General features: G+C 41.8%; 1 protein-coding gene and 1 long non-coding RNA gene across 3 annotated transcripts; both read left to right on the forward strand.

The window, feature by feature from the left end:
• Positions 1-10,147: 10,147 nt before the first annotated feature.
• On the forward strand, positions 10,148-51,155 carry RIMKLB (ribosomal modification protein rimK like family member B). Of its 2 annotated transcripts, XM_066341203.1 has the most exons (7): positions 10,148-10,241; positions 11,252-11,758; positions 17,841-18,061; positions 42,676-42,906; positions 44,826-44,912; positions 47,811-48,014; positions 49,441-51,155. In XM_066341203.1, the coding sequence occupies exons 3-7, from the start codon at positions 17,887-17,889 to the stop codon at positions 49,902-49,904; spliced, it is 1,161 nt and encodes a 386-aa protein (XP_066197300.1). In that variant the 5' UTR covers positions 10,148-10,241; positions 11,252-11,758; positions 17,841-17,886; the 3' UTR covers positions 49,905-51,155. The 2 variants fall into 2 exon arrangements, with proteins under 2 accessions (XP_066197300.1, XP_066197301.1); XM_066341204.1 differs by lacking the exon at positions 10,148-10,241 and having other exon boundaries at positions 11,194-11,758; positions 17,844-18,061.
• A 3,390-nt stretch (positions 51,156-54,545) lies between these two features.
• LOC136375598 (uncharacterized) lies at positions 54,546-60,667 on the forward strand. The gene is made up of 4 exons (XR_010746092.1): positions 54,546-56,414; positions 58,663-58,894; positions 60,157-60,222; positions 60,474-60,667. It is a non-coding gene; the product is annotated as an uncharacterized lncRNA (long non-coding RNA).
• The last annotated feature ends 10,032 nt before the right edge of the window (positions 60,668-70,699 follow it).

Genomic DNA, 70,699 nt, shown 5'->3' on the forward strand with positions numbered 1-70,699 from the left:
TCTCCTTTCTCCAAGGAGCTGAGCTCAAATATGGTTTTTCTCAGGGTATGTTCCCCAAAACTGTTCTCTCAGGGGATGCATAACACTTGAGGCTTAACATATAAATCTGTCCTGCAGGCTCAGTTACGTGTCTCCGTACAGACTCTGGAGCACATAGAAACACCATATTTAATTCAACTGATGCAATTTTATATACAGATGAGGCTGCAGACACAAGTAAAACACCAGCAAGGACATGATGGATTCCCCCTCCCCTTCTCCCATCTCATCCGGACATGACAAACCCTGGAGCAAAGCCAGCAGGATTAATCCTCCTGTTGCAGCACAGCAATCATGCCCTGAAGCAGTAACCAGAGCTGGCTGAAGAAGTCACTGCTGGGAAGTAGAGCTGTGTCTTACACTGACACAGACAGGTTCACAGACCTGCTCCAGCACAGATCAAGTCACAGCTGAGCTTCCCAAACAATACAGTATCTGTCTTACTTAAGTCCAGCCTCTTATGCCATTTTATTGTCTTTTAGTAATCCTCCATGGTGGAAGAGATTTTAGTGGTTTTGTCTACACTAACAGTCCAAAGTCAGCAAAACTATATTAATTATATTTAAAAATAGGATTTCCTCTTAGCTTTTAAACATCGTTGGTGAAGGGAGCAAAGGTGGTAACTTTAAAAGCTATTTGCTTTAAATTCTATAAAATTTATGAAATTAACAGCACTCACCCTGCTTCTGAAAGGATTTAAGAAAGAGGAGTTAGTTGTACTGAGTAGAAGAAATGAAAATGATGTTATATGTTAGCAGAGGGATTGATGAAGGTCTACGTTGTGGGGAAATTAGAAAGCACCACTTTCAGGTTTGCATCCCTCCATTTTCTACCTTCACAGGGATTGTAGAGTCTGACTTAAATATTCATTTATTCTACAGTTGACATTACAGGAATCTGAACAAAGATTTTGGCCATTATTGCAGACACATTGATATAAATCACTGTCTCTTGTAGGTACTGCTGACTTCAACCAGGTCACCTGAATTTTCTTGTGACCTTCCCCAGGTGTAATCACTATTCTAACTCAATGGCACACAGAAACCAAGGTGAGCAAAGTTAGTAAAAATCTGTCCTAATGTCAAATGTGTACATGTAAAGGGCCTGCACTGCTTTAGCTCACCTCAGCTTTAAAGAGATGAAAACAACAAATGTAGACCATTCTATACTGACATCAACAGCACCTTCACAAGATGCCTGTAAAAGGGCAACACTGTAGCTGAAAAACCTAATTTAGTACTATTCTAATAATTTCTTGCCTCTGTCCATCAATGCAGCTGCCCTGATATGTATCTTTTGATGAAAAAAATCCAACTATTTACCCATTATCTTATTTTTCTTAGAATAAAATAAAACCACTGGGATTTTGTTTGCAGGCAGCTGTATAGAATATTTGCATTCAAATCAAAGCCCACTGTGTTTGTTAAAATATAAATGTTATTTCATCATATCAATGTAATCTCTTTAGCAGGGCACCTCTGGTTATTTATTGTATACTCCTTGAGTTTTCTTGCCATGCCTGCCATCTCAGGTTTCTCTCCAGTTTAATTCTTGGAAGATTTTTTATTATGTTTTCTTTTTCCTGCATCTAATTTCTCTACAAACCGCACCTCCTCCCCCACCCCTCCTCCCATTTCTGCATTTATTCCTCTGATTCTGTGTATGTCTTTCTGTCTTTTGTTTGTTCGTTCGTTCTCTTTCCTCTCCTTTTTCTTTTTTTCTCTTTTTCTTTTTTCTCTGTCCCCCTCCCAGCGCTGTCTCCCGGCTTTTCTATCTGAACAAGCTTTTCTGACTCTGGAGTTCTCTCTGTCTCCTTGGTTTCCTTTCAGTCGCCCTCACTGGAATGTTGGCAGAAACATATTTTTCTTTGAAAACAAAGAGACTAAATAAGTAAATGAATAAATAAAATAGCTGGAAGCAGATGGGAGGTCTCAGTTCCAGAAGGGTCTGTATTCTGCGAGCTTTTCTCACTTCCTAGCAAAGGAGGAGATAGTTGCACTCCCTGCCCACCCATCCCCAGCCTCACAGGGAGCCAGGCTTCCCCCTCCCCTGGCGTGAGGACCTTGCTGGGAGTGATGGATTGCACTGCAGCGAGGGCTGGGAAGAACTGCAGGGAGAGGAGGGGGAGGGATGAGGAAGGAAGGGAAGGCGAGAGGGAGGGAAGGAGGGAGGAGACAACGCTGCCAGCGTCAGGGTAGGAAGGATGTAACGGGGCTGATGAGGAGAGAGGAAGGGGGGATTGAAAAAAGGAGGATGGGGAGGGCATGGCTGGGAGAGCGTGCGTTTCTGCAGGCAACACGGCTCCGATCAGGCTGGTGAGCCCAGGAATGATGGAGGCACCAGGCAGCGGGGGCAAGGCTGGCACTGGGCAGCAGGGGAGACGGGCGGGGAAAATGGAAACGGCATAAGGAAAGGGGAGGAGAAAAAAAAGTCGGAGCTAGAGAAAATAAGGCTTTGGCTGTACAGCAGCGACAAAAGGACACAACTCTGGCAATGTGGATTTCTTTGGAGCTGTAACAGAGGAGGCAGTGTTGATGTAGAAACACTCAAAAGGTCAAACAAAGCATGCTGCAAACTGTAGTGAAATGGGCTTTCACCGCACTCCGAAGGGTGGTAACAGGATGACCTCTGGGCAGTAGCGAGGTACATCTGTGCGGCTGAAGCTACTGGTGATGGAGCTTGCAGCGTCAGGCTGCAGCAGCTTCATTGCCTTGTGGATTTTGGCAAGGGGGTGCGTCCTTTTGCCTGGGCACTGTGAGGAATGCAGATGACCTCCTCCACACTGTACCAATTGCAAGTGCTGCTGAAACATCAGTTGTTGTTTGTTGCCTTTCACGCTTCTCTTGTCTCTCTCTTTTTTTTTAATATACATTTGCCCATCTGTTCCTCATTCATTGCCCAGATTTTTCCTCCATCTCTCCGTTTCCAGCATTACCTTCCTCTCCCTCTCCGCTGCCCACTGGCGGACGTCCCCCTGCCCACTGGCAGGCGCAGCGCCGGGAAGGGCTGGGCGGGCGCCCGGCGGCGGGAACCGGGGGCGCGGGGCTGGGGAGGACGGGGAGAGGGGAGGGCGTGCTGGCAGCCATGCGAGCAGCCCGCAGGACTCTGTCCCGCCCCTACAACTTCGCGAAGAGACCCTCCCCCCCTCCCGCCATCCACTCATCCCCCTCCCGCCATCCACTCATCCCCCTCTGGCTACAGCTGGCTCTCCGCCCCCCATCGCAGTGCACCAGCTGCGGATTCCAGCTACACTGACCTAGTTTTGGCCTCCCTGCGAGGCACCTCTGTTCCCCTCCTCCCTTAGCACCTGGCGCAGGGGAGAGGAAGGGGAAGGGTCCCCTGGCATCGCAGGGAGCCTCCTGAGCACTGCTGCCATCATGGCGCCGGACCCTGCGAGGGGAGACCAGAATTGGAGATGCAGGCGCCCGCCCCTAATCAGCTCCATCGGCTCAAGGCAGGCATGCGGAGCTGTGTGTGTAAGCATCCTTGCTAGCTGCGAGAGGGGGCATCAGTTAGATGAAGAACAATGAAGAAATCGCTCCCCACGAATGAGAGGGAAAAAACCCAGATTGCCAGCTCTCATCAGCTCCGGTGACAAAACTGCCGGACACAAGAGGAAAACACTAACACGACAGGGATAAACTCGAGGACATATAACCTGCTGCCTGAAGCTCTTTAGCTCGGAGGGCAGATGTTTATCAGACTTAATGCAGTAAAGTGCCTGCGAGATACAGCCACCCTGTGGTTGCATCAGATCTTTCCCAACAGGCACTGAAATCCAAAGTCATCACTGCAACAGCATTCATCAAAAGACAATGGAGAAGGAGACAGAAAAGGGCAAAACAGGAGTCAAAAAGAGGCAAAGGAGCAGGAAACAAAGGCAGGCAGTCAGTAAGATGGTAAAGTAAAAATGCAGACTGAGAAAAACAGCTGGAAAAGGGGCCAGGCAGACGATAGGGACTGGGAGAAGAGAGATACAGACAAAGTGTTTTCCTTTCAGAACGAGTGTTTCCATCGAAAGCACTCTGTCCATTCATCCTTCTGTCCAGCTCCTCAGTACTGTTCTCGGTTTCCCTGCAGCAGAACTGCAACTTAGTTGGGAGAAATGCACTCCTGTTTTGTGGAACTGGGAGCTGCTGGTTATATACCAGTCTTTGAAACTTACCAGCTGCTATTCATCCATCCCTTTGTCTCTGCCTGCAACTCTGCCCGCCTGGGCTTCTTTGTGTCTCTCAGTCCTCAAACTGTGCCCAGAATAGGGATAACAGAAGCCTCTGACCTTCTCCAAAGTTACCTATTCAATGAGATGCATGCACTCCTCCCCTGTGTCCCCAAACCGTTGCTGTCTGTTAGGAAAGGTCTCTCAATGCCCCTGCAAGCCCTTTCCTTCTGTCAGGATTGTACCCTGAGCCTAAGCCTCGTCTCAAATGCTGGGAGGAAGGGAGTTCCCATTCCTTCTATTCCATCACATGCACCCGCCACTGTTATTTCGTCCCAGTATTTACAGCAAAATAATTATTTTCCCCTCAGTAGCCTGCTGGCTCCCTTCCCACCGCCTGGCATAGGAAACGGGCAGTCACGCCCTCCCTTTGCCAGTGAGTTCGGCACCGGCCTCCCCTCCAGCCCAGGACCGCTCTCCATCCCAGCAGGGATTCAAAGATCCCTGAACGGCGCTGCTCGGGCAGCACCACCCGCGCTGCCCCAGCCCCTCTGCCCGCACGCCGCTCCCCGCCCCGGGGCACTCCCGAGCCCGGCCCGCTCTGCCGCTCCGGGACGGCGGCGCTGGCAGCCAGCCCGGCGGCAGAGACCTCGCCGCCGCCGCCGGTCGCAGTCGGCTGCCGGGGGCAGGGCTGGGCTCCTCGGCACCCCCGCCACCAGCGCCGCCACCGCTGCCCGCAGCGCCCCGCCCGCCTGCGCCCGCACACGGGCAAGGAGGATGAGGATGCGCGCTCGGCTGCGGGTGAGCAGAGGAGGCCAGCCTGTGGCTGGACACTCCCGGGTCGGACCCGCAGCCTCCCCGCCCCGACCCCTCTGCTGCTGCTCGGGGTGTCCGTGCCGGCAGCAGCGGCGGGCAGTCCCCACCGGGCTGGTCCCCGCCCGAACGCGGGGGCAGAGGAGCAGCTCGGCGCTGGGTGCCCCGCGCAGCAGGGCATGGAGCTGTACGTAGGGAGCAGGCCCGCCCCTGGCATGGGAAGCCCGTGTGTGTAGGGCAAGGGACTGTGTTTATCCAGAGACATGGACGAGTCCGGCGTGATGAAACACATGGAGCCAGGCACACGGGCGACAGACCCATCTGCAAGCTGGGCTGTCACATTCTGGAGGGCATGGTGTGGGACTGAGTCAGTGAAACCTGGAACTTTCTGCATATCCCCTCAGCTGGGAGTCCTTTGTGTTAGCAGTAGTTTCTCCATTTTCTGCTGTCTTACAGTAGTTAATTCAGAACAGGAATTAGTGTAACAGCAGAACCAATGAGAAGCTGGGGTTGTATGAAATTAAAGATGATTTTGCACCATTTGGCAGAGTCCTCATTTTACATGGTATGAAACAAGAATGATACGGCCATTTTTCTGTTGAAACACAGGACAGAAGTTGTTTCCCTTCACTGGACCATCTGTGTTCATATGTGAACTCAAGCATTCATGTGTGAACACAGGCATTTACCTTGCCTTATACATATTTTTTTTTTTTACTGTTCAGTCATCCAAGAGGGAAGCAGAAACATTGCTATAAGACTTAGCTGACCAAATGAGTAGCTACTGAAGACACAGGGGAGCACACAGTCAGCACACAGGAAAATGAGTATAAATAATTAGGCTTAGCAACATTTTCAGGCTGCGCTTTCCATCATTGTTCCATCACAAGGTCATACACCCATCCAGAGACAGTATATGAAACTTTACAATGTGAATAATGGGATAATATCCTGCAGGCTTTGGCTTCAGGACTAAACAGCTGGTTTGCAGTTGTAGTGAACTCAGTGACAAAAGATGTTTCATGGAATCAACCGTGAAATCAGATTTTGCATACATTAAGGCTTTGGACCAGTCCTTACATTATGCATTACAGAGTGCATGGGAAAAATCTCAAAAGAAAGGTGCCAGGACTTGTTAGTGTTCAGAGGCATCCATTCCTTGTTGATACTACAATTATAATTCTTCCCTAAAGGGTGAAGCTTTGTATTCTGCACCACTGAGGGCACTGTCCAATATCGTTCTTGCACTATAAAATAGCAAGAATTTTATCCTAAGAATAGATTTATGGATAACAGGAGAGACCTTGCCTTCACTGGCAAAAAAATACCCCAACCCAAAAAAACCCAAAAAACCAAAAAAAAACCCACCCCACCTCCAAACCCCACCTCCCCCCCCAAACCAAAAAAACAAACAAAAAGTCTTCTCTAATTCTTGGGAACTATAACATCACAACATCCACATGCAACTCAGTTGCAGTGGCAACTCTTAATAAAAAAGAACTCAAAAGCTTCTGCAGCAGTAGGCACATCCTAGGTGGGCATATCCTAAGTAATAAATTGACCCTTTCTTCTCTTTCTTCTGTTCAACCTTTCCAAGAAAGGGCAAAATACTCTCATGACTCTTTCCAAATTCACTTAAGTTTCTAGATGAGGGGAAGTTGTTCTAGAGATATAGGGTAGCCAACCTGTGACAAAATTCAACACACTACAACCCCAGCAGCTCAACAAACAATAATAAAAAGGATACAGGGCTACATTTTGCATGAGAAAGAGCTACAAACGTAAGTGGTAGTTGCTGGAATAAATTGTTACTGATAATCGTAAGAGCCAGCTGAATATCCCAAGTGGTTTGAGATCAAATATCTTATGGTTACCATGACAAATGTTTTTCCTGTACTTGTAGAATGACTTCCTCTCAGATGTCTTATAACCAAACATGCATTTGTATGGCCAAAAATCTACATTCCTGAATTCCCCAGCTGTGCAATTCTCCTCTTTCCACAAACTGCTAACCGTGTTTGAGCAGCAGAGGCACCTGCCTTACCACTTGGCTGCTTATTGAAATAATAATAAAAGAAAAAAAATGCCACTATTACTGTATCATTGTAGTTATATAAATCTTAATACAGATATTTTTCTATCCTCTTTGCTTTATGCTGTCTTAAAACCGGCATGCATGAATCCAGAAGAATTTTTACTCTGAAATACATGTGCATGCTGGGCAATGTGAAGGTGTTGCACAATCTTCAGCAGAGCAGTGATACCACAGAAGCTCTTTGTTAGCAAATTCTCTGTGTAAACAAACCCTGTGCACCTCACAGCCTGAAATTACAACTTTTGAAAGTGCAAACTTCATGCACATGGGAACTCTGTTCTAGAAGGCTACAGAGTGCAGTAATTCTGTCAAAGAAAGTAATATTTTGCTACTGTCAAAACAATACAAATATCGTCTAGCATTTTGGTGTTCTTTATCTACATCTATAATCTATTATCTATTACTAGTTTACCCTGCTGGTACTTGCCTAGATTGCCTCTTGCTTTCAAGTCGTACTTTCAAGTTGGCTTTTAAGTGAGTGATAGTTATTTTTCTTTATGCTGTTGTACATTCAGAAGGAGGGGAACCTGGAATTTGGAAGTGGTCTCTGGCTTACGGCCATGAGAAGCCTGGCAAGCAACCCAAGAAGACAGGAGAGCATCGGATGATGTCTGGTAAAAAGGGATTTTGGCCTCTGACATCATCTGTGAGGTAGCCTTGCCTCATACTCATTAAGCAAATAGTTTCAGAAGAGCTGCCTGAATCGCATTGTGAGGTTTGGTGAGTAGGACCCAGATGTTTGCAGAACAAAATGAACAAACTGTCTGTCATTCAGGTGAGAGAATTAAGATGGGTAGGATAGCACTGCCACATGCTGAAGGGGTGGAAGAAAGCAGGTTGAATGGGAACAAATATTTGTGGTAGAATGGGAGTTTGAGAATGACCAGTGGCTGTATCGCATATTTGCAAAGCAGGGAGTGCAACACAGGTTACTGAGGAACACATGTTGTTCTCCTGGTGTGCAGTGTGTGTGCTGTGTCTAGAGGTTCTGAAAGTTGGGTGAAGGAGAAATTCACTCAGGAAAATGTGAAATATACAACTGATACAATATAGTGAATGAAAAGGGTGTGGTACCAGGGAAACTGAGTAGGTGTGCCATAGAAACTGATCAACAAGGTGCGTAGGTTGATAAAGGGGATGTGTCATATTTGTTTGCTCCAGCAGATATTATTTTAGAGAAGTGGCAGCAACAACGGGGGATGGTGCAGCCCTTGCTGCCCGCTGGGTATGTCAGGCACATGATGCCGTATGATGGATGTGTGGCATGTGGGACATGTCACCGGACACAAGGTGAGAGGACATAAGCTTAAGCTGTGCCAGCAGAGGTTTAGGCTGGACATTAGGAAGAATTTCTTCACTGAAAGTGTGATTAGATATTGGGAAGATCCGCCCAGGGAGGTGGTGAAATCACTATTCCTGGAGGTGTTTAAGGAAAGACTGGATGTGGCACTCAGCACCATGATCTATTGCCATGGTGGTGTTCAGTCATAGGTTGGACTCAGTGATCTCAGAGGTCTTTTCCAATCAAATTGATTCTGTGGTTCTGTCACACCTTTACCTGTCACATAAAGTATGAGGGTTCTAGCTTTGCACACCACGTGCCAACAGCAGAAGCAGCAGCAACAAGCACTGTCAGACAGCACGGCTGCCTGGGCTGTGCTGGGGCCAGTCACCTGTGGCCTGGGGTCCACACCCTGGAGTGGGCAGTCAGGGGTGGAAGATGGAGCTGCAGAAGCCAGGTGGGCACAGCAGGACACGGGCTGGGGTCTGCCATGGCAGTAGGGGCTGGACTGAAGCCTGGTCTGGGGTGGGGGAGAAGGGCAGGAGTGGGTGTGAGGAAGAGCATGAGGAAGAGCTTTGTCAGCAGGTCGTGAGGACGTGATCCTATCCCTCTACTTGGCCTTAGTGAGGCTGCAGTGGAATGCAGTGTCTAGTCTGGGTTCCTCAGTTAGGAGAGACATAAAGCTCCTGGAGCATGTCTGGGGCAGGAGGAAGGATGACTGGGGGACTAGAAGAGCTCTCTAGCAAGGAAAGGCTGAGAGAGTGAGGCCTGTTCAGCCTCGAGAAGAGGGGGGGACCTTAGCAATGTCTATAAGCAGTTAAGGGCAGATGCCAAGAGGATGGAGCCAGGCCCTGCTTGAGGTGCCAACCATTAGGACATGAGGCAACGGGCAGAAACTGATGCTCTGGAAGTTCCACCTGAATATGAGAAAGAACTTCTTTGCTGCACAGGTGGCCGAGCACTGGAACAGACTGCTTCGAAAGGTTGTGGCGTCTCTCTCACTGGAGATATCGGAGAACTGTCCGGATGCAATCCTGTGCCATGTGCTCTGGGATGGCCGGCTGGAGCAGGCAGGTTGGAGCAGGTGACCACTGTGGTCCCTCCCAACCCGACCCATTCTGTGGCAGGCCTCCGCCCGCGGGTGGTGCCGCCGCTCACGAGCAGCAGTTCGGTTCGGTCCGATCCAGTTCGGCCCGGCCCGGTTTGACCCGGCCCGGTTTGACCCGGTCCGGTCCGGCCCGAGGCATCGCGGCGCCGCCGCCCTCGCGCTGCCCCGCGCCCGCCGCGCGCGTGCCAAGCCCGGCCGTTACGGCACCGGCGCCGCTTCCCGTGAGGCGGCGGGAGCGAGCGCGGGCGGCGGCGGCGGGCGGGGGGCTCGGTGCAGGGAACAGCCGCGGCCTCCTCGCCTCAGCCGCGGGGAGGAGGGACACCGAGCAGGGGGGAAGGCGGGGTGGTGGCGGGGGGGACGAGCGGAGCGTCGCGTCGCCTCGCGTCGCTCGCTTCCCTCTAGGACCGCGCGGCGGGAGGAAGGGGCGCGTCTCCCCGGAGCCTTCGTCGCCCCGCGCCCTCTCTTCCCAGGCCCGGTGCCGGAGGGGGTGGGGGTGGGCGCCCCGCGGGTCCCCTCAGGCTCGGCGGTGCCCGGGGCGGGTGAGATGTCGGGCTGAGCGGGCGCGAGCCCGCGGGGGTGGGGTCCGCCGTGCCCGGGGAGGGGGCGGGCGGGGGGTGGTTGGGACCGTCCCCTCACGGCCGTCCCGCCCCGCCGCGCTGCGCCCATGGTGATTGTGCCGCATCCCCCGCGCGCGGAGCGGGGCGAGCCGCCCGCGCCTCCCCGCCGCGCCCGCCGGGGCGCCCAGGTGGGTGGCGGAGGGCGAGCGGCGGCGGCGGCCGCTCGTCGTGCGAGGGGAGAGGAGCGGGAGGGGCGGGGGGGCCGCGCCCCCGGCCCGGGACCCGCGATCCGCGGGCGGGTCGGTGGCGCTGCCGGCGCCGGGTGGGGGCCGCCGCCCCGCGGGCTCGCTCGGCGGCCGCGTCCCCGCACGGGTCCGTGGGGATCGGCGGTGGCTGTGGGGGCTGATCTTCACGTGATGGAGCCAGGGGGGTGTGTGGCTGGCGTTGGGTCTGGCAGCAAGATCTTCCCAACTAGGTTTCCTCTCCCCTTTTGTTTTCCGGTGTTTAAAAAAGCTGGTGGCAACATCGGTGACTTTACTGCCAGGGATCTTACCAGGGGCTCCGTTTTCCAAGCGTGCCACTGTTAATCTTGGATTGATTCCGTCATTTAAGCAAGCATCCTCTAGACATGTTATTTTGGTGGTTTTTTTTTTTTTTTTTTTTTTTTTTTGGTCACCGTTTATAAACCGCTGTTTATTTTCTGTGGCAGCGTGTGTTCTAATGTATGAGAATACGTGCTCCTAATACATAGAAATACACCCTTCTGAACTGAAATGTACTTTTCTCCAGTCTTATCTGAATCCTAAAGGTTATTCTGGGGGAGAGGTTTAAAGGTTTAAAGGCTCACAAATAAATAGGAATAGTTTTTGTAGGTTTAGAAACTCAATTTCCTCATGTGTTCCCACACAGGTATGGATTTATCTATCCATTGAATGCACATTCTTAAGTAAAAGAACAGACTGCTTAGCCTTGTGGGCTTTTCCCCTTTAAAATCAGTTTCTGTGATAGTGTATTTGTGTAAAATACGTAAAGTTGCACATTTCCCCTAATTACGTTCATGTCATCATTTTCTTTTGACTTTGCTTACTGTTTTGAGTAACACCTTTTCTTCCTTTGCGATTTAGTTTATTTCATACCTTTGTATGTTTATGTCTAATAGGGCTGTTTCTTTTTTTTTTTTTTTCTTTTTCCTCCGTAGGTGTTGGTGACTTCAGTCATTTAGGGGTTTAGTTCTGAGGAAAGTAGAGACACAACGATTGAATTTCTTTTACATAGCAAACTATAGCTCTTCACCAGTACTCTTTTTACTCCTTCCCATCCTTCCCTGCTCCGTAGGGGAGAACAATTTAGAAATTATTTTAAACGTTAATTTACTCCCCCTTTCCTCCCTTCCTCAGAAATCTACCCTGGTCCCAGAGGCATCCGCTAGACAGTGCCTGACAGGACCAGGAGAACGTTATCATTGCTCGCTTGCTTTGGGAGCTTCAGTAGTACCCTTCCCTCCTTTGGGGTGTAGTGCAGGGAGGCATCCAGAAGACTTCCGTGCCAGCCTCTTTGGTTAGTAGAGGATCCAGGGAAAGGGGTACCTGGCAAGTCACGTGACCTCCTTGAGGGAGCCAGAACTGAAGCAGCACTTGGCACGCTGAAGGAAACACCCATCTTGAGTGTCTTTTTCGTCTTCCGCTCCTTCCTCACCAAATTTCTGGTAAGTCTCTTCAGCCCATTCATTCGCGCAGTGCATGTTTCCCTTCCCCCACTCCAGGCGCTGGGAGAGGCATGCACAGAGGCTGTGGGGTGGGGGAAGGGAGGAGGGAAAACTGGCTGTGTACACACGGATCGGGGAGGAGAGGGGGTATTGTAGCACGCTGCGGGGGAACCTGGCACAGGTGGAAAAGCAGCTGATGTGGGAGGAAATGGTTTATTTGTACACGGGCGTGCGTGTGCACACAGGGACGGTGTAGGGGCGTGAAAAAGCTGAGAGCCCGTTGTGGGGAAAAATACCAAAACCGAAGTAGAAGGATGGCTGCTGCTGACCAGCATTGGGCTCATGTTGCAGGGAGGAAAGAGAATGGATTATTGGGTGGTGGTGGGGAAGTGGGGTGTGGGAATGAGGAATCTTGCCTTCTACTTGTAATCATGAACACAGAGGAGGAATGATGGGGGGTGTGGATGTCCGCCTTTCAGAGGCAGCTGTGCCTGGGAGGATTGCTGCTAGCATCTTGAACATCACTCAGTGCAAAGGTGGAGACAAGGAGATGAAAGCCATCATGGGGAGTGCAGTTGCCTGTCTGCAGGGGTGGGACTGAATGGGAACAATTAATATATTCCCATATCCTTTGGCTGTTGCAGTCTACAAATCTCAAAGGGAAAAGGAGGTGAATACTGTGATGTGCTTTCAAAGAGGTGTGCTTGGGGTTCACCTGCCTGCAGAGACTTTCAATTCTCCGATGCATGTGTAGAGGGTGGATGATAATGCAGCAGCAGTGGACAGATTGTGCTGCAGCTTTTCAATATATTATATAAAATGCATTTAAATAAATATTTTAATTTTTCAGATTCTTCAGCTTTTAAAAATGTGTTCTTTCCAAAGATTCTCAAACAGTTATGTGACAGTCTTAGGAAAACTAGTTTCTGGTACGTAAAAGAGGAATTTTTCTTGATGTTGGCCTTAAGCATCACCATGAAGCAGCATTGTCAGGAACGAGTTGACTTATCTTGGATTTATTTTTCTGAAGATGTCAGTTCTTTTCTCTATCACCATGTGATATATTCATCATCCATACATATTTCTTTAACATTTTCTTTAGATGATCATCATTCTGGTATCCTTGTGTTGAGAAAAAATCACTTGTGCTTTATGCTCGAAACAGCTGTGAACTGTTTGCAGACCTGCTCTCCCTGTGACATAGAAAGTCCTATTTTTGGGGTGTTTCAAATATTGCTCTCTTCTTATTAAGATGAGATAGAGACTTCCATGACAGTGTATGATGGATTGTATGATGGATATACATGCTGGGTCATGTGCTGGACAACTGTTCATTAGCTGTTTAACTGGTCTGCTATGTAAGATTGACTTTATAATTCAGATCTGCCTTGAGGTGTTTCCTGAAGGAGGTAACTTGCAAGCATCTGCCAGCCATTCTTAGTTCTTCGCTGTCTTGAAATGCATCATTCTAGAAACTGCTGTAATGGTGGAAATGATTGGTTTATTGAAGATGTGTACTCAGTTTCAAGCCTTAGCTAATACATGATGAAAAGGAAATCAAAATACCTTTTCCAGCTTAAATAGCACTGTTCTGAAAATGAGTATTGCGGGATAAGCATTAATGGTGTTTTTAGTGTTAGTGAGGTGAGTGCTTGGAGCAGTGTTTTTCCTAGTTCTCCATTTCCCATGGTGGTTGTGGCTGTCAGTTTCTTCCTCATTCTTCTCACTTTCCTGCGATGTTTATTGTCAGTATCTCAGCTGTAGAGATTAAACATGCCTACAGGTATGCTAAGACTAAGGTTAGGTTTTACCTCTCTGTTAACCACTGAAATCTGTGGAGTTTGTGTCATCTGCACAGTGCTGTGACATCTGAGCCAAGCTCTAAAAAGGGGGCAGTTCTGGGAGGGGCTGCTGGTAATAACTATTCCACTAACTTGTTTCCCAGATCCCACTGTATAGGCAGTGGGAGTGTGCTGCAACATCAGATCACAGGCTGAACAGGTGAAATAGCTAGATCACGTTGATTCTTGATGCTGTAAACATCTGGGGTTCCGTTCATCATTCCCACAGGGAACACACAACCTAGACTTTTTAATTTACAAAAGCATCGAGTAGTTGCATCCTGAACAAAAAGAATACTGAACATTTTTTTGCATACTAGGTACCTTTTATTTTACACATTTATCAATAATACATGAATTAATTAGGATCTCCTAAAAATGGGTTTCTTGTTTCATCTTAAGGGAAATATATCATGGTGAAAAAGAAAAAGAAACTAGAATGTATTTCTCCTACTTCTGTGTGTTGAAGGCAGGAGAATGAGTAAATGAGCCATAGAGACCAATCTCCCATTCCTGGAGGGAGAGGGAGGTCTCTAATCTTCTCTGTAAAGAGAACACCCCCTTCAAGGCAAAAAGAGTGGTCTTCAGAGAAGATTTCCAGATCTCTCTAGACAGCTGATCTGATTGGCTGAATTCCCTGTTATTTCAGTAAAACATATTCATATATGATGTAAAGTTGAAAAGGAGCACAGTGAGTGCTTTTGTTAGAACAGCTGCTAGAGGTGTACTGCAGATTGAAGGAATGTGGGAGGAAATAGGTTTGCATGTGCTGGGGAGGGAAGGAAGCTGCTGTGTGATTGCTGGAGTAAGGCCTGGCTTAAGCACTAAAAGGGTGAAAGGGTGCCACAGCTGAAAGTTGAGGTGAGCATTCATTCCCTCCATAAATTGCAAGGAGTCTCTTCCATGCAGTGTATTCCTGAAGCAGTTGTGGTAGTGTCCGCTTGGCTGGTGTGACACACAGTTTGATTTTTATCACAGACCTTTTACTTTGATACCACCCTTTTTCTCTTCTCCAATCTGTTACATGCAGTTAAGTTTACGATTTTTTTTTTTTTTGCCTTCTGATTTCATAAATCTGTGAAGTAGTTATTGAAGGGTTGTTCTTACTTTGACTGTAGTAGCTTTGAGTGAAAAGTGCATTTGAAGTGGCCATCTTGAAGTTATTTGAACATCTGCTCTTCCCCTTATATATACCATAGTTGCTTTGCAGTAGATGCTCCCATGGATTAGGAAGTATTCTCTGCACACCCAGCATTGTCTGAGGCTGTGTCTTTTAGATTGAAATGGGTGGAGTTGGTTTTCAGGGAAGAATTCTGGCAGTAATATCCAACTTCAGAGCTTAATGCTTTTGTGCATCTGACTGCAAGGCCAGCTTTCCTCCTACAAACCATTTTCTTGAGAATGTGGGAGGCATTTTTAAGATGTTTGGGTTAATAGGGTAAATTGCAAGTTTTGTTATGTGGGATTTCTTACACAATCAAAATAGATTATAAGGTGAGGCTGAAATTGATGAATACATTCTGTTTTTAGGAACAGAATGTTACTGTGAAAAAGAAATTATTTTGAGTAAAAAAAAAATTATAGTATTGGGTTGGAGGTGAAGCATCGGAGAGGTAGGATTGCTAGTTTCTGTCTCTGCTGCTGGCTTGTAGCTTGTCCTAAAGTGAGCTTCTTAGTCCTTACTTGTGGACTTGAGATTGTTACCTGCCTTTCTTACGATAAGATGGGAGCTTTCGTATGTACATTTATAAAACCATTAAGATTTTGAGCAAATGAGATGTAGTATTAGGAGAGAGATGAATAGCCATACCCAATGCATTTTTATACACTTGCTGGTTTAATGTCCTCATTGAATATATATGCACGGCCCTTCTTGACAATGTTGTCACTTCTTTCAAAAGTAGAAGATCGAGGAAAGAGAAGGATATATCTTGTTTTCTTTCTTCTTTGACTCTTTGCTGATTTTTAAGAAACTAACTGCTGAAATGACACTCAGGGAGAGGTGATGGTGTATTTAAGGGGGTGGAGGTGGGTCCACTTAGAGAAGAGTTTGAGAAAAATTGAAGCAGGTTGGCAAAGGAAGCAAAAATGGGGAGAAAATACTTGGTTCTTCCGTCAGCGTTAGAACCCGTACTGAGGGGGAAAAAGCCTCAAACCACAAAACCCCAAAATAAAACCCCAAGCAGGCAGAAAATACGTGATAGTTCCTGATTTATGGGGTTTTTTTTCAATGCTGAGGAAGCGCGGATGGTGTGTTTTTCCATGCCCTCGGCGTTGTCCCGCTGTCCCGTGGGACGCGGCCGTCCGGGCCGGGGGCAGAGCGGCGCTGCCCGGCGGGGGCGGCAGGTGGCGCTGCTGGGCCCCTCTGCAATGGCAGCGCTGAGGGGCAGTGCCCGGGGCCCGCGGCGGGGGCATTCCTGAGAAACGCTCTGTCCCGCTGCCCAGCCCAGGATGTTGTTCCAGGAAGTTCCCTGTAAACTACCGCGTCCAGACATCCATTGTTGAGGGAGACGCATCTGATAGATGTCAGTCATTGCCAGCCCCAGCCTCATCTTGCCCTTTTCACTTCGAACTGCTTTGAAGAACAAAGAGGCTCTTTGAGAGATCAGAAGATACTCCTTATAACCTTCCACACCCGTTTTTCTGCAGGGAGCAAACACACTCTTTCCTGCTTTACCTTGAACATCTTGACCGAGTTCAGGGACTGGTCTGGATCTGTGATCATCTTTCCCAAGCTTCTGCCTTTTTTCAGTCTGTTAGTGTAAAGAACTGTAGTCCTTGGCTCTATTGTACCACCTCATTTACCAAATCAGTGGAAAGAGAGTCACAGATTGTGTGTTGTTACTATGGTTCTTAGTACCAGGAATAAAAATGTCCACTTAAAATTTTATTCTCTTCGTAAGAAAAATCTGTTCTAGTAGAAAAAAAAAAATTAGTTCTCTAATGCTAGAAAAGCCTAGCTGGCTTTTATGGTTGTAACTGAACAACCCTTTTGTCCCAAGACCTGCTGCAGAAACTAAAATTCTTTGTAATATCAAGTGATAGCAATTATATACTCCTGTTTCTATCTCAGAGTTCAGTTCTGCTAGGAAGTCATGTCCGTTCTATTGGTGAAAGTGATGATTTTTGCATCTTTATTTTAATAGGAAAGTTTAAAGGTGATACAGAAAACCATTCTGTTTTTCTCCAGAATTCCTGTTCCCTACACCATGCTTGTCTTTCTTGAAAATAAAGCAGTAGTTCATTAATGTACTTATAATTGGTTTACAGCTTTTAAAATATTTCAGTAAAAATATATCCAGTCAAAAATGGCCCAAGTCCTCTCTATTCAAAGCAAAAGGAGGAGTACCTTGCTCTTATCAGTTCTAACCCTATTGAAATTCTTCAATTTGAACTATGTTTTCTGTTCTTTGTCTTGAATTCATTAGTGCTGTTTATGTATAAAGGTGATTTTTAAAAATTGATTTGAAGCAAGGAGGGGCTACCACTGAAATTCTGGCCTTGATTTTGCTTCATTTTACATGTGTTAATGTTCTGTATTCCTGACATTTTGTTGGTGCTTCTTGTTCCATTGGTTTTTCCATTATTACGTGTTCTGGATACTACTTATATTTCTAAGTATATCTCAGAGCAGATGTAAAATTTTGAGAGCAGAACAGTCCTACATAGTTACCTAGAAGATTCTGTGGTAATGAATTTCTCCTCTTCTGGTCTGCTTTTTTAACATACAGAGTTTGTCATCCTCTACTCTTCCATATGTGGTGGAAAGAGACAAATCAAGTCTCTCACTGGGTATTTTAGCAGTACCTAGGAGAAGGGTGGAGTTATTTCAGTTGAAGGAGTTGTTCTAATTATGAAGATGAAATTCTGGCCTTCAGACATGGCCATTCAAATTGTTTTCAGTTCTTTGCATGTTTTTTCAGTACTGTCATGAAAGAGGAATGCTACTGCCAGTACCAGTAGTTACATCTTTGTCTGCTTCTTGAGGAGAAAGCTGGGGTGAGGATCAAGACCTAATTTCTAGCATTTAACATTCCATGGAATGCAAATTGATTTGTTTCTGTTGTTGGTACTTTTGGTTGCAGAGTAGGTGTAGACATTATTTTGCTTCTATGAGGTTGGAAGTTGTAGTCTGGTGTAATGGACTGATTTGTGCAGGGGAAGTGGGACTTAGTATGGCAGGGATCATGAACATCAGAGCATGTGTACTCTAACAGGGTTTCATCTTCTCCACTGTCTAGCAGTTCCATTGGAAGGAGACCTTGAAGGTTGCAAGACAAGTCCAAGATGTGCAGTTCAGTTGCTCCCAGGCTGTGGTTCTTAACAGACCGTCGCATCAGAGAAGATTACCCTCAGCAGGAGATCCTCAGAGCACTGAAAGCCAAGTGCTGTGAAGAGGAGCTGGATTTCCGGGCCTTGGTGATGGATGAAGTGGTGCTGACCATTGAGGATGGAAATCTTGGTGAGAATGAGCTAAGGCTGGGAGTGTGCTGAAGGGGTGCTTGGAAAAAGATTGTAGAAGGGATCATCTGTAGCATTTAATAATGAATTCCATGTATGCCAGACTACCTACTATTCATCATCTAAATCATGTAGATGTACATCATACCATCTTTTTTAGAATTTATTCTGTTAATCAAATGTAATTGTTCAGTTTGCTAATTTGCATTAGAACCACTTTTGCCTTCCCTCTGCAGAAAAGAGAGGAAGGTTTCATTTTGGTGAATTCAGGATGAGGACTACAGGAGCCCTGAATTATTAAGGAATCATGGAGCTTAATTTTTGCTTCAGTACTTGAACTTTGTGGGTCACATTTAAGCGTTTCAGAGGGACTTTTTTCTTCTGTTTGTGTTCTGGCTCCAAAATAGAAAACACTGGAAATAGTCTGAAAAGAATTTTGAATGAACAGTACAAAGTGTCATGGAACTTGAGGTTATAATGTGACGTAACTAAAGCACACTGCTGGATGTGAAATTATGTGAATTCCAAAAAAGAATAGTGCTGATAAAGTATGTGAATCAAATAAATTGAGCTGTTACTACAATTTATAGTGTTTAAAACCAAATGCTATGATTTCTGTTCTGTTTTCCTACTAGCTTTTTTTTTCTCTTTGGTGATTGAAAAGGAAACGTAAAATGTTAAGCTGCATTAGAAATGTTAAGTAAAAGGATTCTCTAGATAGTAAGCTTACGTGATAGAAGGATACTAATACTACCAATGTCAAGCTAACACTTATAACTTATTTTTGTTTCAACACTTTTAAATTTGGATTTCCTGAAGCAAGGAGACTGCAGTGGTGGGGTTTTTTTTTTGTTTGGTTGGTTTTTTTAACCTTTAAGTCTTTCATTCCTCTTCCTCATTTACCAGTCACAAAAATGTATTGCTGCAGACCCAGGGAAGAATTACATTTCTGAAAGTTGTGTTAGAGTAATTCTCTGTGGGAAGAAAATGTGAAAGTATCCCCAGCTGTGAAGAAGAGGCTGCCATGTATACCTTGTTCCTCTTTGGGAAATCACATGTAGGAAGGGAATCATTAAATTGACTCTGGGGAAGAACTTTTGGTCAGAATTTATACTCTTAATTTGGCGTGAATCAATCAAGTATAAAACACAGTATTTTTTTATTCTGGTATTTCTAAACTTCTATTTACCTATTTTGTCTTTTAATGTGAGGAGTCTTACGTTTTTTATCACAAAGTGAAATTCTGTAGGATGTCTTCAAATCAAGGTAACTTCTTGTCAGAGTCTGACCTCTGAGAGTGCTTTGCTTTGGACAGTATGTAATGGGAATGCAGCCATCCTGGACTGTAGCTGTCTCTGAGATGCATAATTAGTCCTTCAGCATTTCAGTACTGCTTTTATTTCTTAGTGATTTCTTCCTTCATGTCCTGTGTCTATTTTTGGGGAATTAAATAGGGCAAGTGTAAATTGTGGACCTTTCTGCTCTCTTCTGTTTAATGTCTGCTAGTGCTATGTCTACTGTAAGGAAAAGGATGAAAGTAAGGCAAGTTGGAAAACTAATATTGAAGAATGTGTAGTACAAGAAGAAGAAAAATTAAGAAAATTAGTAGAAAAAATGCAAGAAAAGGGAAATTATTGTCATACAAAGTGTTCATTTAACATGATATAAATAACCTACCATTTGAAAAGGAGTGAGATAAAAGTACTGAAAGATTATGGATAGAAATTTTGTTATAAGTAGTCTGGTCTGTCTAACTGTGGGTTTGTTTGTTTGTTCTTTTTTTCCTGAGGAGTGGGAATTGTCTTGTATCAAACAATTCTTTTTCTTGAAAGAGCAGTGAAGAATCTTCCCTCTTTATTCTCCAGTTGTGTTTTTTCCAGAGCTTTTGCACATGCTTTGATAAAGATTTCTGCTGGAGGACACAAGCAAAAGTTTTGTGTTTTATTCTCCTTTTAAAAAACCTCAGTCGGCCCACGAAAAGGTGTCCTGGAACAAAATCCAGGAGGTGGTGCATTCTGTACCCTTTTTGTTATCTACTGCTGTGTGATGGATCCAGGTTGAGTAAAATTTTTTATGACATGGAGGAGCTGATGAAGAGAATGAATCTTCAGTGGATAATAATGTAGTTTTGCTTCATTTTCTATCATTATTTTTCTTGAAAGCTTGGCAATTCAAGGTTCAAACTCTGAAGGTAATACATGATACTGGAGGAAGTAATAGTTGGGTTTTTTCCACATATTCACACTTTGATTAAAGCCTTTTGTGTCCTTTAAACCCAGGGCAATTTCTTAAGTAAATTGTTAGAAAAATGTTAAATTTACACAGTCAAGTTGGATATTACTCAAAAATGTCGTATTTCTGTAGATGGTAGAGTCAGTAATCCTTCTTGTGGACTTGCTGACTGTGAGGAACATGGCTGTAGACTTCAGAGACCAAAAATTAGGCATAAGATATTAAAAAGCTTAAAATTACTTACTTCACAGGGGTAGAGTGGAAAATACACTTCTAAATTTAGGAAAATTGAGCAGAACCACGGGATGCATATGTGTGAAGATTGTCCCTTCCATAAACCACATGGCTTATGCCTGATCAATAGAGCACATTGATGCAGGTATCATTGATGCCCAGGCCAGACAGATGTGTAAAGCTTTTGTGATGCTGAGATTTACAAAATTTGTGTCTGTCAGAAGTGATAAGATTTGCCATGGCCAAAGGGCAAGGGGGAGGAGGTGGGGTTGTTTCACTCAGTGGACTGCAGGGCTGGATGGGAGGTGTGTCTGGATCCCCAAGGCAAACCATTAGTGTAGGCCCAGCAATCCCTGCTCTTCCTGTTCTGTCACAGCTGAAACTCAGGATGACCCAACATCCCAAGCACCCCACACAGCCCCAGTGTCACAGGCCACATGAGGAACCTGCATGCAGCTCAAGATCCACATGAGATACCTCAACACAGCACGAGTCCAGGAGTGATTGTAAATGCAAGTTAAAAGATGTAGAGTTAAAGTTTTTCCTTTTTAGTCTAAAAGGAAATTCTTAAACTGATTTATGCTTGAACGGTTTTGGAAATAAGTTCAACAAGTATTTTTTGAAATTAATTGTTTATGCCGTACTTGAATAGGTGTCTGCTTACCCAAGCCATGCATTCCTTTTTCTTTTCCACAGTGGCAGTAGTACTCTGTAGACTTCCAAGGTGAAAGCTGAGAAAAAATAAGTGGAAAAGTAGAGCTGTAGAAATTAATTTTTTCTGCTTCTATGGTGGGCTGAACCTGCTGAGATGGTTACTGAATCAGACATGCACAACATTGTTGCACAGGAATGGACAAGAATGCCTGTGTGGAAAAAAGTGGAGGGTGGTACTGTGTGGGGGTGGGCGGAGCCCCAGCTGCTTTGCCCTGGAGAGGGCCAAGTTGAGGAGTTAAGAAAGAATTTCGCAACTTCACCCAGAGCCCCTTAAGACAAAAGACCTCTTATTTACGGTGACCTGTCCGGAGACCCACAAGCCCCCTCGGAATTTTATGTAGATCTGTTACAATCGATTGGTTCTGTACCTTTTTCCTCCCACCCTGGTGTCCCATAAAAACCCCTGAGTTTTCTCTGGTCGGCAGAGGTTTTTCGTCCCTGAAACCCTTTCGCTGGTACCCTTGCAATAAAGTACTACTTGCGGAAATTCCATACGAAGCCTCTCTTTCTCTCGCCATGGCCGGCTAAAAGAGGGGCAACTCACAAGGGCAGGAGCTGAGAGCACTGAGCTGAAATCACTGAGCTGAAATCACTGAGCTGAAAAATCACTGCTCTGCCCGATGCTGAGAAGCCCCTCTGCCAGCTGAGGAGCGCCCTGACCCCCCAAGGAGCTGTTTCTAGCGAGACATCCTTTGGGGTGGCTGTGGCTCTCTGGGTCCCAAGCGGCTGACCCCATCTACCAGCTGGAATAGTACTGGGGACTGTTTTGATTTAAACTTGCACCTGTAGCTGTAGCCTAAGTTTCTTAAGAGCTAAATTCTTGAAACTAAACCAGTCTAGGACAATCTACTGCCAAATGGAGCAGCCATGTTCCTCTTGTCCCTTTCCAGCATTGCTGTTGCTGCTTGCCATGTAAAGGACTTCATGTCTCTCTTGGCTTGCTTTCATGTTGTACCTCAGCTAATTAAGAAAATAGGTTTACCAGATTATCTGCTGCTTTGTAGGCTCTGGCATTTGTGTAAGTTGAGTTGGCCAACTCAATAGAAGGCTAACTCCACCAAATAATTAACAGTTTTCTGTTGGAATAGATTGATGCACCATCCCTTTTTGTTGTCACACAGTTCCTTGTTCTGGTACACAGGCAAGGAAGAATAGAATTGCTCTTTCAGGCGATAGCTTGTATTTATGTTGATTTAGTTATAGCTCCAGAAATACTTGAAAACTGGAATTTCCTTGTGGTCGGGATGTGTGATAGTGTCAGCTTTAGGATTATTTTGTTTGTGCATGGCATCTGGTATTTACCGCTGTAAGGATTACAAACTGAAATGTCTGATTTTCTAATCTAGTTTGGCAATTCCTATGTTCATTTGAAATACGTAGCAAGTAATGTAACAAAACTCTGCAGGACATTTTTTAGACATTTATCTGAAGTCTTAGCAGTGAGTCATGTCAAAATGTGTACTTTTAAACTGTATGTTTAAGTTTGCTAATGCAGTGATGTAAAAGGCTTGAGGAATTTGCAGCTAAACAAATTAAAGCTTGTGAGCAGGAGGGTGTGGTGTGACATGAGGTGGAGGAAGCCATTAGGAAAATCCCACTCTGTATAGGGGGGACTTTGTGGACAAGAGACAAAACATACCCATGGGTTGTCCCCTCATTCTTAATATTCTTTCTTCTTCCCTATGTTTAGGATTGAGTAGTTCCTTTCCCCACAGACTGCACACCTTACCTGTAGGGCAATACAGTTCAAGAACTGTTCTTCAATGAAGAAAATGTTAGGGAAGTTTGGATCCTTCCCTCATTAAAATAATATATAATAATATTATCATTAAATTTTTTTGCTACCAGAACAGCAGAAGTTGGAATTCACTGAATCAGCAATTTACCGATATCTTTATTGCAGGTTTTTGGAGTCTCCATATTTTTTGATGCTATCTGTGAAGGAAAATAGTTTTAAGGAAAGTTGCTTTCATGAACTTTGAACTGTTGAAGATGCTGGAGTTTGTACTACAGTATAAAACAAAGCATTAACTTTTCCTAGGACTTTAATGGCATTTCCTTGGGGAATGTGAAATCAAATAGTCAGCTCAGGTGAGGAATAAAAAGGGCACAATAATCATGTATTCTAAAACAGTAATACATTGTGCACAGTCAGCTGGCTTTTCTTAAGTCAGATGAGTAGCATCTGGAAACAGATCTCTTACCTTCATTTTTTTCTGCAGAGGAACTTAGAGGGTAGATTATTTTAATTTGGTAAAGGTTGGTGTGCTGATTTAGGCATCTGGGTTTCCAGTGTGGGCCTGAACTTTGCAATAGAAGGGTGGTGTCTTGTTGAAGTCTTTCATCTTGCAAGATGTGATTTTGTTTCATATGATCTGTCCTTCATTTCTTATTTAGTTTGAACTGGTAATTAGTAGTTGTGATCTTCAATTTTTTTTTCTCACACTGGATTAGACATAATTTGAAATAAACATGGAAGAATTGGCATAGTTGAAAGATTTCTGTCAAGTATAGAAAGCTGGGGGAAAAAAGTAAGGGTGGATGATAACAAATTCCTGTGTTTTCTTGTAATGGTAAGAAAACCACTTTGAATCAGCTAGATCCATGGTAAGGGAGGGCTTTCACATATATTAAATGGTTTCCATATCAAAATATGAGAACTCTTAATGTCTTTGAAAGTCACCTAAAGACTGTCTTCTGTCAACATAAGAGGAGCATAGTCACCTCCTCTTCTTCTGGCTGTTTCAGTAGTCCCCTGGCACTTGTTCATCCAGCAGTGCACCTTAATGTCAGAGCTTTTCCTGCAGCATGCAGCAGTGGCTTTGGGAGTGATGGAACAGAGGCAAGCAACCTTGGCAAGGTGCCTTTTTGAGCACTGCAGAGTTGGCCTGTTTCCTGCTATTAACTACAGCCAGGGCAGCCATTACTTCCTCTGCAGGGTTGGGAAATTGGTTTGTGACTCAAGTGAGAGCAAGAGAAGGAGCTGCATTGTGTGCAAAGGCCTGGAAGGTGGTTAGACATGAAGTGGATTTTGTGCTGTGGAAAGTGCTAGGCTCAGAATCACTTGAAACTCTTTCTGATGTTCTTTCACTGTGAAAATTGATCGCTTCCAGTCTGATTTTAAAGCCATGAGCATTAGTATTAGGCAGCTGTGGACTGTATCGAGATTTTGGAATGGTATCTGTGTTTAGAGGTGGGTATAAGCTAGTATGTGACACCCTGGTATTAGATACCCAATACAAACACATCTCTGATAGAAAAAACGTAACATTTGCTTTATTGTCTTATTTTAATAATAGTGCTTTGCAAGAGCTGCCACATATGTTAAGAAGAATTGGTTTGGTTTTTTTCTGTGACACCAAAGACAACTTTCTTACAATGCATATAGAAAGAAAGGATTTATACTCTGTAACCATCATGAGTGTTCTTGCAGTTTTCTTCCTTCCTGTCAGGGATTTCTATTCTTATGTGAATGATTGTCATCTTAAACTGATGCTAAAATAACAAAGGCTAACGTGAATTTGATCTTTTCAAAATGGTTCTGTTTCTTCAGTACGTCACCAGTGGCAGATACGGGCTCAGTCCAAAACCACCTTGGCAAGGTGGAAGGGTAGGAATGTTTCTGCATGGAAATTATGTTAATTTCAGAGGGCTCTGTTAAGGTCTGAAGTTTTTCATTTGCATGTGTTCTAGAACAGCCAGCCAGGAAAATCAGACTTGTAGGGCACATCATCTTGAACATACGTGCATGTCATCATATCTGAAAATGCCAAAAAGCATTGCCAGATTTTTATTGTTGTAAGAATTCTCAGGAGTGGCCATCTGGATGATAAACAAAAAAAGGGACAAAAGCAAGATGAAAGAAGTGTTTCCATACATCCTAGTCAAGAAATGAAAATTAGCCTAACATTTCACAAGACAGGCTTTAACTGGCTGGGGATTTGTGTGTCACTTTTCCAACAATCCCTGTTCCAGTGCTGTGTCACCTAAGCGAGTTTTGCTGGCACATTTGTCTGAGCAGTTGTATTGCGAACCCGGTCTGCATACTGATACAGTTTTAAACCAGTCTGTTCTTGATGGCAGGTGTTTTTTTTAGACTTCATCAGTCCTCCGAATCAGGGAACAGCGTGGCTGCACAAACAGTTCTTCAGCAGTTAAATCAGAAGGGCAAACTGTGTGTTGGAGTGGGAGAGATTAGAAGATAGCACAAGTATTGATGTGAAAAACTTAATCTCATGGAAATGATGGCTGTGCTTGCTTTCCCGGATTTGTGATCAGAGAAGTACTCTATCACCTGTTCTTTAAACAATGACAGTAGCTTTGGCTTTCTCCACCTTTTCTCAAGTCTGGTGGTTGCCCATGTGTGAATGATGGGCAGTTGATTCTCAGTGACTGTGAATATAAGAGAGACTGGTACTACTCGACTTCTACCAGTGTTGAGATGATCTTTCAGTGTGCGGACCTGTGTTTGGGTTGATATGGACTTCTAGGAGTACCAGTGTCCATGGACAAGTCACTTTATTTTCTTATTTTTATAAACTCTTATATTTAAATTGTGGTAAAATACCAGTTCTAAGAATTACAGTTTCCTTTTATATCCGCCCTTTACTGCATGGAAGGAGTTGAATGAAGAGCAGAACAACAACAAAAACAATGTCACTACTGAAATGATCAATTACTTGTTATTTCCTTATATTGTAAATAATTAACATTTACAACGTCACAAAAATCTGTAATGGTGTCCTTATAATGATTATTCTTTGAATGGTAGAGCTTACATGATTTACATCTCTCTAGAGGTCTAGTCCATTTTAGGATTAGAAGTGTGATAAAATGCCTTTTTATTTGTCAAAAGTTAAGCAGATTGAAGCAGAATGTGTTACGTGTGCTCTGACAACTTACAGCAGAATACGTGACAGCAAAGGTATTCTGCTTATGTTGTCAGAGAAACCCTGCTCGAATTACACTAATTAATTGTGTTAACTTGTAGGAAACCTTTCCAAACTATACAGAAAGGTTTTCTTGCTCTGTACTTCAGTACAGGGCAGGTATTGAGCTGGGCACTGTCTTGCTCTGCTTGTTACTCATCTTGACACATCTAAGTAAAGCATGGAAGAGCAGATACTGGAAGAGACACACTAGTGATTTGATCCATTTTGTCAGGGTGTGAAGTAAAAAGACTAGGTATGTCAATGCTCTTGATTTTGTTGCTGAGAAGGAAGTTGGACTGCACTGACATAGTTACTAGGGTAAAAGATTTTGTTCACGTAATAGTTGTAATGTAACACCCATGAAATGATACACTATCAAATCCTGTTTCTTGGCAGTTTCTGTCTAAAGAATAATTACATCTGGTAGGGAAACACAGCAGTCAGAAGATCAATAAATATTTCCCTTGAGTTGTAAGAACTTGATTTGAAAGTATCCTCTAGGCGTTGTGTCAGTTGTGCTGTTGTGTTGGTACAATGCTGGTGAACTTTGAGGGGGGTGATTTCCTTTTAATTTAAGTTTTTTCAAGGACAGAAGAAGTCTTTTGTAAAAGGCTGTGTAAAGTGTTCTCTTTAGCTGTTCAAAATATACAACTATGAATTGTTTGACAAGCAGTTTAGAAAAAGAGCATAGACAGAGCTGTTTGAGCATGATGCAATTCTTGTTACAGATCCCTTTGATATGCTCACCATCACAACACTGGGCATTCCCAGTCCCTCAGAAGGTATAAAGGGGTTTAAGGCAACTCAAGCCCATTGCTCTCTTCAAAACTCTTTTGGCTAATCATTCTGGTTTTGTCCTCTAGGTTGGGCTGAGCCCTGGATACACTCCCCCATGCTGGTCTAGTTACCTTGGGAAGACATTCAGGCTCTTGCTGCTTGCCTGGACAAACATTTACACATGCAGCTGATTCACTCAGCTGAGAGTCAAACAATCTCTTAACTATTAGAAACTTTCATCTTAAAAGCCACCTTTTGGTCTGTTTTGTCACAGAATGGTTTGTGTTGGAAGGGACCTTAATATGATCTCATTTCACCCTCCCTGCTATGGGCAGGGACACATTCTGCTAGAACAGGCTGCTCAAAGCCCTGTCCAACTTGGCCTTAAACACTTCCAGGGGTGGGGCAGCCACAAATTCTCTGGGCAACTTGTGCCACTGCTTCAGCACCTCATAGTCAAGAGTTTCTTCCTAATATCTAAAGTAAACCTACCCTCTTTCAGTTTAAAGCCATTCCTTCTTGTCCTGTCTCTACCTGCCCTTGTAAGTCTTTCTTGTAATCTCCTTTCAGGTACTAAAAGGCTGCAATTAGGTCACCTGAAAGGCTTCTCCAGGCTGAGCACTGCCAGTTCTCTCAGCCTTTCCTTATGGAAGGGGTGCTCCACCCCTTTCATCTTATGATAAGGTCAACTTTCTTAGCCACAGCTGTCAGTCACTTCCTGTATTTGCCCAGAGTTTCACAGGTACATCACGTTTGTTCATCTCTGCTGAGCCTTCCCAGGAGTTTACTGATCCATCATGTGGAGAAAAGAACTGTGAGTGCATAGAATTTGGAGTTTGGGGCATTTGCATCAATGTTAGACTTGTTTAGCATCTGTCATTGCTTGAAGTAGTAAGTGCAAGTATAATTCTTCCCAGGTTCATGCCCTGACCTTAGAGATGGAATATTTTCATTTTGGATGTGCTAGATGTATGCTTTATGTTAACAGAGTGATATGATACAGAGAGAGACTAGCTTAGGAAGACTCTGTGGTCTGATGACTGCATGAGTATTTGGGTTCCATATCCAAGTAGCTGTCCTTGAATGATGAGGTAAAAGGTATCTTCACCACCAATTTGGCTTACTGTGGAAAGTGCCAGAATCCCTTTGTGAACTGAGTGTGAAAAGTCAAGCTGCTTCTTCCAAGTTTCTTGTTATGCTCCAGATAGTACTGTGAAGGTCTTGAATTAATGAATAGATTCTTTTGGTTTCCTCACCCCCAATAAAAGTGACTTGCTTTGACATTTGAGTGGCTGACCTAACTGCTGAAATTGCTGATGTCCTGACTTTATGCTTACTTCCTGATAAAGTCAGGATTTATTTAAAAGTATAATTTGAGACACTCAAGATGGTAAATGGATGACATGTCCTAATTTATAATGCGTTCTTTCTTGCTTTCCAGTAAGAAGAGCATATTGTTTTGCCTTCTGTCTTATGTATGAAACAAAATAAAAACATCTGTTGGCCAGACAGGTGACACTGGTGCAAAACTGCTACTTTGCTTAGTTTGTGCAAGGAAATTTTGAGGTTTAGTACTGGTTTTGTTTTAAGTGATGAATTTATATCTGCTAAAACATTGAATGAGGTTTTTTTTGACATTGCAGGTGGGTCTCACATCACCTGTCTTGACATTACAGTGGGCTAAACCTTTGCATCAGATTTTTATAGTTTAGAATTTTTGCTTCCTTATTAATATACATCTGACTCTTAAGTCTTAAATGTCTCTTTGAGGGAGTCTTGTGAATTTTTTGCCAAGTCATGCAGTGGAAGGAAGGCACTTCAAGGAAAAAAGAATATTTTTCCCCAAATCTGTAAGGATGGTTTTGGAAGGACAAGCTTGGAACAGGAACTCAGTTTGACTGAAGTGGCTTTTGCTAGTGAAAGCAGACATAAATTTGTCCCAGATTATTACCATTTCAAAAAGTAATCTGTTAAGCATCTTAGAGACTTGTTAAAGCTTCACAGCTAAACATTTGAAATGTAGCTGTGTATTATGCAAAAGAAAGGACCTTTGGTGTTGTGGCCTTCTGCCTGCTGTGGGATGGGAGGTACAGTTTGGTCTAAGCACACAATTTAAAGTAGAGATCCTTTTTATATTGGTTATACCTCTTCTCTGACACAAAGACCAGAATAGTCCATTCAAATGTAGGTGGGGACAAAATGGTTCAAATTGGTTGGAACTGGGGACTGAGGTGACAGTGAAGAAAAATCTGGTGTGAAGGCAGTGTACTTGGCAAACATGCAGAACAAGAAACGGTAACCGGAAGTGATTGCAGAGAACCTCTTGCTAGATAAGGTGTTGTTTCCCTCATGAAGGAAATTGGAGATTGAAGCTGGTGGGGGCATGGGTTTTGTGTTGAAACTTGCAAACTGAACAAGGAGACTCAAATGGGAAACAAGTTTAAAGGCAAGGCAGACGAGTGAGCAGTTACAGTGGTATTCAAAATTGCAGGAAAGGAACTACATGACAATAGGAGAAATCCGTGGTTCAGAAATTAACTGGAATGTCCAGGGGGATCAGTGCTATGGAGAGGTGAGTGGGAAGGGAGAATTTGGGGCAAAGCAAGCTGGTCTCACCCTCACATGCTATTCCACCATGTCAGGTGTTACCTAGGTGCCAAGGGATGAAGTTTGCTCTTGATTATCTACAAGTGTGAAGATAAAATGAGTAGCAGCAGCAAATGACCAAAACTTAGAAATTGACAAAATCAGATTTGGAATTTTGTCTTCTTTGTTGTGTATTTGTTTTCAGCTACTACATTTTAAATTACTTAATTACTTGCTATTTTTTCATCAGCCTCCTTAAAGTACATGGTATTCTGCTCTGGAAATGTAACTTGCAGTATGGTAGAGAGGACAATTTGTAGGATGCCTTTTTTGTGATTACAAAAATTGGTGACAATTGAAGCAGAACATTGCTGGAAGAAAAATGTTAGTCTGGTAATTTAAATTGAACTGCTCAGAAATTGCCTTTAATTGCATGTTTTTGCGTTTTCTGAGTGCCCAGACTTTGGATGCTAGGATCAGCTTTGTTGAAGAGCTGAATACTTAGATGCACAAATGAAGTCAATCAAAACAGCATGAGCAACTAAGAAATCATAGTCTCTCAAATGTGGCATCTAGAACTCCTTCGCCAGCACTTATCTCTGGGTTGCCCTCCCCCATATGGGAGATCAGTAGAATATTCACTGATTTCCTGTGGTGTTAACCAAATTAATTATGATTGTGAAGGACTTGGATATTACTGTGATAAGCACAATACATAAAACTCAAGAAATTATTAGTGGTGTGTTTTAAGCAAGGATTTCAGTATACCAGTCCATGGATTGCATACTAAACTATGTAAAAGAAAATACAGTCCACAGTCGCTGCTTGTTAAATGGATGCTGTACCTTCTGTGCATATTAGGTGTCTGCAGTGGGGAAAAATGACATTTGTTTGTGTAAGTGAAGGCAGTAGTGTGTGGGGTAGTAGTAGATCAGTGCTACAGACATCTTTAGTTGTGGCTTTTTCTAACCTTTATGTACTTGACTTTGTGGCTGCAATAGTTTTCTCTTAATGTAGCTTTTGAATGTAATATTGAATGCCTACATTCTTTATAAATAAAGTATGTGCACATAGGGACTGTGCTGGATGCATCAACGCTGTTTACTATCCAGGTTTTGAAAAATGTAGATATAGAGGAAACCAGGAGTGCTGGAATGATAACTAATTACTTGGATGACCTAGGACTCTTGTCTTTGAATAGTAGTCCATGGATAAATTTACACTGAAGATAATATGTATTCTGTCAGTGACACTGAGGAATTTTTCCTAAGTACCTGGGGAGGTTGCTCTTGTACCTTCTTCTCCCTCATACTTGTTTCATGAATATGTAAATTGGTATGTCTCTGTTGTTATTTTACTCAGCTACTTTGGAAATTGGCTTATTCCATTCTTGGAATTTAGTTTACGTTCTTTTGACAGCACTGCTTTCAGTGTTTATATTTCATATTTTATGAGGTACCTTGCAGGCTGTTTTTCATGGTTAAGGATATCTTCATGTGTATAAAAAAGTAATATATTACTTTTGGATATCAACATGAAGTGTTGGGCCTTCTGTTCCTGGATGAGGAACAGACTCACAGACTGAACTACATTCTTAGTTTTGTGGTCAGGCAGGATGCCCTGCTTTGAGTAAAGACTTTTCTTAGTATCAAGTAGGAAGGGAGCACTAGTGAGTCTGGCTGAGCCTGCCATGGCAGAGGCAGCTAGTTGTTATGATCATGAAATTATTTTTTGTGAGCTTCAGGATTCCCTGCACTAACCACACTGTTCTAGAAAGCAGAGCTAAATCTTGCCTCTCCATGTTGTTGGGCGGCTTTCTTCCCTGGTTTTTTCTGCAATGAAGGTTGTTGCTAGTAACAGAAGAGGCCATACCAAGTTCTGCTGCTAATGTTACTGTGTGTCCTTGCTCCCCTGACTCAGACAACATTCAGGAATATCCTGTAGACTCAGAGTAAAGGTTTAACTCTGCTGTGTCTGGAGTGCAGTCTCTCTCTGCTTATTCCCAGTGAGACAGAGTTTTGCTAAGTGTGTCTTAAAAATCCTTTTAAGGTTTGAAATAGCCTTTGTTCCACAAAACTAGATTCAAACTCAACTCAGGACCTAAAGAGGACTACCCTTTGTGTCCCTGACAGTTTTCAGCTCCTGCATCTTTCTGTGAAAGACTATCTTGATGGATGACTACTTCCACCAGGAAAATGAAATGATGTTGTGTGAGGCCTGTTTTCAGTTGTTTCTTTAGAGCTTAACAGTAAAAGCTTACAACTTCTTTCCCCACTTTGTTACTTTGCTTTCCAGACATGATTTGCCTTCACCATATATTAAATTTCTTCTTTGATCTCTTCTCAAATTTCCTTGTGGTCAGAGAATCAGGCTTTGGGTCCTGTTCTCTCCCCTGCAACTATCAAACCTGTAAAAGCACTTCCCACTTCCAGCATGAAGAACTTGATCTTTAATTTTTTAATGACTGTAAGAACTTGTCAGATGATCTTGACAATGCAAAAGAAAGACAGGATGTTGCCCAGTGAACTCACAGATCTAGTTTGAGATGTGAAACAGGGCATTGTGGAGCAAGCATCCTACTGTTACAGCCGGGCATAGCAATAAGTAACTTAAGAGCCCGGGCATACTTAAGAGCCGGAGAAGTCCGCAGAGAATCACAGGGATGACTGAGTTTGAAAGGGACTTTTAAAAGCCGGCTGGACCAACCTTCTAGTCACAGTGGCCAGCTTGAAAGCTGGAGCCAGCTCTGAAGTTAGATCAGGTTGCTTGGGGTATACGAAGTCAGGTTTTGAATATCTCCAAGGATGAAGCTTCCACAACCTCTCAGGGCAGTCTGTCACAAAGTTAGACCACCCTCACAGTGTGGGTGGTCCAAATATATGGTCATAGTGTGTTAGCATGCTGTGTCAGTTGTTGGATTATTGTCTAGCTCTGTGCGCTCCAAAGCAGAGCTGCATGCTTGTGATCTGCTTCTTTGAGTGGGGCACAAACCCTTCTCATATTCACACAGCCTCTTTCTATGGAAGCCTTTATCCATTCACCACAGTACCTCAGGCATGCCAACTATCCAGCTGCCGATTGAGGAGAGATTATGGGTTGAAGTCATGGTGTAAGTGCAGGTAGAAAGAGCTTAGTATTGGCTGGAAATTTTTGAGATGTGCATGTTCATATCCTTTTGTTTTTCTGTCAATATTCCCAGGATCATTCTGGCCTAAGACTGAAATGGTTCTTTGTGCATTACTCCTTACATGGTTGGGAGTAAAGGCGAGGCAGGATTCTGAAAGTGCATGCCCTTTGTGGATGCTTTGAGTTGAGTAAGTTCAGTGGTTGCAGGCAGGAAGGCTACTGTAAATGTAAACTGCATGTCTTATTGCTTGTAATTGTTAGTCCTGCTTGGACAACTCTGGCAGGTGGGCCTTTGTAGCAGTTTTGCTGCAAATCTTTCTTAACCTGGGAGAGTGAAAGCCACTGAAGAATGTGTTACCTGCATGGCTCAGGAGGACGGGAGTTGGAGAAACAGAAATCAATCTGATTGATTTGTTTTTACAAAGTCGGAGGCTGGGCTAGCATGGTGACTATCAAGTTGTAAATGCACAATGAAGAATACCCACCTCACTACAGGGAATTCTAGTCTCAAAACTGCGCTATCTTGACAATTTAAACTGTTTGGATCTTTGCTGTCCTTGCTGTGATGCAGGTTTCTCTGTTGCAGTTGACACCCGGGTTCATCAGATCCTGCAGTGAGCTTGTTCAGCTTGCAACACCTGCAGAAATTGAATTCCACAAAAGAACAGAAAAGTTTCCTGCTGGTGTAGGAAGCTTACCAGCTCACAGTGGGTCTGTGTATGAGTGATAGGGAGTGGGTGGTACTGCATGCCACTGTAGGATTGCATGGAGCTGGAGAGTAAAACTGTTGGCAGCAACAGAATTTAAGTCAAAATTGTCTTAGAACCACAACCTTATGTGAGTGCTTTCTCCTACACAGGAGTTGCTAAAGAGGTGCTCATTTCTTCTTCTTCTTTCTTGCTTAGGTCTTCCAAGGTTCATAGCATGCTCTTAAACCTTTTCTTTTCAGAGTTTTAAAGCTTTTTAAGTTGTTAGAAGCGAAGTCTGGGAATGAATGTAAAAACTGCAATTTGGTAACTAAAAGCAGATCAAGAGTGGCATTTGGTAATGAAATTCCATGATTTTGTTGCTGTAAAATGGAAGAACTTGAAGAAAGATCTAATCTGCAAATATTTAAAGGCTATTCTTCAAGTAATCTGTGGAAGAGATACATGAACTAAGGAGACTTTCACCTGAAGTGATTGTTTCTCTTCTCTGCCATTGACTTGTTTGTGATGAGAACTGTACCCCTTTAGTGATTTTTGTTTCTTTGTATATTGGGTGGCTGATTATTTCAGAAAAGAGAGCTTTGGAACTTGTACTGTGGACTAAATGATTATAAAGATACTTACCAGCTTGTAGGGATTGGTAAACACAGAATTACCCTTACAGTCTAAAGATTAGTGGTAAATTGGCTGATGTCTTAAATGTCTTGCCTTCAAAGGTCAAAACAAGCTGACAGTAGGGAGGATGTCCCTTCTACTTGCTTTAGCAGTGTTTGTGAGTACAGTACTACCCCTACGTGATTTTTTTATTTGACTGGACTGGTTGGAAGGACTGTGTAATAATGAGGAACATTTTCTTTCAAGAAGAAAGTTGTAGATTGTATGGAGTGTAGTAATTAAGGAGCATACTAAGAAAGTATCTTAATTATTTAACATGTTTTTGTGACTAAGTGGAAGCTTCTGCATCCAGATCAGGTGCAAAATAATATTGTGGTGTTACATCTGTAATTTCATTACCGTATGGACATGGAGCATGTGTACAGCTACTGCAGTGTAGTTTTAATCTTCTAAAGCTGGAGAGAGGAGACAAGCTCAGTGAGCTTGCTTGCAGAGATGTGGGAAAAATGGAATTCTTCCTTCCCTACCTTTGATTTGTGTATGGTTTTATGTTAATGTCTGTAAAAACAAAGAAATTTTGGGTTATAGCTTTTGGTCTAGAACAGCTTTTAGGGGACTGAAGGTGTTCATGTAGGAAGATACTGTACTCAGGATAACACTTGAAACTGATGTATACTATATGTCCAAGTACAAGTTTTTCTCTGGCACATTAAAAAAAAAAACAACCCAAAACCACAGAATCTCCTATTTGACAGGAATTGATATTATCTTTGTAAGCTTTAGAGTCAGTTTTAATGCAATTTTTTCCCAAAATATCACAGCTAAATTCCTTCCTTTAAGAAGAATGGATTTGTTTCCAAAATAAGTGCTTCCAATTTGTACATTTAATGCAAGGAAGGCCTTAGACTGCAATGACAAAACAATAAACTGAGGGGATCTTTCCAATCTCCAGAGTTCAAGCTCAGCTAAATATATTTAGGAAAAATTGAAAAGGACAGGGAGTTGGATAGAATTTATTAAAAGTTTCTGACAGTGTAGGCATTCTTCTAGATACCTTTTCTGTTGTGGGACACAGGAAGAATCTGTGTTTTCATTACAATTTGAAAACTTGTGTTGGATGCTTCTCTGCTTTGCTTAAGTAAACAAACAGCATCTCTTGGTGTATGAGGGTATTTTTTGATGGCAGAGAGAAGAGGTGCACTATGTTAGGCATTTTAAAAGTATTTAGTAGCTTTGATATTACAGGAAAAAAAATCAGGTTCATCTCAGATGGGAGGAGAACCCATTATGGGTTGCTTGAAATCGTCCTTGGGATTTCTTTCTGCTTTTGGAAAAACCTTTCTAATCACCCTGGGGTTTTTTTCAGGTATATCCTTAGCATTTTTTTTTTCACCTGCTCTTCAGAATGAGCAGAAACAGCACATGTAAAACATGAGAAAGACTGACTGAGTGTTAAGAGTGGAGTTAGTTTACAGTAAGGTTAGTTTACATATATTTAGCAATTTTAGATTAATGGTTGGATGTGGTTTTAAAGGGTTTTTATAGCCTTACTGATTTTATGGTTCTGTTCTTGTTCTGTAATACTGAAATAGGATGGGATTGTTTAGTGTTTATGACTTTTTGCATTTGAGTTGGGGAGGGGATTCTAGAATTTTTTTATTTCTAAGGCTCTCGGTGTTGGTAAGCTCTGGATGGATGATACAGGACAGATACTTGCCACAAGTGGGTGCTCTCTCAGTTGAGGATGCTTTAGACTTCTAAAACACTGTCAGTCTTGGCTATTTGATCCAGGAATGTTCTGATATCACCTTGTGGTACTATTGTACAAAAATCCTAATGAGATACGAGAGGCCTCACCTAAACCACATAGAAACTAAAATATCATGTCTGATACAGTTCCCTGTCTGCTTTTGAAGTGTGGTCTGTGCTGAGCAGTGGGTTTAGGTAAAGGTTTCGTCATAAGGCCTTGCTAAATATACAGCTCCTGGTTTCCAAAATATTTTTTTTTTTCAGAATACAATGGCACAGTACTGTTCTAGAGAGGTAAGTGTTGTCTCTACACTGTGTAGAGACACTGTTGGGCTGTGCTGAGCTATGGAAGTTTATCTTGGTGGGAAAGTCTTTCTGGTTAAGTTTTTGTGGAGAAGGAGGGTGAGGTCAAATTAAACATACAGGGTTGGATGTTAGCACTTGTTAATTTGGTTTGAAAAAACTAGTGAGCAGGATAGGAAGGGAGAGAATATGAACATAAAACACCCAGCACAGAGCTATTGTAGAAGTCTATTTCTGTGGACACTAGAGTGAAAATGGCCTGGTAATACTAGATACCAAAGAGGCTTTTACATGGCAGGGAAATTTTGGAGAAATTGTGACAACTTAATGTTCAGGCTAATAAACTGTGGCTGTCAGGTGATAAGTGATATAGAGAAAATTCCTGTGCAACTTCAAAGCGGAAGTTCAGTTTGGTGTTAATAAATTGATAGTTCTCTAAAATTTCAGTGCTTAGCTGCCTTTCAGAGGTTAAGTTCTGGTTCAAATAAAATTGCATTTAAAGTGTGATACTTTATCTAGCATACAGCTGCCACAAGCAGCCACTTCTCAGAAGAGGAACTTAACTTCAGTGGCTGCCTCTGTCTTTGGAAAAACCCCCAGGAATTGCCAATTGCTCTGAAATACTTCTATATTTCAATGAAGTTACGTTTTTCAAACAAGGTTTGAAAAGAGAAGTTGGAAAAAAAAGATGTTTATCACCCAATTTCTGGGAATTTTATGTTGTTTGTAGTTGGGTTATAAGATAGATACATAAAGTTAAATCAATATTGCAGCAAGCTTTTGAGATATAAAGTAGTATTTCATTAATGTTGACTCTACTTCTGTTAGTTATTCCTAAATTCTGACACAGTTTTGGCAGAATATATGTCTGAAGTATGCTGAGTTTTGAAAATTTTAGATATTTAGTTGTGGTTGAATTTAGTGAGGGAATGTATAACTTGTTATTGCAGTAATCTGCTATTAAAGTTTGGGATATCTCCCTTCTGAGCTTTAAGCTTGCTCTAACATGGTGATTAGGGTGAAACACATTTAATTTCCTGCAAGTAAACTGTAAGTAATTATTAAACACTTTATAATGATTTAATGCAAATATTATGCAGTGTCTTGTGGTTGACAGCTATTGGGAGGACAAATGAACCAGAAATAGGAATGCACTGATTTGAGAGCCGGAGTGAGTCCAGGCTTGTAGAAAAATTCAGTGATGTCTGTGAGAACAACTGATGAATTGTGAAAGAGCAAGTAGCAGGATGTAATATCATCAAAATACGAGGAAAGGTTTATATGATAGAAGGCTTGCCTCTTTCTCCCAGCTGACTGAGTTGAATTCATTATAGCCTGCTTGCTGAGTGACTGTTCACTTGGGAAACGTTAGCAGTTCCATGGATGGGTGGATGAATAAATTTGTATAACAAAGTTCTGAGAGCTGGAGACTTTCAGGGTAGCATCTAGATCTCTGAGGAGTGATCTGGGTAATGTATCTGGAAGTTCTCAGACCTTGCTAGCTCCTGTTGGGAATGTGGTGGAGGCTGGTGTATGTTTTGTGCTAGTGAAATTTGATTCAGATTTTTTTTTTTTTTTAATGCTGCACGCACGATGACCAACCATTATTCCACTTATATGCTAGTAGGTAGGCCTGTTAGAAAAAGCATTCCACATACTGGATCTGTCTGAATACTGAAACACTTTTTTCCGCTGCATCATTTTCTTATGTATTTCAGAGAGCTGGTGTTTATTGGGGCTTTTGCTAAAGGCAGAGGTAGTCACTGAAGTTAAAATGGCAGCTGTGGCAGCTGAGGCCACAGAATGAGGATTCTTGCATAGTTGCCCATGTTGGACGTGAAATAATTAACTTTGTTGTCACGTTTGGGCACTTCTCATAGCCACACAATTTTCAGACAAATTCTGTGAAATGTATACGTTTGGAAGTCAGTTTGGAAGAAGGTGATGACTAGAATGTTTTATGTTGCTGAATTCATGGCAGCACTGCATGGGGAGCTTTGGCAAACCCACGTTTTGTGCATCATTCCTGCTCTTTTGATCTGTTTGGTCAGAAATTGATTTGATAGGTCATGAACTTCTATGGGTAGCATGGCAGTGTACCAGCTGTCTCCAGACACAGTGAAAAACTTGGTCTTTTATAAATTTATTTAATATTACTAAGGTTTAATCTTTTGTTAAAAGTGCCTGATGTTTACTAAATCAAGATCTGTAAAGCATCTGAAATTATTTTTGATGCCCTTGCTGTCTTTGAGTTTTTAGACTTACCTTCTGAAACTATGTTCTTGCTGTGAAAACATTTGCATTGTTTCAGCTATAAGTAGAGTTGTTCATAACATCCAAACTGGACATGAGGTACTGCTTTGCAGTAGTTACTAATCTGCTGGTGAATGGTTCTTGTAGAGATTGGAAGGAGTTTGTGTAGGCTGCAAATGGAATATAATGAGTTTCAAAAATATAAGCAATATAAAGTACTGCTTGGATGTGAATTAAAATGTCCAGAAGCCACACACCGTTGCTTGAAGTCTTGATCCTTTTTAGCCATCTATAATGTCATCATGGTTTTTTTCCAAAGTATATTTGCCCCCCCTAAAATTGTACTAAATCAGGTTTCTGAGAGACAGCTGTCATCCTGGGTATCTTACTATGCGAATAGGCTCTGCCATGCTAGAGGTTAGTCTGGTCTCAGGAACTTGATAAGGGCATAGATACATATCTTCTGGTCTCACAGGTAACAACACTAGTCACCTCTGCCTCTTCTGTCTTTATTACAGTTTAATGCTCTGTCTGTTTTCTGTGGTTTTCACAGGTTCATGTGATGGCTTCTACCTTTTGGGTTGAAATAACCCTTTTTAGCAGAGACCAGCTGCTTTGCATTTTAAGCTTCCCTGCTGTTCTTTGGGAGTGAAAAGCAAGAGGACTGGTTGGCCAACTGATGAATAATCATGCATTTACCCAGTTACTCAGCTCTATCATGTGCTACTTTGAGCTGTTTTTGAGAGAAACTTGAGGCTCTGACTTTGAGGGATATGTTGTAGCTGGTCAAGTTTATTCTCAGGTGATTACAGTTTGCATTGCAAAAATTCCTTTTGTACTTTGTCTGAATACTGTGATGATTGGTATATAATGTTACAGGTATACCATGTTCCGTTTTGGAGTATTTTGTCTTGGAGTGGAAGAACAAAGACAGCTGGAAGTGAGTGAAAGAATAGGTCTTGTTCAAGAGCAGGGTTTACATTTGTTTTTATTGTGTGATAAACTCAGCAGTCTTTACATCATAGAACCAAAGAGTACCCAAATATTTTATGGTAACGTAAAAAATTGTTCCTCAGGCACTGGTAGAATGGTTGTTATATGATGAGACAGTTCATGGTATGGGATAAGCTTGAAATCTCCCTTTCCTTGCTTATAATATTGGTACTTCAAAGGAGCATACAGCTGTCTCTTTGCTGTGTCTGCAATGTCACGGGCATCCACTAAAAAAGTCAAGGAATGGATCAACTTATTATTTGTCAAGGTATTTCTGTGTGATCTGAGTGTCTGCCTTCTGTGTGTTTGTGAGGTCAGTTCATTGTTCACAGGCAACAGTGAGTTTAAGCTGCTATTACTGATTTGGGATCAGGATGGCTCTGTAAGTGCAAAGAAAAGAGGGTTCATCTCAGCTGTGTGCAGTTTTGTATGTCACACTCTGAAAAAGGTCACTTGATTTGTTCAGCCTGGAGAGGAAGAGGCTGAGAGAAGACCTTGAGTGGTCTGTAGCTTCCTCATGAGGGGAAGGAAGCAGAGGGGCAGGAATTAATCTCTTCTCTCTGGTGACCAGTGACAGGACTGGAGGGAATGTCCTGAAGCTGAGTCGGGGGAGGTTTAGGTTGGATATCAGGAAAAGGTTCTTCACCCAGAGGATGGTTGGGCACTGGAACAGGCTCCCCAGGAAAAGTGGTCACAGCACCAAACCTGACAGTTCAAGAAGGATTTGGACAATGCTCTTGGGTACATTTGGGGTTATTTGGACTGTTCTGTGCAGTGCAAGGAGTTGGACATGATGAGCCTTGTGGGTCCCTTTCAGCTCACCACAGTCTATGATTTAGGAAAAAAAAAAAAAAAAAAAGAGATTTACATCTTAACCACTAAGTAACATCTCTGTAGTCTTGTTTTCCCCTATTCTTCTTTGCATTCTTGAATCAGTTCCTGGGAAAAAAAATTACCCATATGTATTAGTCTCTTCTGTGTTACTGCTTACAGCATATCATAGTGAATAAATATTATTTTACCAGCCTACTTGGCACTAATGACCCTTAACCTGATTGTTAACTGATGGGTCTCAGATGGAATACTGAATGCATGCTTGTTTCAAAATGGCAGAATATGCCTGTCCTTTTTACTGTAATAAAGCTGCGTCTGTTTGCAGCACTGTGTTGCTGGGAGACTGCATGGGCATGTCAGTAGTACTGATTCAAGTTATACATTTCATTGAGTAGCTCTTCTTTTTGTTTGTAAACTCCCTTCTGTAAGGGGAGAGAAATTTTGGTTTGGGGAGTGCAGTATCCAGACCAGACAATATGACTGAATCGGAAACAAAAGCTCAGACTGTTCTGTTGATAACATCATTGCACTTCCAAAGTCTCTTCAGGGGGAATGGTGGCCTCACTAAATATACACCAGTCTGATAGTAGACAGCTATTCAGGAGAGTTCCAGGTGAGACAAACACATCTCCTCAACCTGCTGTTTTTCTTTTTCAGACTCCATGGTGCAAAACTTCAGCATGTGGTGTGACTTTAGAGCAAATCAACAAAATAGGCTGAGAGATTATGAACTGGAAAACTGTGTCCTTTTGGTTCACAACACAGATAATGGTGGCAGTTTTGGGGCTGTGTAGGAAATGCAGTCCTTTTTAAAATGATTGTTGCACAGCTTGCATGTGGATCAGGACATGCATGCAATTACATTGGCAAAAAGTGGGTGTAATTGGGCATGCACCTAAGTGGAAAAATACATGTGTAAGGTGGAATCTGACTAATAAGTAAAAAAATATTTTGCTTGCTGAATCTGCCCTCCTTTTCTGGCTAAAGGGTGGTGGTAGTCCATTTTGTGATGTTCACAGTCTGCTTAGGTTTGTAGCAGTGTCTTGTTTTTAATCTTGCTTGAGATGCCTCTCTAAAATGGGGTGTGTGTGTGTCTGAAGCCTGCTTGCTTAAACACGCGAGTCATGTCAGCTGCAATGCGGCAGTGCTTGGTGCTAATGAGGTGAGCAGCCAGAGCACCCGTCTGCTTATGTTTGCTCATCTCTGTGCAATTATGGCTGTGGGGATTGGAAAAAGGGATTTGTATTGGATGTGGGTCTGTTTTGGCCTTTCCAGAGTATGGTTCTGTGTTCTCCTGAGGACTGGGCAGCACATTTCAACTTCCATTATGGGAGTTAGGTGGTTGCTTCATTATATTTAATACAAGCTCTAAAATACATCCTGGCAGAGGGAAGAAAAGAAAAAGGGAAGTACAGAGCGGGGAACCCCCCCCCTTTCTTCTCTGCCCCCTCCCTCCCAATTCCCTGCAATTAATTCATAGCCTGGCAGTTGGTGCATTCATATAGAGTAGATACAAGTCTGTATTTGTAACATAGTATCTTTGGAACACTGTAATCAGGTAATAAAATTTGGTTAGATCTGACTAGTTACAGGTGGCCTTTGGTAAGCGCAAGATGCAGATGCACTGTGATTTCTCAGCTCACTTTTTTTTGTTTGGTTGGGGTTTTTTTAACCTTTAAGGTGCTGACAAGCAGTGTGAGCTGAGTATTTTTTGCTGACGTAATAAAGTTTTGCTTTGAACATAAGACAAAGTGAATATCAAACCTTGTTAGTCTTTTCCTGTCCTCAGATGCCAGACTGTCTCCATTGAGCTTGATACCTTCCTGTCCAATCCTGTTGTATTCCTATTTTTGCAGCTTGTCTTTCAGTGTTTCTTTTTCAGAGAATTAGCCTGTAAAACTGTAGGTCATGATTAAGTAATATATTGATCTTGGTGGCAAAGCTGACTTTCCTTCTAGTTCCTGCCTTTGTCACAGGATGATTCCCTGTTAGCTGATAAAGTTATTTCTGAGTACTTAATTTAATATAAATCAAACTGTAAAAATACTGCAGGTTTTTTGTGGTTTTTTTGAGGCTTGTACCTAGTCTCTGTTACTTTGGCAGTATTTTGTGTAACGTGGTACCACAAACAGAGGCATCAATACAGCTGGGCCTGGGAAAGGTATGAACTGCATCCTGTAAGCAAGAACCAGCGATGGGAGGCAGGAACCTCCTGAGCTGTTGATACAGCTAATGTGAGTGTAGTGTGCAGCTTACACCTGTAGAAAGGATGGAGTGTCAACCCATAAACTAATGCCCTTCACCCTGGGAAGCAGCCCAAGACTGTGTGCCTTAAAGTCTGGTTTTTGCTTGGTCCTAGTTTTAAGTGAGTTGAGAGTGACATGAATGAAACAGCACAGCTGACAAGATGCGTGGTAGGGAGAGTTGTGCTGTTTTAACACTCGCTGTTAAAGGCTGGTATCTCTGTGATCACGGATAGTGGAGTATTTCTATGCCCGTTTACCTTCTCCTGGAGACCTTATGACTTAAGACTGGGATGTTTTTCTCTCTTCTTTCTGCAGGTCTTCGGGTGAAAGGGGAGCTCATTACTGCTTACCCCCAAGTGGTGGTTGTGCGTGTGCCAACACCTTGGGTTCAGAGTGACAGCGACATCACAGTCCTTCGCCACCTAGAGAAGATGGGCTGTCGGTTGATGAATCGTCCTCAAGCAATCCTCAACTGTGTCAACAAGTTCTGGACATTTCAGGAACTTGCTGGCCATGGTGTTCCTCTCCCAGACACTTTTTCGTATGGTAAGGCTGTTGGATCAAAAGAGTAGCATAGTTGCCTAGACAACTTACACTTTTGCAGTGCAAAAGATGTAAGTTATGGAAATCCGTAGAAATTTAAGTAGCATGAGGCCAGGTCCACAGCTAAGTGTTGAGTAACCAAAAAGGAAGTTAAAGTTGTGACACCCAGATTCTGGTTTTATCTTTGTTGATCAGCTTTGGATGCTTTGAAAAGAGTACTTGAACTGTACCTCAGCTTTCCAAGCAACTGACTTTGGCTGTTGGTGCTATAATAGTTTCTGTTCTTTTCCAATTGTTCAAAACAAAAGACAAGCACTTGGGGTACTAAATGTCATAAGTACTACAGAAAAGAAAACTAGTCTTTGGTACAACCTGAAAGTAAATTAAACTCCTATAGGAATAAAAGTGTCTGCAAATACATTAGTTTTTTTGAAAGGACAAAAGTAGCAAAGAGTACAAGCCCATGTGTTCACCTTTTAACAATAGTTTGGGCTTTGTTTCCCACCAAAACAGTTAATTATTGTTTATTATTGCCTCTGGAATCTCTGGTATCTCTGGTTCCTGACAGAGTGCTAGATTAGGGGAACTATTTGTCTGAGCTACCCTGATGCTATTTCTGCTTTTAACTACAATCTTTTAAAGAACTGCAGATGCCTCTCAACCTCCTGTTCCTTCTGGGAATTCCAGTGCTTTCCTTCCCTTTGTGTGATTGCATCAATAGGTTTTTGTAATGGTAACTTGACAAAATGAGAAAAAAAAATGACAAAACTATTGATTTTTATCAATTACTATTCCCATCAATTACCATGAAAACACATTTGAGAAGAAACTTACCCTTTCTTGATACATGTGGTTGCTCTAACTTACTGAGAAAGGAATGAGGTTTTAATTTTTGAGGGGAAGGGGAGACCATGAATGATGCTTAATAATTGCAGAACATACCTGTTTGATCGTAACACCCTCCCACTTCTGTTAGTGCCTGGAATTTGACAGAAGCATGACTTTCTTTTCTTTTTTTCTTTTTTCCTTTTGTTTTTTTTAAACCACAAGTGCTAAGTTATCAGTGAGAGCTGACTTTGCCAAGTAAAGCAAGGTGTACTGAACGACATGTTACTCCATGACATGCGTTAAACTCCATGGCAGGGTCGTGATGGCTGCTGCTGACTTTGTGACTTTGTGTCTTGGTTTGACTTCTTCACTTTATTGCATGATGTGTTAGAGGGGCTTGTCTCTGTCTGCTGACGTTTCTCTTCTGCATTTCTGTGCTGTGGTCAGCCTTCTTGAATTGAGCTCAAGTAACCTTGAAGTATCAACCATAAATGTGCGAATGGCCATTAAAAGCTACTCACTAAGGTCCTCACAGATGCAATGAGACTAAGAGGTTGAAGTACTACTTCAGGATATAGAGAGAATGAGATTCAGGAGACTTAAGCCTTCGGAAGGGAGGAAGTGGACTGGCAAGGTCTGGGTTCTTGCCGCTCTGTCGATTATGCCTTGTCATTGTGTTCTGTTCCTTTCCTGGTTAGTAGTTTGGATGGAACTGTTACTAGTGTTATGTGTCTGCTATATTCCTGTTAGACATTTGAAAAGATGGGAGTCGATAAAGTAAAAGGGATAAACTGGAACAAGATGGTAGAATTGGGGCATTCAGATTTGGAAGATTAGATTGAGCCTTTTGGGGTAGTGATCAAGAGGCTTTGGTCAACTTGTGTCTTCAATTCCAAAGGAAGTGAGTCTTAGTATCCCACACGTCACAAACACCTTCAAAGTCTGATCATGCTCCATGACCGAGGTCCTCCTAACTGATAATTTCTTCTGCATTATCTAAGCTGTAAGGGTGGGAGGAATGTATGGCAATTACATCCCAAATTTGGCCACAGCAGACTGGTGGCACATAATGTTGTTGGTTTTCTTTTTGCCAGGTGGTCATGAGAATTTTTCCAAAATGATTGATGAGGCGGAAGTGCTGGAGTTCCCTATGGTGGTGAAGAACACGCGGGGTCATCGAGGTGGGTGTGAGGTCAGGGGTGAGGGCAAGGAATATTTTGAGCAGCACTCCAAGATTTTCTCTCATCAAGGAATGATAGTTAAGAAGATCTGTTACGTGGTGGACTTTTTTCCAACACATCTAAATTCTACCACCCTTGAATGCTGGGTGTTGATTAGACTGAAGCACTGGGAAGCAGTTTTAGTAGAACCCAGTCTTGCCAAGGCAGGGGGAAAGCATTCAAAATTATGGTGCATTGGTGACTTCTATGAGGAAAGCTTTGAACTGGAATAATAAGAGATCTGGCTTTCGTGAAGTCAAAAGAAGGCTATGTGAATTTCAGGGATGTTTTTAAATAGGCTAGGAAATGAAATTTCAGTTCATTCAGTGACTTTTTTCCTACTCAACTTTGTCTATAATTAGGATTCTGATTTAAGTAAAGTCTTTTGTATTGTTTGTAAAACTGGATCTCTGTTTTTCAGAAAAATACTTCTGACAGTGTCAGTAGTGTTACCACAGTTTCAGATTAAATTGCTCTGTTATTAGTCTTTTAAGTGTTGAATACAAAACAAACATCAACTTGATTTAATGTTAGATAGTGGCTACTAAAGGAAACCATATCTAAATCAGTTTCAGGTGTTATTTGCTCAGGAAGTTGCTCTGTTTTTAATATACTTTAAAATAAATTAATAAATACTAGATCTATAAAGAGACTAAAAATGAAGTTAAAATACAAAACCAGAAGTTACTTCAAACAAAATCATAACTAGAGGACACTGTTTCTTCTTTCTTTCTGTCTGTCAGTTTGATCTCACTCTCTGCTGCTCTGATGGTTTTCTTTTGCTGGCATGAGTGCTTCTGTAGCCATGTAGTAAATGGATTCAGGAACTGGTGTTGAATGGATCTCGATGGGTTATTTTTACTCAGATTAATTCCTTACATGGCTTAGCCCTTACTCGCACAAATGCCTATGTTGATGTAACGGAAGAGAGAAACGCTGGGGCTGAGGAAGACAAGACCTGCTGCTGTTGGCTGCAGTACCTGTTGGTGAGGTTTTAAAGTGGGTGGAGCTCTAAAGCCAAGTGGAGTCTGATGTTGGAGCAAAGTGAATTTGACAGCTGTGGAACATCTGAGACAGAGGATTTGACTTAACCCTGCCTCTTGTGAAGATCTACTAAATAATTTTAGAGTTTCAGCTGTTGAATTTCTTCTCCCTATTTTAGCCAGGATTCCTGTAAATCTGTTTACACGTTTTGCTTTAGAGCACTTTAAATTCCAGGCATTTTAATGCAAATTTATGCAAAGTACATATATTTTCACATTAAGAGAGTTGGGGAAACTTTTTCAAATTATTTGAAGATCAGCTATTGGCAAATTATATTTAAATAAGTAGGCAAACATGGTCATGGGACTGGCTGATGAATAAAAGTCATACTCTTCTAGGCCAGTTTTCCGTGCAGTTTGCTGCTGCAGCAAATGGGCCAGTCATGGTTTTGCCAAGCTGTCATGATGCTGCATAATTGGCGAGAACTAAGGAGTTCCTCTTCAAGGCATCATTCTTCCTATTCCATTTCAGGAATAGAGTATTATTATTAATTGCCTGTAGAAGAGATAAAGTTTGCTGTGGGAGAAAGGACATGGAGATTTTTTACTTGTGAGTTTTAAGCTTACATTCTCATGTCTCTGTAATGAGAAATTCCATGTTCTGCAAGCAATGTTCTGTGTTTTGGAGACCTTAAATCCTGTCTAAACAGAGGCTGCTCTAGTTGGGCATAGGAGCACTTGGTTGAATTCTTTACACATTATTTATCCTAGTTCTGCTACTGCTGTATTTCTGTTCTCTTATTAAAGAGGGCAGTTTATCAATTTGTGTTTGTATTCTGTTAACACCATAACAAAATTGAATGACAGTTCTTCTACAAGTGAAAGTGTGCAGCCTTATTGCAAAACATAAATCTAATATGACATAGTGCCCTTAAAAAGAGGAAAAGAAGTTGGGAAATGTAAATAAAGATGGAAAGGGATGCAGTCTAGTGAGGCTGGAAATTGGATAGAAAGCAGTAGAGTCTGTTTCAGGGATGACTTTAACCAGTGTGAATACAACTGGAAAAGAACGAAAAAGTCTTCAGTGTGCTCTAACAGTGAAAGAGAATGAAATTACTTATTTTAGGTTGAGAAATTCAAGTCCTAGAGATGTTTGCTTGCAGAAAAGCTAGTGATTTGTCAGGAGGGGTTTGTTTCAGTTGTAGATAATCGATTCATTTTATGTCATGTGGAATCTTTGTTAAATTATCTTGGGTACTGTGGAACGTTTTCCTGTGAATGTAGAAATGTCGTTCCACTGCAAACCTCATTCTGAGTTGTGAGTCCTTTTAAGTATTGGGAAGAGAAGCTCCCAGGAACTTCCTAATAGAGAATTGGGTGGTTCTACAGTGATTCTACACTAGAGACTTCAGAATTCTTAGATGCCCAGTGTTTAACGGTTTCGTGTTGTTGGCTCCTGTGTGTCAAGGCTGTAGGCTGTGGGTCCTGTCCTCTTGGATGAACAAAGTTGTTATTAATTACATGTTGGCTGCTCTTTAAAGATTTCTTCCCTTTTTTTCTCTCACTAAGGACTTGTACCAAAAGAAGTTGAAACTGCAAGACCACCTCTTTTATCTAAAGCTTTTTTCCTTCTTTCTTTTTCTTTTTTTTTAAACTCATGTCTCCTCAGCTCTGTCAGTACTTGAACATTTAAAAGCACTGAATCAGTGGAACACTGTTGTCCATGGAAGAATTTGTAAATGGATATAAGCTACAGATGGGGCCTCTGAGAATGGGCAGTGTGCTGGTCAGAGGTTTTACTTTCATGTGATGAATCATTGATGCAGCTTAGACAGGTAGCTGCTTTCAACCTCCCGATGTTCTTTCCTCCATACAGGTAAAGCTGTGTTCCTGGCACGAGACAAGCACCATTTGGCAGACCTAAGCCATCTGATCCGTCACGATGCCCCTTACTTATTTCAAAAATACGTTAAGGAGTCCCATGGCAAGGATGTGCGCGTCATCGTAGTGGGAGGCCGTGTGGTGGGCACCATGCTCCGCTGCTCGACAGATGGGAGGATGCAGAGTAACTGCTCACTTGGTAGGAAAAGCATTGCTCATAGCTTTGATCAAAATATTTCAATCCAGTTGAAAAATCACAAAGCTGACTGAAATAAGCTGCAGGTGTTATTTTGTGTTAATTGTGCTTACTGCTGGGGGTTTAAAGGGGAAGCATGAGAATAAGAATTAAGTAAGAAGCATGTTGAGCAAGCACAGAAGGAGACATGATCTTTGCTCAAAGTGTTTGATAGATGGGATGGTGGCAAGCAGGGGAAAGTTCTAGAACACAAATGGAGCAACTGATGTGGTAATGGCGGTTTGATGCTAATTCCACATTATCATTTGTTTCATCCTGTTGAGAGGAGCAGAATATGAAGGAAGACAGAAAGCAACACTTGAGGTGGAGGAGTCAGTCAGTTGGCAAGAGAGTAGAAGAAAATGTTAAGCAAGGAAACTGTTGAAGGCAAAAACAGTTGGATTGCACTGTGCATTTTCTGTGCTGCCTTAAGTCTGTCAGGTTCCTCCCTTCTACCTTTTCCCCCAAAGACCATATCTGGGAGAAAGAGGAGGTTACTGCATTGACTGTAGCATACTCAGAACTGAGATTCTGCATAGCTATGCAGGTTTCAGAGAGTAAAAGAAGGAAGGACACCTGAGGGTGCCTGGCTGAAACTGTACTGAATCTGAGCACGGATGGGATAAAATGTGTTCATGTGTAGTGCAGTTTTGGTTAGTCAAGATGCTTAAGAGATTTTAGTTACTACTTCATGCAGAGGAAATACAGCCTGAAAGGTTTTTCTGCTAATTTGTTTGTTTCTTATTGTTTGGGTTATTTTTGTATCTAAGTACTGTGATAGATGAAGTTTGAGCCCATTAATACTTAGGTGATGGACTATGAACCTGACCAGCTGAGGTTCAGACACAAATGAACCCTAATGTGAGTTCCCTAATTTTTGCTTTAGAGACAGTAACCTGTGATAACAAGTTGAGAGGGATGTGAACAGATGATAATGTCTTAATCCCCATCCCCCTCAATTATATCTACAGTTAGAGTTGTAGCCTTACCAAGAGCTCTATTTTGCTGAAATATTTCTTGTGATCACTTAAAACATGTAAGGAAAGCCTCTACCTTAGAAAGAGCAAGAGTGGTTTGTTAGTTCATTTTTTTAATATCCTGAAATCATAAAAAATGTGTATTTTTTCTTGACTAAAAAGTCATTGCTTAACTGTTCTTAAGCAAGTCATAATCCTGACCTGCCAAAGGCAGGTCAGAATCTTTCAAAATCCTGATGTGGCATCATGTTCATTACTAGTCACCGTGGAAAGGAGGTCACTTTCTAAGTCGTCAGCAGTGTGGTTACAGGCTCACTTTGGAGCTTCCCAACTGAAAAGCACCAGCCAGTTGAGAAGGATGTCAGTCACCTGTGACCTGAGTGCAGACAGCAAGTTCTTTTCACTTTTTCCAGGTGGTGTAGGAATGATGTGCTCGCTGAGTGAACAAGGCAAGCAGCTGGCAGTCCAAGTGTCAAACATCCTGGGGATGGATGTGTGCGGCATTGACCTGCTGATGAAGGACGACGGCTCATTCTACGTCTGCGAGGCCAATGCAAATGTAGGTTTCATTGCCTTTGACAAGGCTTGTAATTTAGATGTAGCTGGTATCATAGCGGACTATGCCGCTTCCCTGCTGGCCCCCGGCCGCTTGACGCGGCGCATGTCCTTGCTCTCCGTGGTGTCCACGGCCAGTGAGACTAGCGAGCCAGAGCTGGGCCCTCCAGCTGGGGCCGCTGTCGACAACATGAGTGCTAGCTCCAGCTCTGTCGACAGCGACCCTGAGACCACGGAGAGAGAGTTGCTCACCAAGCTCCCGGGGGCTCTCTTCAACATGAACCAGCTATTAGCCAATGAGATCAAGCTCCTTGTGGAGTGATGCCACGTGTAAATAGGTGACCAACAGAACTCTCTCTTGTAAATTTTTTTTTTTTAAAACCAACTTGCAATGCTGTTTATCAGAGACGCTCAGAGGAATGAGGAAAGGGGGGTGGGTGTGTCAGTTGAGAACAAAAGTAAAAGGCACACATGCTGTGATTGCTGTCCCTACTCATTTGCGGAACATTAAATAGTTTTCATTCTTCATCAGTTTTACAGTGGAGATGCTCAGTTGATAACCAAGCGGCAATTTTATTTGGATGCTGCTTTGGCCCCCAGATATATTGCAGTTCATGTGTCTTCACAGGCAAGCACTGAAGCGTGATTCACACTTGAAGATTTTCAGAAAGTTGTCTAGCAGCTCTCTAGAAACTTCTGTGAATTACTGCACCAGTTAAGTCTCTTCTACCTCTGTAAGGCTTGATCCTGTAAATTGCTGAGTGCCTCAAATTCTTTATGTGAGTTGAAGGTGTTAAATACCAAGTATTTCAAAATTCCTGGACACATACTGTTCCTACTCTTGTAGATGGGAGCTGTAAGTTCAGGATCCTTTAAAAGTCATCACTTTTTGACCTTGCAGGATATGGCCTTTCAAATGATGAGGCTGAGCGAAGTGTCAGTTGACTTAATGTGAACTTTCTGTAAAAATCTGTAAATTGTACCATCTTGGTATTAAGTGGCAGCTTTGTGTCTAAATTTCTTTATAAAGTTTTTAAAGGAGGATACTTCTGTTTTTCTCATTTCAAATCTTGATTCTGGAAGGTATATAGGGGAATTGGTCATACTATATTTGTGGGCAGAAGTGGCACGTTTTTAACTATTTTTCGCATGGTTGGAGGAGATAAACAGCACTGTAATGTTTGGTGTACAAAATGATGTTTAATCTAATGTGAAAAAGAATTACACTAGTTTAAAGCAAACGTGCATCGACTTGTATTTGTTAGTGTTTTAGTCTTTCTGAGAGAGATCTGCAATGTTAATGTTCCTTTTTCTTTAATACATGCTAGTCCAACACTCCCTTCTCTATGCCTGCATCTTTAACAGTGGCCAAAGTGAAAACACCGCAGACTGTTTGTTAAGAAAACACTGAGTTATAGCCTGTACATTGGTGGGGGGGTTGTTTGTTTGTTTTTATTTTTTTGCCTTTTTTTTTGGAGGGAGGAATGTGGTAAGGTTTGGAGGAGGGAAGAGCTGGTTAAAAGTGATTAGTCATCCCGAGGAACTTTAGAATAAAGCTACAGTTCATACAATACTTACCAGGCTTACTTTTTCCCCACTGAACATAAAAAACTGATGTTGGCATAAATCCAAAGAGTATAACTGGGGAGAAATATTCAGTTCTTAGCTTTGGAAAACATGGCAGATTTGAAAAAGGAAAAAATAAAGAAAGAAAAAAAAAAAAAAAAAAGGAAAAAAAAAAAAAGAGCTCAGCCAGAGTTTAAAAAAAGAAAAGAAAACAAACCATAGGTCCACAAACAATTAAGGGATTGATCCTGGACCCTTATTATGTGTGTGGTGTGAATGCACACACTTGTGTGTGTTTGTGTGTGCATAATTGTTTCGCTTTATTTTTTTGAGGGTGTTGGCTGTTTAGCTCCTAATTTTTTTCCAGACTTCTGATTTTCCTTAATCCTTCTGGCTGTGCATTTTCTCATTAGCCTTGAGCTGGTTTGGAAAACAGATAACCAAAACAGATACTGATTCCATTTTTCAGTCCCTGTCTTCCTCCTCCTTCTCCCTTTTCATTCCCCTCTTATTCTTGGGGTTCATAAAGCCCTGGAACTATATATATATATAAATATATATATAAAGATAAGCCTCTTTTTTAAAAACAAAAAGTAAAACGTTTACAATTGAAAAATCATCTTGTGAAAATAGGTTTGTTTGGAGGGGGGTTGTGTGTGTGCAATGCTGCTGTTTTCTGGATACTTTAATGGAGCATGTCCCATGTACCCTCTGAGGTTCTGCACTGCCCACCTCTGTGGCCCTTCCTCACCTCTCTGCTGCTCTGCTGTTTTACCTTCACTTGGACCTTAAACACAACTCACGGACACTATGCAGAGAGTCTTCAAGAGGCAATAAACAGAACAGTATTAACCTACTTTATGGAGGTTTGATCATGCTTCTTTGTACAGTTTGGGTTTTTTATTTTAAAAAGAATGTAATAAAATGGCTTTTTTTTTTTTTTTTTTTTTTTTTTTTTTGTAGAATTAAATATTATTATTAAAATCAATTGAAAGGTTGACTGTTGGTGTTAAGCAGGAGGGTGGACCAGCTGGTCCAGCAAAAAAAAAGGATCTTCAGCAGTAAAGGTATTTTCAAATCCTTCTAACTGAGCCTTCAAGTGCACAGGTTAATACCTGAAGAATATAAAGGTCTTCAACTTCCATGAAGAGTTACAGAACAACAGAACATGAAAGTAACCTAATTCTCTAGTCACTGAGCAGTAAACTGTCTGTTCTAAGAGCTCTATTTCCCTTGCTTGTTTATCCAAGGGGAATTTGGGGTGGAGGGTGGATTTTTTTGTTGTTGTTGTTTGTTTTTGTTTTTTCTTTTTTTGTCTATTCCTTTTTACTGGTAGGTGCCTGCACTCCTTGGGAGGCTGATAGGATCAATCTTTCCCTTTCTAGCTGTGACATACACATGTGAAATAACAGCAGGGAGTAAACATGTGCTAGCTGGTATACTGGGGCCTTTGTGTTTCTATCACAGGAAGCATCTTTTAGAGGAAAGAGCTGTTAACTGAATATTCTGGATTGTTTTTAAGTCCCCATTGTATCTTGTAGCTCACAGGAACCATACATTTCTAGCACCCTTTCATAGTGTCTAGGTTACACCTCACAGTTGTAAAATTCATGAAGCAAACATAAGATTTTTTAAAAAAGAGCAGGTGGGTTGAGAGATTTGCAGTTTGACTTCCTTCTGATACGTTGCTCCTCAGGTTGGTGCTTCCATTACTAGTTTGGAGAGAAGTGTATGCATAGTGGTCACGGAGGGAGACAGGGTTTGAGATATCATGTACACGTGTTTGGACACTGGGTATTGATGCTGCATGAAAAACTTTGCTTGAGGGTTCATTTGTACAAATGGGCATGCTTGGCTCATGTATTTACTCTCTACTTACCCAATGATCTTGAAACAGTGATGTGCAAAGAATGGCCTGGGGGTGCAAGGAACACCAACAAAGCTAGCCCATGGTAAACAGACAGTGTTTCCCATTGAAGGTGAACACCACAGATGTCAGCTTTACACTCTTTACTTTCTTCAGTTCCGTGTGCTGAAAATTACATGCTAAACTTCCATACAATTGCACTAACACTACCTCCATATGTGGATTTGGAAGTATGTGCTGAAAAAATGGTCAACATGGTGGATTACAGTAGTGCCAATGCAGCTGATGGTGATACAACTATTTTTGTATATTTTAATATTTGAAAGAGCCAGTTAGAAACTCTTGTTTGCAAGAATAAGTTTCTTAAACTACATCTGATGAAATTTTATTCTTTGTAACAGTGCAGATTTTCTTCTGTTCAACTTACTGTGTTTGTAATTGATGTCTTGCTGTCAATGTATGGATTGTATCTTAATCCTTGTATTAATCGCTTTGATGTGTTTTATAAAATCTTTCTTGTAATGTTACAACACCTTATCTGTAAAACAGTGTCAATGCTTGATGTTTACATTGACTGTTACATTTTTTTGTTCTGAATCAATCTCGAAGCTCTTTCTCCTGCTACGTGTGCTATATTTGCCATGTGATATTTACTCAGGAAATAACCTCTGGAACATCTGGGTATGTCAGATACAAAGGAGATGCTTCTTCAGTTGTTAGACCGGACTACAGAATCCAACAAATGAAACCAGTGATGCTTGCTAAATTTTCTCATTGCAAAATTCTATCAGTTAAAAACAGAAGGGACCATAAGGGCTTAGAGAGACTTTGAAAACAGATTGTACAGTATCTTTCTCATGGCTCACTCTTTTTGAGAAGGTTTATGGGCTTTATGGCTGGTGTGAGACACACGACCCACTCCTGTTCTCTCTATGGAATAGTAGGTGCTCGGACAGGTAACTTCTGTTGCTACTGTCTTTTTTAAATTTTAATTTTTTCACTGTTCTAGGAATTGTTTTAAACTGAACACTGTAGGATTTATAACCAGGTGTTTGCTGCCTTTTCCTTTGTTTTATTTCTTTAAATCTTTCTTAACCTTGAGGGTGACCTTTGGAGCATTCTGATGGTGGATCTGCTGTTGGAAGTCTCCAAGCCTCTCATGTTTCTAATTTGAGTTGAAAAGCTTTTGTTTTGTTTATTTGCTTAAAACAATGACACAAATGACCTGCGCACATTTCGGGTGGGATTTGTTGTTGCACTATTTTGGGTGACTTATTCTCCCTTTTTTTACAGAAATGTTTTCTAACAGTTCACACTTTGTTACTGTTCTTTGCAAAACTTTTCAGGAGCCAAAAAAGTCAAACAATCCAGAGAAAACCCCTTCTCCCCTTTCTGATGGCAAGAGTGAGAACTTATGAAAAATCCTTGCGAATGTTCCTTCCTAAACTTTTCCCCCCAGTAATGCAAGCGGGTAAAATGGTAAACGCAGCAGTTTGGTGGCATCCAAACCCAACCTGTTGTCAGGTAAATTGACGCTTTTCTGCTCTTACTCTAACCTTCATAAGTTTGCTAACTTGTCTGCCTTCCTTTCTTCCCATCAGTTCATTTTGGTGATACTTGTTGAATGATTTCTTTAACTGGATTTACAGAAAAGCCTGCTTTGCTTCCTTATTTCCCCTTCTTATACTTGTTGACTTTTAAGAAAACTCTCATTGTGCTTTGCTTTATTCAGGTGAGACAAAAGTGAGTCCCCCATGCAACTGTATGAGGGATAGTTTTGTAATATATTAATTTCACTTCCTCTTTATCAGTTCTAGATAGCTTGTCTTCCAGTGTGCTATTTTAGCTTAGATTTTTTGAAAGATATCTTGCTTTCCATTTGCTAAGTGAACATAAAATATAGCTGCAGAAGTAAGTAGTTGACAGGAATGAAAAACTAGTACTAAGAATGTTAATTCTATTAAAATTCAATAGAGCAGGATCCTGTAAAGAGGACAGATGTACAAATATGTGTTCTGCAGAAAAAGACTGTTGAGCTGATAATTTCTGTTTGTGGAAGATGGGGTGACATGTTTTATCTTGCCCTTACTGCTGTATCAGAGCATGTGTACATTTTATCCTTCTCTGGTAACTCTCTTCCTTAATTTCAATCAGTCTAAAAGTACTGGGTACTAAATATTTTTTTAATCAATTTAAGGGGGAGAATCTTGTATTTTACTCACATGTAAAATATCAGGCAATTGGAATACCATTCCAAGTTGAAGAATATGAGCCTACAAACAGGCTTCCAAGATTCCTAATGCAGTATTATGTTTCCCATGACATCTGTAAAGAATTAGCACTTGTTTCAGATTATTTTTCTGTGTACATTAATTGTGCCTCTATACCATCATAAAAGAGTCTATTTTTCATAGTCTCAGTTTATATTTTCTGGAAAGAAAGCAAACTTACCAGCAATGTAATAAATTGCAGCTTCAAATTAAGGTGGGAGGGAATAATTTTACAGCCAAATTTTGCTCTCAATTACACTGAGATAAACCTGGAATCACTCTGTGGAAGTCAGTGGAGTGATATCCGATTTCACAGGTATAATTGAGTGTATAATTTGTGTCTTTAATTTTACTTGCAAGGTAATTTTACAAACCTGTTAAACTTATGTTTCCAATGCTTTTTCCTTTCAGACACACCCACTTCTTGCGTCTCAGCATTGGGCAGGCCTATTCCTTTATTTGTGTATATTTTTGTGCATCAGCTGCTATAGGACACGGGTGTAACACTTTCAGGCATGTGGTTGGGTGTCTTTGGGGTTTGTAATAATGTCTAAAAATAAGAATTTCTTTTCCTCAGATTTATTAATTAATTCATGTTGGATCACAGTTTTGCATCTCTAACCTGATTTTAGATATATATTATGTGAAGATTTTCTTGAAAGAAATATAGTACTAGTTCTTTGCAGAGTCTGCAATTGATCTTTGGTGGGGAGAGTTGACCAAAATTTACTGCATTCTGCAATAGTTAAAGTTTTAATATTTAATGTAGCTTGAAAGGTGGTTTTACGAATCATGCTCCGTCCTCTTTATGGAATGGCTTTCAAAGCCTTGTTATTGATCTTGGTTGTGCCCAGTGCTTTGCCTAGTTTATGGGGAAATGGAGAACTTGAATAGGCCATGACTTCTTAGACAAGGGATGATGATTATATGTCCATGCTGAACAAGAACTTCTTCTATATGCCCTTCTGCTGCAACAGAATAATAAAACTGGTAGGTCGCAGCAGCAGAAGATACTCATGACTGTGACCTGAGAAACCTCCAGTACTGGGAGAAATGGATTGCAAAATACTAACTGGAGTAAGGGGGAATGGAGAAGAGAGGCAGAGTCCCTGAACTGTCCCTTTGACTGGTGAGTCTGATTTACAGAATTTTGACCATCGAAAGACTGTAATACAAGAGGCACATTGATCTATCTCAGTTGGTGTTTGGTTACCTCGTGTCCTAATTCTCATATTTCATTCAACATTCTGGTTTCCCCTCTGCTGTTATAAGGCACAGTACTTGTCTTAAAAAATTTAATTTTGCCACGTATTTAGAATACTGGAAAATAAGGCTGAAAGGAATTTATCTAGCCCAGTCATTCTCTGCTCCACAGAAGACTGGTCATACTTGTGCCATTGGTGAAATGTTTATTGTAACCTAGTTTAAAAACCAAGGAATAAATGAGGAAGATTCTGCAATCCTATGGAATTTTGTTTTATGAAGGCAGCCCCATAGGCTGAGAGCTCAACTGCTTTTTTTTGCTACTTTAGAGCAACATATTTATATATATGTGTATGTGTGTGTGTGCCTGCCTTAGAAATGCCATGATAATAAAGAACAGTGTTATTTATGGAGATTTACTGAATCTCAAGGTAGCAAAAAAAAGTTTGAATCACCAGCAGTTAAAAGTCTTTTTGGAAGTGGGAAACACAAATGATACAATGTTTCTGAGTTAGTGGTTAACAGTTGGTGGTTTCAGCCTCCTCTTCAGTTCTAAATGGCTCTAAAACTTCCTTGATAGCACATTCCTATCCGAGAAAATGTTTTGAGCATGCAGCCCAAAAAATAGTTTTTACAAGTTACACATGTGTACTACATACATTGTAAAACTTATATGAACCCAAGAAGTAAAAAAAGGATGAGATAAAGATTAAATGAAGACTTTTTTTTTTAATCTACTTTTTATTAATGGTTAAAAAAACCCCATTTTTGCCCTGCAGCCTTACAGATTGTCTTGCAAAGCTCCCTGGGGAATGTGGGCTCTTTGGAGGCCACTGATGTAGACACCATAAATACTTACTGTTGCAGATGTCATCAGGATGTTCCACCATAACAAAACCTCCATGCTAAGTACTTCTCCTAGAGATTAAAGTGCTGACTCTCTAGTAGAATGACTGCTCCTTCTGAAAAGAAAGTAAGAGGAGAGAACAACACTAGAAGTACTGATGAACTGCCTGACATAGGAGAAGTTTGAATCTAGATCAGCTGGAAATATGGAGAAACATGCCCAAGTGGATTGGGAAAGCGGAATGATGACAGAATATATACTAATATGCAGAATACAGCAGCAGCTTTTGTATTTTCATGTTTCTAGTTCATTTACACCTCAGTATTAGTTGATAAGAGAAAACAGAATTTGGAATTTGTTAGCTGGGGTAGTCACACTAAAATCAGGAACAACATTTATATACAGGAACTAACCTGGATCTGAATTTTGATATCCAGGCAACTGATAGTCTCCAGCGCACATCAGTTACCACTTAGGACCGTGGACAACTGGTTTGCTTTTCTCATTAGCTTATTAGTTATCATACAGCCTTTGAAAGTATTTTGTGGACCACAGGCTGGAAATCCCAGATCTAAATTTTTACAGAGTGAAACGAGATTGCATGTGCAAAGTGGAAAATATTTTGGATAGAGAATTGATTAGAATCTTGATGAGTATAATAATGAGCAAAGTCTCTCGATGAGACAAAGCTCGTAGAGAAAGGGTTTTAATCCAGTCAGGCTGGAGATGTGATGAAGAGAAATAGTTCTTGATATTAGAGGCAAAGGAGTCTGAAGCCTATGTCAGTCTGTCATCAGAGATAAAATGAGGCAGGAAAACAGCTTCTGCTGATCTTGAGTGTTCCCAGTTGTTGCTCTAGGGAGGAATCTCACCATATTTTCCATGCATAACGTATGTTAGGCATACTGGCCTTTGGGAGCTGGATCTTGGGGAGAAGAGCTGAAAGTCCCATTGATGCATAAACTTAACTGTAGCACCTGCCTACTTGAATGGGTGGTCATGTGGACTAAAGGTGTTACTGAGTTTATGTGACAGTAACATTTGGGGAGAAGGGTGTTCCCCTGGCCCCGGACATGGGCTTGTTTGCCCCAGCTTGTAACTGCTGCTTCTCTGTGTAGTAGGAGATGGAGGCATATAAATGTATGTGAGCTTTTTTTAATGAGCAGAGACCAAGGTGACTTAGTCAACTGGTCAGGAAAGAATTTTTTGTTTTTGTTATAAACAGGAAGGCATTTAGAACACTTTCAGATCCTCCGCAGTTCTCCATGTGGCTGTCAGTATAAACGAGGTTTGGTTTTCTTTTTTTTTTTTTTTTTTTTCCTTTTAGATGTGACATAGCAAAGCATCTTGTTTTCTGCAGCTTTGATGTGGTAGAGATTTGAAGAAGACAGATTATTTTCCATTCTTGTCATAAACTTCCACAGGCAGGCAAGGGGTGATCTTTGTGAAAGGAGGGAATGAATAGGTTCCTCATGCTGACTGAATAGTAGGTGATGGATTAGGCTGATAATAAAGTTTCACAAAAAATTTGCATTGCACCTATGCAAGGCATTTTCAGAGTATCTCTGCATCCTCCCCTTGTTCCCTTTAGAAACAGTGCAAGTGCTACTAGAATATACAGAGTCTGCATAGTAATATGCTAGTGTATTAAGCTCTGCCAAGTCTGTGCATGAAGGGCTTATAAAAGATTAATGTGAATTTCAGTGTGTCTGCTTTTTTATTTGAGGCAGGTTGCAGTATGCAGCTATGTACAGTATTCAGTCTTAGGGTAATAGAGATTTTTTGCTTATTTGGAAGGAGGGAAGTGTGTTAGGGCAGTTAAATATATAATACTGTTATCCATTTCTATAGGAAGCAGAACAGCTAAGGGAAAGCATTTTTGTCTTACACAAATTACAATATAATTGAGGTTTTTAATACAGGAATGAAAAAGAAATGTTTTATTAGAGGTCATTGGATTTTTTTTTCAATCAAGTGTTCTAATAGCAAGAAAGTAATTTCACAGAATCACAGTATCAGTTAGGTTGGAATAGATCTATGAGACCATCAAGTCCCAGCCTCTGAACGAACACCATCCTGTCAGGTAGACAGTGTCACTAAGTGCCACGTCCAGTCTTTCCTTAAACACCTCCAGGCATGGTGACTCCACCAACCTCCCTGGTTCCAGTGCTTGACAATCCTTCTCTGGACAAATTCCTCCTCGTGTCCAACATGAACCTCATTCACTGTTGTAATATATAAAATTAAATAATAAATAAATAAATTTAGCACATTTGTAAGTGTCCAGTGTTTCAGTTATACCTTGGTGAGGAATGCGAATTTCACACTGACTCTGCAGCTGTACATATTTCATATCTGTAAATATGTCATTTACAAGAAGTGTGGTTTGTCCAAGACGGTGTGTGCAGTTTCCCCTGCTCGCTGCTACTGTGTAAAGCACTGCCTGGTAGTCTTTATTCTCTGGATTCTTTCTGTTCAGTGGTATTGTGCATTAAGCTTGAGACTTGCATTTTGTGTGTTTTAGGAGGAAATCTGGTGTGCTTGTGTATATATTTTCTCATGCATCTAACAAACACAAGGTGACAGAAACCACACAAATGTTAGAGTTACCCTGCCCACCAACCTTTACAACATTGTATGGGAGGGGTAGTGCAGTTGTAATGCGATGTAGGAATGCTTGTCCATGCCCAAATGGAAATGGTTATTTACTGGATGGCAAATACTGAAGCTTTATCATTGGGAGAACTAGGCAGGAAAAGTCTGCAGTTTGACTTTGCTAAACTTTTACACAGTTTTTCCTCCACGTGAAATATTTCCACAGGAATCTAATGCGTGTGAAAGATGCTGGATCACCAGGTGCAGAGATAGAGCTCTACCCACTGGAAAGGTAACAGGAACTAGATTTTATCTTCAGAACACAACCTTCACTGCATCTTGCTCCTTGACCTGGAAAGGCCTTTTCCAAGGTCAGAAGAGGAGTTTGGTACTCATGGCTTAATCCTTGGGGTGTCTGTGATGCAGCTATCAGGGAAGCCAGATAGGTGCTGGATACAGAGGTTTTTTTATGATGTCTGCTTGCATTTCTGATGTTCATGTTTTGGAGCAAAGACTAACTTCTTCAATGATTTATTTCTTTAGGTTTTTCTACAGCAGCAGGAGGTCTTCTCTTGCTTCTCGTGGGAAGACTTAGCCTTTTGATAATGCCTCCTTCACAATGAAGGGAAGAAAGGATGGCTCAGCAGGGATGTGCAATGATGTCCACACGTGGTGTTAACAGTCAAGATCCTCGTCCGGCTAAGTTGGAGAGTTGAATAAAAGAGTTGAATTGTAAATCTTGAGAGTGTGAAATTCTTTTTGGTACCTTTTGCACCATCTCTTCTTTCTTGAAGGGCTGGTTAACTTCAGAAATCTGTTGATATTGTATCAAAGCTGCAGCTAAGCCAGCAGAGTATAACCTATTGGATAGTTTTCCTTTTATTAACCTTTTTTTTCCCTCCAGGAATTTCATTCCTAGGAGTTCTAAATGCTTTATATTGACATGAATAATCTTCCCAAATGCCTTAGAAACTTCAGCATCAGGCCTTTGGCTTTGTCAGTCGTGTTATGAGTTCACCTAAGTCACAGGGGATACAAGTGTCCTGAGTTTTAAAAGTGAAGTCGCCGTACAGATCATGTTGCACTTCATGGTCACTTTGGTGACTGCTAGAGAAAAGAGAAGCAACTTGGCTAACCTACCAGAGATAATGTGCCTTTGCATTTTTTAAGCCATAGTGGCAGGGCTTGTTATAGACATGGGCATGTACATTCACGTTATCCATTATTTCTGAAGACAGCTGATCTTTAAAACCATGGGTCTTGCACGTGGCTCTCTTGGTTTGTTGTTAGTGAAGCACTATAAGGAATTAGACGCATATTGATGGCATTTCCATAATGTGCCTACTTGAAATTTGTACAAAATTTACGGAAGTGAAGCAAAAAAGATGCTGAGTTGGGACGTTATCAATAAACATCTCTTATCCCTGACAGTCTTCCTGTTCATTTCATGGATATTAATTTCATGTAAATTTTAATGCCTGTTTTCTGTGTGCTTGTTCTAATAATTTACATGTGAATGTAACCTAGGAATGTGGCTGGTAGCCTGTCTGCAGCTATGCCTTTGCTCCAGTAGCTGCAGTTAATGGTTGGTTTTTTGCAAATCTGGGTATCACACAGTTCCTCTGGCACTTCTGTGAGCAGGTGAAATGACTGCCCCTCCATGGCATGCCTCCCCCAGTGGTCATTTCATCTCTTGTGGTTTTGTGCCTGTTCGTGTGCTGTTGCATATGCTGATGCTTCCTTAAGTGCTTTTCTGCCTTAATATTTCATGGTTGAAAAGTAGAATAGCTGAGAACTTTCTAAATTCCTTCTTAGTTTCATATATCTCATCTTACTAAGCTGCTTCCAGGCCCTAATGGTATTTCATTTCTCTTATTTTTTGTGGGCATTCAGTGTTCTCTGTTCTGCTGCCTCAAGTTTGCTCCTCCTGCCTTCATAGTCTCTTTTATTCTTTTTTTTTCCCCTGGTCTTTTTTCTGCTCTTCACAGGGCCCACATGTTCTTGTCCTTGTCCCAAGCACGCATACACATATGGTAGCCTAAGAATATTTCTTACTCAGTGTCTATTACAGATAACCATTCTTTGTATTACTCTTAAAAGTGTGCTTTCCTTTTTCCAGAGTGAGAAATGCTTTGTCACTACACATTTCTTTCTGGTATTTCACAACCCTAAAACTGTTAGTAGTAAAATAGAAACTAAAAGAAGCTTATCACTGTGTCATGTCTTAGTAGTGAGTGAGAGTTAGCAAATTGCAATACTAAAAGACAGTTCCTGGCTTTTGCTGTCATTTATCTATCTATGTTGAGAAGGATTGGTCTTGCAATCCATCTCTTCATGTACCTCACTTAAAAGCTCAAATTCATGGGCTGTGGTCAAGAATCTGTTGGTGTCATATAAAGTTCTGCTTTCCTTTGTCTTTTCTTATCTTCCTTTCAATTTAAATGCTGGGTATCAACAATCTAATAGTAATTGGATATTCATGGTAAAATATTTTGACATTACTTGTACAGTATAGTGAAAACAGAGTAATAATAATTCTGTAGTGATAATACTGACCTGTGCTGTGATGATCAGGGTATAAACAGTTCCTTTTGCACATCTGCATTTCCTATTAATTGGAATTGTGCTGTTGTGCCAGCTACAGAAACTGAGTACTTGTAAAAGTCTGCTTTGCTTAGTGTGATGAGATCTTGGGGTGGGGTATATTTGTATTGAGGCCAGACTTGGAGAGAGGTGGTAATTTTATTTAGCATTAGATGTGGAAAACCTCTGTAACTTGTCTGGCCTGCATTCCCAGTTGTGCATGATGTAAACAGACAGTTATGTCTTGACCACTATCTTTTATTTTTCTGGGTCATTTTCCTTGTATTTTGCCTTTCCACCTTGGTTTCCTCCAGTGTACTCTTTCCCTGTCTAGACAACTTGGTTTATCACTGTGCATTTACCTCTTGGTGGTCTGCAAAATCTAGGTTTGAAATCAGACATTGCATCATCATCTCTGTGACTCTCATCCCATACTGTCATCACTTCAGCATTTTTCCAGACACAGTGCCTTGGAGGCTGCCCTGCTGCAATGGTAATGTTGAGAAGGGAGAGCGTGCATTGCAATGACCAGGTCACCTCAAAAGCCTCAAAAGTGGAATCCTTGGGAGAGAGGTTGTCCCTGTGTGCTTCTTTCCCCTACACTGACCCCCTTAGTTTCGCTGGTGGTGCACAGGCCAGTTCTGATAAGCACAGGCTGAGAAGCTCACCCCCTCACCCCTACAGTTTCCTGTAATGGGCCCTTCAGCTGAGACATGGGCCAGTCAGAGAGATCAGCAAGGTCACTGCTGCTGTGCTCTTGTGTGCTTTGCACATGCCTGGTGTTCAGATTCGGGCAAACTCCTTGGTCTCCTGAATGTTTGCCCTGATCTGCTTTGAATCTACTATCCCAGTTGGTGGAAGGAAGAGTTGAGTTAGTAGTACTGGGCTCCAAAATCGTGTTAAACACATTAGCTAGAGTTTCTGTCAGAGATGAAGTACGCCTCTACATTTTTCTCAGCATTTTAATTTCAAAATATTTGTAGGTTTTATAATGACACTTCTGAAGATTTCTAATGAAGGCAAAAGTCTTCCTTCTAGCTCTACTCATCTTTTTCTTCCTAGAGAGTGTATATTGCAGCTGCTAGAGCTGTCTTTAGGGAAGAATATGCTGCTTCTCTACAGCCTCCAAGATTCAGGAGAAAAAGATAGGGATATAGTGACATTCTTCCAAGGGAAAAGATTGGGATGCTGCTCCCTAGCATTCCTGATAACCATCCATGTTGAGCAGCTTAGCAGTAAGAACAGTTGTCTCTAACGGTATGAAATAGGAAGCAGGGAAGGAAGGGACAGTATCTCTTACAGTGATGTCACTAATGGACTTGAGGTCACATTTCTGTGGAGATAAGGCAGGGTGGAGAACTTGGACTTTTGGAAAAATAAAAAATCTCTACAGTGTTGTTGTCCCTTCTTTCCAGACTTGTGGACAGTGCTGTGTTACAGGGAAGAATGTCTGCCTAATCTTCCCTGTAACATCCCTCTGTGCAGATTTCTGTGGTCCTATATGCAAGGTAAGACTGAGGTAAGAAGTGTTCTCAAAATCATTCAAAGTGCTCCCTGCAGCCTGAATACTTTTGTGGCTTGGATTGGGGATCTCTCGTCTTAGCCCAGTCTTAGTAACAGCTCATGTGTTTTGAAAACAGCTGAATTTGTGAGCAGTGAGTGGAAATGAAGAATTGCAGCCCAGTTATGAGACTTCACTCTGGAATAAGCAACCTCTGAAATAGGAGAGGAGGCCCAGTAGAGGGAAGGAAAGTAAGTGTTTTCAGTATCTAAATTTCCAGATTTAGTTAGGGGTGTGTGTGTGTAACTTTGTGACAACACTACTGGTTCCCATACCATCAGTTGTCACATGGAGTCACTTCCGGTGGAAGACGTTAAAGGGGAGTACAGCCTTGGTTAGACGCAGGTGACTGGTGTAGAAGCAAAAGGATGAGAGGGGTTCCTAATGATCCTTCCTTGTCTAAACTTTATTCCTGTTCCTCCTATTGCTCTACTGAGATACCCTTTCGCATTGTGATTCGGTAGAAGGCTTTTTTTTGGCTTTAGTTTCCAAGCTGGACAGTTTTTTAACTGTTGCAGATTTCTCTCCTGCAACCAAATTATGCTCTTGAGAGTGGCCATTGTTTTTAAGGTATCTGTTACCTTGCCTGAAAGGATGGGGTTGGGGCACAGAATTACATTTTTCTGCTCAGTATTGTGGGCTGTGGTTAATGTCCCTTTGTGCAAGGCAGTTTTGCATCACTGGTGTGGAGCCCCTAGTGGTTTTTACACCATCTGAGTTAGCTGTGTTTCCTTGGAAGTTTAGTTACTCACTGAGATGAAGCTGGCATTGAGCATGTGTTACTGTAGACTGTACCAAAGATGAGCCTATTCTGGAAGGCAAATATCCAAAGCAGATGACAAAGGTGACAGGATACAGGAAGAGTCAGTAGCCATGAGTTGTAACTTATCTGTGGTGCAGTGACAGCTGTCCATTATGCTGTAGAGTCCATTGGATGGAAAGAGATGAAAAATGGCCAAGATTCTGTCTTTGGCTGGCCACCATTCTTTGCATGCATCCTGTTTTTCACCTTCCTATAGGGAATTTCTGCCAGAGTCACATCACTTTTGCAGATAGAAATGTTTGTTCTTGAGCAACTGTGCTCAAGAATGGCAGCAGGGACCCACCTGCCCAGGCTTAGGTGCGATTCTCTTTGGCACAAAGGGAGCCCACAGTGAGCTGTGTGCAGCTGAAGACGCCAGCAACAAAAGCAAAGATGCAGCCACAGGAATTTAGCATTAGGGACACCATGCAGACCCATTTGCAAACATGGTTTTAAAGCTTCCAAGTCTTGCAAAATTACTAGTCATAGCCATCAACTTTTGATTAAATTTCCATCTCTTTCCTTTAGCCCACATGGTTGGTGTTTAATGTCACTGCATTCAGTGTCCCTTGGAGCAGAACACGCTGTGATGCATTGTTTTGTTTGTATAGAGTTGGCAAGCAGGTCATAATGTGTTGCTTTGGTTGCCTGGAGGAGTTCAGCATCTTTTAATTACATGTTTTTGGAAGTGTCTTTTAACAGATGTAACCCTTAGGAGCTGGAACAGTGAGGATGAGAAGCAAGCTGGTTCAGAAGGATTTGGAAGCAGCTGTTTGTAATCCCAGAATGGTAAAGCACTCTCAGAGAGGTGAAATTCATGCTCATATGCAATACTACTTTTGGAAGCTTTTTCTACAATTCCTATCTTCTCCATTGGTTTTGGAAACCCTTTCAGAGTTTTGGATACAGGTCCTGAGGTCAACAGTGCTCTGCTGTCACTGAACTGATAAAACCTATCCTATCCCTGCAGCTGTCTTTTGCATGGGGAGGGTGTGGGCCAGCAAGGTTTGTTCTTCTCACTGCATGTCAGAAGAGCTGCCAATCGTGTCTGTTTCCAGATGTAATTTTGTCACAGGCACCTATCAATAACTGGTCTTTGAATGACATCTTCCAAGGTGAAAGAGATGAATTCCAGCATCTGTTAGTCACTTCTACCTGTGCTGGACTTGGCTCTTATTTTGCCAAGCGCACTTTGGACCCGCGCAGTTAGCGGAGAGTAGGAAACACAAACATGGACAAAATCAAGCCTAAGGTGTCTGAATGACATATTAACAGATACATCTCAAAGCAGAGATCTCTTTTACTTCTGTTGGTGAACATAGTGAATAGAGGAAACAAGATGGCATATCCTCTTGCATCACAACGGGTCTAATTTATCCCTGGCTAAATCAGTCCATTTCAGTGGATGTGATGGGTGAAAAACATCTCCCAGGAGTGTGAATTAGTTTTCTTGAGGCTGTGTTTCCCTCTGCTGGTGTGGAGTTAATACTGCTGATGGTTTTCTTCCTCAAAACCAAGCTTTTGAAGCTACTGCTTTCTCATCCCAAGGAACATTTAAACTTATCCCTCATCATAAAGATTTTATTCCTTATATCCAATCTAAACCTACCCTCTTTCAGTTTAAAAGTTTTGTTTTTGTTTAGTTTTGACCCTTGTCCTGTTCCAGTGTCTCACCACCCTCAGTAAATAACTTCTTCCTAATATCGGATCTAAACCTGATCTCTTTCAGTTTAAAGCTGTTCCTCCTCATGCTATCAGTGCATGGTATCACTTGTGGAAAGTCCGTTTCCAGCTCTCTTGTAGCACCACTAGGTACTGGAGGAGGCTCTAAGGTCTCTTTGGAGTCTCCTCTTCAGGCTGAACAACCCAGACTCTCTTGGCCTGTGTTCACAGCAGAGGCTCTCAAGCCCTCTGATCAGCTTTGTGGCCTTCTCTGGACTTGGAACAACAGGTCCACATTCTTCTCATGCTGAGGGTACCAGGGGTGGGGTTTCATAAGAGTGGAGTAGAGGGGGAGAATCTACTCCCTCAACCTGCTACCCACAACTGCTTTTGGTGCAGCCCGGAATACAGTTGGCTCTCTGAAAAAAAAAAAAAAAAAAAAAAAAGCACAGTGTGTAATAGCCTGGACTGTCTGACAGCATTAAGCAAGCACAGGGAAAGAAATTATTTAAGTTAGAGAGTTAATGTGTTTTGAGAGCTGAATATTATAGATCCAGTAAATTCACTAGCTGTACATTTCTTGCAGGGAGGGCAAGCTGTTGGCAGACCATCTAAACAAGACAGCCTGTGTATTCCACAGATGATCGATCTCTGCAGGTGTATTTTGATCCTAAAGCACCTGTAGTACCCTGGGTATTCCATAGATACTTACCTCCTCCAAGGTGGGCCTCCTTCTCGCCAAAGACAACCAGATTGTCTTCCTTTTGTTCTCCTTAACAGAATAGCTCAGTGTCACTAGCAGGTACTTCAGAGATTGCCTTAGCTGTTACACAGCACCTCTCAGTATAAGTGGGGTTTAGGGAAAGAGTAGAGAAGACACTGCTCAGTGGTATCAATTTCAGTTTAACCCTGAGAGCTCTGGGTATTATGTTCTCTGTCCACACAATCGCCAGAAGTCATTACTGCTACTCAAATGATAGTGTGTTGCAGAATTTAGAATTACTGTTGCATCAAGACTAGTATTCCTCAGCTCGTAGTGTGGAGTATTTCTGAGGGACATCTGTGAAAACAAGATTGTTTTACAGATACCTAGACAATGCTACAGCAAAGCTCTTCTGTGCCAGAACTGTTACGTGGAAATGTTTTTCAAAGCTGAAAAAGAAAGTGCTTTAGACAATCTTCACATTCAGTTGCTTTAGAGTGTTTGTCATTGTTACAACTTATTTTACAGTAGGAGAGAGTTGTGTTCAACAGCAATATCTGTCCACTACTTACCAATGTCTCAGACCAAGCCAGGAAGATTTCATCCCTGTAGCATTTCTGGTCTTTCAACCTTAGACGAAACCATTGTTTGAGCTGTTATTTTCTTCTTCAGTCTATTGTTTATTAACAAAGGTGACTTTTTAGTGGCTATTATTTCAGCTTGCAAAGAAAAACTGTATGTCAAAATCAAAGTTTCCAAAGTATTCTATTCAGAACCACGAAACATAATCCCACATTTATCTAAAAAAACGATGCCAGACTTTTTATGATGATTAAGAGTAGGAATGCCTTTGCTTTTAAGTTTTTGTGTATTTGATTTTTTTTCCAATGAGCCTAATTGTTCTAAAATTAAGCAAAACTGTCACACCATTCTGAATTGACATTCTAAGCCGAAAGACTCAAACAAAATGAGATCCCTTAGCAGGTTTTTTGATTATACCTTCTTTTAGCACAGAAAATTTGGATCAAAGGCCAGCAGACATATCCAGTTGGAAAAGCTTATGCTATAAACAAGAGGAATCTTTCACTGCATGGTCCCCTAAGCAGTTTCCAGAGCTGCTGCAAGCAGCTATTTAACCCTAGTCACTGGGTTTTGCTGTGACTTCCTTGGAAATACCACTTTCGTGCTAAACCAGCACAACTGACCTACTAATTGTAGGGAGGGTAGTATTCAGGTGAACTCCCAACTCGGTGCACTGCCAAGACCAGGCTCTAGATCATTACCATAAATGGGATACACCAAAAAAAAAGATTTTTGGATTCCAAGGCTTACTGATCTATTATTGGTTTTCGGCAATGAAAATCCCATGACTCATCTTCTTGTACTTTGCTGTGACTTTAATATTCTACAAAAATAAGAAATTAAGTGAAGACAGAAGGGGTTATTCTGCTCCTCACTGCTTGGGAGTGAGACACAAAAGTATGTTGGGTACACATTATCCTTGATGCAGAAATATTTCTAAGCTGCTGTGTGTGCAGCTCCTGTGTATCTGCAGGTGCTTGAGGAGTAGTAGTTGAACATAAGAGGTGGTTCAGCACCATTATTTCCCTATTCCATCTGGTTTCTAGGCTGAGAGCTCCTTCTCCCCCACATTTGAATGGTTTTCTCTTTCTTGGCTTCTGGCTGCATATATAAACTTCCCAATAATTTATTTCCCTGCTTTCCCTGTAGTCCTGCTGATTCTGGTTCTTAGAGAGTTCTTTGGCTAAGTCTGGTAATTCACATTCACTGCTTCCAGTCATCCACCCCTTTTGTGTGCCTCTGGGGGCTGCTTTTGACACTTCTGCAGCATTTATTTGCCTTTCACTTATTGAAAGGAGAAGGAAGAGGAGGTTTTGAGCAGACAAGGCCAGTACCTGTCTCAACACAGGCGTTTGCTCCTTGCTGTTGAAGCTACCTCTGTCCTCACTTTTGGAGTGCTAAAAAGGAATTTGCCAAGTTGCTGTGTGGCGATGGTACATGTGGTGGGTTAGTCAGCACTACCAGAGGAGCTTCAGCAACCTCTTAAACTCCAGCACATCCTGAGTGAGCCTGTGCTTGTTTCCAAGCTACAGTTCCAACGTGAGTCAGGTATAAGGAAGGATCACTGGGAAATTCTGATGTTGAAATTCAATGTTACAGTTCCTAAGCTTCATACTTGGGAAAGCGTGCACTTTGTGGCCGAAACTTTCAAAGTATTTGGTGCAAGGAAAATGCAACCATGGAGAATGTGACCCAGGACCAGTAACTGCAGCTGAAACCAGCTGGCTACAGTGAAGAGAAGGACCCTTAATTAGGTGCTACAGTTTTGCTTAGAGTTAACCTGGATTCTTAAGTCATTTCTGGCCTGTGTAAGAAACAGGTTTTACATGGTATACACATGTGCAAACACACCCTATAGTTATTGCACATGTGGAATGAACCCCAAGTTTGCCCAGAAGTAAAAGTTGCAGCCACAATCATGGAATCTCCTTAGGTAATCCCTTCTGAAACAATAACTGCTCAGCCCTTGCATGAAGAGGGCATGTTTGCCTGCAAGGCACAACTGTATTAGTGACATTCCTTTACTCTGGAAAGCAGATGTTTCCTAGGGAGCAAACTGCCCAACAGTTCCTGGTTATCCACATTTCGGTATTTGAGTGGAGCCAGCTCTGGGCAGAAATCCCAATTGCCAGGTATTTTGCTTAGGCCATAAATGAGCAGAAAGAAGATTCTAAAAGCCCAGTAAAGATTTCTGTAGTAAAATGCTCCCTTGATTTTTATTATCTGATGTTGTTGTCTGACTTCAAAAACATCTTTTGTTCTTGTTAATTGATTCAACATCTTATTATTTGTCTGCAGCTGATCTCATTTTGCTTTGAGGCAGAGAAGTGCTTTGCCTTCAGAGTTGTCTGTCTTCCAAGTCTGTTGTCTGCAATTTCTGAGCATGCCTTTGTAGTTTAAGTCCCAGCTGAAATTAAAATGTAAAGTTATCAATAGTTAGTTCCAAGCAAAGTCCTGAATGAAAAGCAATGAACTTAGGTTCTCTGAATTAAGGAAAACTACTCGAGAAATTACCCGTCCTTCGGAATATGCAGCTTTTAGACATCACAAGGGAAGACAGTGATGCCATTTACAAGTACCATGACAGCAGTGAAACTCTGTCTTGTACCTATAACTGATGGCAGGTAAGTGTATATGAATGCTCTTAGAAGGGTCTAGGTGTCCTTTTCTCCTCCCCTTTCTGAGTGTCTTACTTTGTGGAGACAAGGTGTTAAATGCAAATAGTTTAAGCACTTTCCACTCTCTCCTATGGCCATTCTAGTGGCTGTGAACAGAGTTGCAGAGCAGACCACCTGGAGATGCTGAGGACTGAACATGTAAGACAAGATGGCCACAGTTCTCTGCATATGCTGGAAAAGGCCTGGGAAATCGATATT

The sequence above is a fragment of the Sylvia atricapilla genome, chromosome 2 (genome assembly GCF_009819655.1).
Source record: "Sylvia atricapilla isolate bSylAtr1 chromosome 2, bSylAtr1.pri, whole genome shotgun sequence".
NCBI classification, from domain to species: domain Eukaryota; kingdom Metazoa; phylum Chordata; class Aves; order Passeriformes; family Sylviidae; genus Sylvia; species Sylvia atricapilla.

Excerpts from the sequence above, each read along its gene's own strand:
- RIMKLB (XM_066341203.1), top strand. The coding sequence starts at position 17,887 with ATGTGCAGTTCAGTTGCTCCCAGGCTGTGGTTCTTAACAGACCGTCGC. Across the intron at positions 18,062-42,675 it reads CATTGAGGATGGAAATCTTG|GTCTTCGGGTGAAAGGGGAG; the intron begins GTGAGAATGAGC and ends TTCTTTCTGCAG. Across the intron at positions 44,913-47,810 it reads GAACACGCGGGGTCATCGAG|GTAAAGCTGTGTTCCTGGCA; the intron begins GTGGGTGTGAGG and ends TCCTCCATACAG.